Genomic DNA, 70,108 nt, shown 5'->3' on the forward strand with positions numbered 1-70,108 from the left:
CTCTCTTGCTGTTACTCTTTCTACCTTCCCAAGCCGTGTTTAATGGAGAGAATAGCGTTTCTCTACTGTGAGGCCTCCCTTGTTCTGTTCAAGAGTCAGCTCAGGGGAAGTCTTGAAAGGTCCACTTGGAGAGGCTCTGTGGGGAACTCCAGCAGGCAAAGGAAGACTATTCTGTATCTTTGGCTCTTTTTTGCTCTGCCTGAATGCCAGACAATTGTACTTCCCTAATCCATCCTCTCCAGGGATTATTTTCCCCGGAGAAGAGAAGGCTGAGAGACAAATCATTGGGATGCAAATGCAGAAGATATTGAACAAAAGCATCCGTGACCACAGGCAACTGCGGGGGTGAAGGCTTTCAGGTTGGGTTGATGGGAGGGTTGTTTCTGCTTCTGCAGGATTATTCTTGAAGTAAACTCTGATCCAGAGGGCTGCTGTGGAGTCCTTCTTTCCAGGAGGACTAACAGATGGGAGAAGGCTTCACCACAGGGATGATTTCCCTGAGCTTCCCAATGGGAGGAGAAAGATGGAGAAACTTTCCTTGGACTCTTTCCAACTTTCTAGTGGTTCTTCCCCTCGTCTGAAAAAGCACTAGTTCTAAGCATTTTGAAAGACCAGTGTGAGAAGGAACTAATAAGCACATGCAGCTCAATGAGACTCCCTTTGAATTTGGCTCTGGCCCTGCATTAAACCAGCAGGGACAAGCCTAAAATGAGATGGTTCTTATGTGGCTCCCCAGGCAAAATTTTGAAAGCTAACAACTGAAATTTTCTTCCTGATATTTTCCCACTCTACTGCCTCCTTCAATTATTGCAGTGGGAGGAGATGCAGAGTTCTGAGATTAATTCCACGTATCGGGTTTTATTTCATTAAGACTCTTTTGGGGGTAAACTATCCACTGGCTTTTGCATTGCTTGTTCTTGAATGAGGACCTAACATGAAATGCTTCAATTGGGAGAAGAATTTCTCTTAAGACACTTCTTCCTAAAGGTAAAATGAGATCTCTCGAACCTTGCAGAAGAGCTTTAAAGAAAAAATGATGGCAAATGCATAACCTGTTCTTTACAGTGGCACGCTTCAGAACACTTTTTACCCGTCTCTTCCAATCTACCAGCAAACATGTGCATCCATTAGGAAGCACTGACTGAGCCCAGCTTTAGACCAGGCTGTTTGGGGTTTACCCCAAAATGGAAGTTTGGTGTCTGCCCTTAACAAGTGTCCAGACCAGTCAGGCTACAGGACTAACTCAGACTCACGCAAGGCAACACACATTTAGGTGCTAAGAAGTGTTGGTGTTTTTGTGGATAAAAGTAATCGGGAAGCTTTTGTTAAAGAGTGTATAGCTTGGGCTGGCTTTTCAAGAAATGACAGATTTGGAAGAAGCAGAGCAACAAACAAACAAACAAACAAACAGAAATGGGGAGGGTGGGGGAGGCGGGGAGGGGAAGCAAATTGTGAGAAGTCAAATGAATTTTAAAACTACTAATTATAGATCACTTCAATCATATAAAAATGTGCAGAAACACTATGTACTCATCACTGTGCCTCAGACTTTATCAATCTATAGCCAATCTTGCTTCACCTTTCCCCTCATCCATTTTTTCCCACATCCTGGATTATTTTTGAGGCAAATCTCAGACATCATATCATTCTATCTGTAAATATTTCAGTACTTTACTAGCATTTTAATGTAAGCAAAGATCAAGTTATACAGGTCAGAGCGTGTTTGAAAAACAGCACAAAACTGAAAATCTTGGCGTAATAAAAAGATCCCCCCAAGCCTTAGCCAGCAGCACATGTATTCCCTCCTATTTTGTTCAACAACGTCCCAACACATCAGAAGAATCCCTAATTCTTTTTGGAGGAGGTTGAAATAAAATATATATGTCCAGAAATACATGCTTTTTGCTATAATGCTTGGACCTTACTGGAATGTCGGAAGCATATGGACAAACACTTGTCTCTGTACATCTGCTGCAACTTAAGTATATTTCTTTATTCTATTTTCAACATAGATCAGAGCGGTATTTCAGGAAGACATGCCTTTCTTAAACCAGAGTCCAATAAAAGTGACCAGTGGAATCTGAGGATGGTGGGGCAGGCTGGGCCAGGAGGTAAAAGCACAGTGGGGGAGGGGAGAGAGCAGGGTGGGGTGGAGGGATGGAGAGGGCACAACTCTCAGGACTCTGGCTGGATGTGAAACTGAGTGGGAGGCAAAGAATGAAAGTGGAGCATGGTAATCTTGGAACAAGGATGAGTCATGCCGAAAATGAGATGCTTTCCCACTGATGCTTTGAATAATACCCCTTAGACTGGGAAAAGAAATCAAATGAGCACTGCGCTTGATCACCGTAGAGATAGAGAATGACATTCAGAGCGCATCGTTGGAGACTGGGCAGCCCTCTTTGCTCTTCCACTCTTCTGGGTGACCTGGAACCAGCCAACGAACCTCTCAGGGTCTCAGACTCTACATCTTCAACCAAAGGAAAGCAGGGCTAAATTATCTCTGGATTCTTGGAGACCCACAATGGTCAACAATTCAATTATTTGAAATGTATTTTAAAATAGATATGAGGGGTGCCTGGGTGGCTCAGTCAGTTGAGTGTCGGACTCTTGATTTCAGCTCCAGTCATGATCTCATGGTTGGGAGTCTCTCTCTCTCTCTCTCTCTCTCTCTTTCTCTTTCTCTGCCCCCCTCCCCCTGCTCTCTCTCAAAAAATAAACTAAAAAATTTTTAATTGTTTTTAATGTTTATTTTTGAGAGAGACAGAGACAGAGTGTGAGCAGGGGAAGGGCAGAGAGAGAGAGGGAGACACAGAATCTAAAGCAGACTCCAGGCTCTGAGCTGTCAGCACAGAGCCCGACGCAGGGCTTGAACCCACAAACTGTGAGATCATGACCTGAGCCGAAGTCGGACGCTCAACCAACTGAGCCACCCAGGCGTCCCTAAAAATTTTTTTTAATAGATATGAATTTGCAGTGGCTTGTGGATGGTTTCTGTTAGCAATAGGAAGCAGGGGTAGTCCTTGAGACAACCGAGAACCTGCATGAGCTGTCATATGGAGAAATTAAGTAATGGCACTAACACATGTATATCCAGTGTTAGTTACTCTACTAAGCAGCTCGCGTACATTCTCACAATGAATGTAAGTTCTGTGAAGTAAGTTCTAATATTATCACACTATCATGAGGAAACCGAGGCATAGGGAGGGTAAGTAATCTACCCAAGAAACATTGCCTATAGATAGGAAAGCCAGAAGAGACAGCAGATCTATCTCAATTCCAAACCCTTTACCACTGCACGACATGCTCTCCTATTGTGCTAAGGTGCATAGAATAACTATTAAAGTCTTGTATTTTATCTTCTAATCAAAATCCAGGAACTTTATTTATTTTTAATGTTTATTCATTTTTGAGAGACAGAGAGGCAGAGCATGAGCGGGAGAGGTGCAGAGAGAGAGGGAGACACAGAATCCGAAGCAGGCTCCAGGCTCTGAGCTGTCAGCACAGAGTCCGACACGGGGCTTGAACCCATGAACCGCAAGATCATGACCTGAGCCAAAATCGGATGCTCAACCAACTGAGCTGCCCAGGCACCACCAGAAACCTTTTAAAAATATCTATCTGACTTAGGAGCCAGGTTGAGGAAGGTTCCCACTGAGTAAATCTGGGACAAATTCAGCACCAAAATTAAGTATAGTGATGAATTATAAGCCACTGTTAAAATAGGATTCATGAGTCCCCTTACTGATGATACATAGATGATAGATAGATGGGTAATAGAGAACTAGAATATGAAGGATTAACTGGTAAACGCACAGGGATTGCTGGAGCTGGAAAATCATCATTTGGCAAACATCAGAGTAAAGATAGAATCAGGCAGGAACCATCAATGTATGCTAAATCTAAGGGAGAAATGTTAATGAGCAAGACATTTGCTTGGACTTAAAGTATTTCTCCAAAGACTGCTTTATTAGTTCAAGGGAGGGGAAAAATTAATTATACAGTAGAGAAAATTGAACAATACCTTGATGCATGAGAAAAATTTACTTTACCAATAAGGGTAGATGGACATTGTGTGCCTCTAGCTGTGATACCCTTAGAAGGACAAAGTGTTAATCTTGCAATATTCCAGCCAAGAACGTATAAACAAAACATCAGACAAATGCAATATGAAAATGTTCTTTAAAAAAAAAAAAAGGCCAGGGAAACTGAATTCTTAAAAAATGTAAACATGATGAGAAACAAGGAAAGGCTGTAAAAATGTTCCAGATTAAAGGAAGCTAAGGTGAAAAAGAAAACCAAATGCTCGACAAACTGCAGGGACGTTACGCTCGACATAAGATGGGGGTGGGGGGAGATGTGGACAATGCCATAAAAGACATTGTTAGATCAACTGACAGCATTGGAATTTGGACAGTACCAACGTCAATTTATGAAGTTGGTAAATGTACTGTGGTTATGTTGAGAATATTCCTGTTTTTAGGCAATGCACACAATATTTAGAGGTGGAGGATCCTGATGTATGTAATTTACCATCTCATGGTTCAAGAGAGAGAAAGACAGAAAGAAGGAAAATTCTAAAGCACATGGGATAAAATGTCAACAAAAGGTGAATCTAGGTAAAGAGTATATGGGGGTCCCTTGAAACTTTTTCTAAGTTTGAAAATATGTCCAAATAAGGAAACTTTTTTTTTTTAAGTCAATCTGATATCACATTAACAAGTGGTGGTCAGTCTCTGCGTTTTTGGACTATGTGGAGGGAAAAAAAAGAATGACATGCATTGAGTCATGAGAATAATTGTCATCAGATGGGAGAAGCTTAAGGCTGAGCTGATTCCCTGCAGTTTAGGGGTTCACCAACCCAAACAGGGAATTATGTGGGTCACACAGAAAACAGACTCACAAGTGAACAAATAACAGAGTAATTCCACTGTGAGAAACATCAGGAAACCATCTCTGTATGTGTAAGGAAGAACTTTTCAGGCATGGAGGCATGGGCCTATATTCAGCACAAGTCTACCCAGCAGAATAATTAACCTGTTCAAGCTCATCTCCCACTTGCTGCTCCTTGAAATACGTTGGAACTAGAAGGTTCTGTGCCAGTTGGGAAAGGCAGTTGACACAAGGAGCAAACTGCTAGCATTGACAAGGATATGATAAACGCTAGGGCGTGCGGAAACTCTAGAACGAGTGACAAATTAGCAAATTAGTGGGCAGCTTTTGATGGTGGGATTATTATTATGGCCGCAGATTTGAGTTACTTACTATTTGCTAGGCCCTGAGGGTATAGAAAGATAAAGGAAATAATCCCTGTTCTCAAGAAGCTTTGGGAAGAGAGAGACACATAAAGTTACACCACAGGACAGCAGGTGACAAGTATCAAATGGTTGTTCTTGGCACTGTGCTAGAGTTGATGGAATAAGACCATCGAGAAAAGCTACTGTGGGCATGTAACACCAGGTAAGTGGTAGCGGTATGCCCTTCCTCTCTTCCTCCTTCCCTCCTTCCCTCCCTTCTTCCCTTCCTCCCTCCCTCCCTTCCTTCCTTCCTTCCCTTCCCCCTTCCTTCCTCCCTCCTTCCTCCCCTTTTTCTTTCTTTCAATAGATATTTATTCTGTTTTCTAATTGCAAGGTACTGTGCTGGACAAAGAGAACAGTGAGATAAAACATGATGCTGAGAGGAAAAAGGAAAGGCACATTTGGGGATTAATTGATGATAATAATGGCTAAAATATAATGGGCCCCGTATGAGTTTCCTGTGGCTACCATAATAAATTATCACAAATACAGTGGCTTAACACGACAGAAATTTATTCTCTCACACATATGAAGGCAGAAGTCTGAAACCAAGGTGTTGGCAAAACTGTGCTCTAGGGGAGATTCCTTTTCTTGCCTCTTCCAGCATCTGCTGGCTGTTGGCACTCCTTGGCAACCTGTCTCTACCCTCACATGACCTTCTCTTCTGTCTAGTTACCCCGTGTCTCTTATTAGAGATGATCTTTTCATCTCAAGATCCTTACTTACATCTTCAAATGACCCCTTTTCCAAATAAAGTAACATTTGTAGTTTCTAGGAATTAGGACATGGGCATATCTTCTGGTGGGGGGCAGGGGGGGGGCACCATCCAACCCATTACAGGCTCTTCCCATGTTCCAGGCCTTGTCCTAAGCATATTATATGTATTAACTAACCTAATTCACAATAACCCAGTAAGATAAGTTATTATTTTGGTCCACATTGAGGAAATGGAAGCTTGGAGCCATTAGGTAACTTGGAGCCATTACTTAAAATAATGTGGCTTGAATCGTGGGCTTGTGTCGAGGAGGAGTGAGAGACAAGTTTGGATAAACAAGTTAAAGTCACATGCAGAATGCCTTCAATTACACCTAGATAAAATGTTGTGCCTTATTCTGTGGGTAATGGGCAGCCACTGAGGGTTTTGAGCATTGATGTGTGGGGATATTGATCAAAAAGCACTGCATTAAGTAGACTGGAGGAGGGTGGGAGTGGGAGACCTATTAGAAGTGCTCACATAATTGCTATGAGAGATATGTAGGCCTAGACTGGAGAGCTGGCCACAGAAACAGCTCATCCTTTTCATCCCAGCATGTGGAGCCAGACTCCCTTTTCCATTAGACTTAGCTTTTCCATCTTCCTAGATGCCATTCCAGGAGGCAACTGAGAGATCGGACCATTTCCATTTGCCCCATTTTAGCCCACACTGGTTTTTCCATTAAAAGATTGCTCTCAAATTTGAAGGCACCTGAGCAGCGCCTAGAAATGCAATCCCTGTGATTTTGATGGTGGTCCCTTTTAAGACAATGGCACTTTGGGGACTGAAGGATGTCTCTCTTGAGGTTAAGAGATGCTCAACTCTGACCTTATGATGGAATAAGCCTTGAAGCCAACTTAAAGCATAAATAAAGTCAATAACAAGGACTCATGGGAATGGTCATCGATGCGGCTGCCATGAAGCTAGACCTTTGCTTTCTTCCTCCAGAATCAGCAGACAGGCAGAGGGAAATATCTCTAGTCTTACTTCTCATCTGTTCTTCTTAGTGACTATTGCTGCTCCTGTACAACCCGAATATTAAACACCCCTTACTCATTCTTAGTCTTTTCATCTCCTTCTGATATGTGATCAGTAACGCCTGATGAAAAAGGCATTTCCTATTGGATGATAAAAGGTTTGAGTACGAGAGACCCCCAGTCATACTCTGAGTCCTCAGCCCAACCTGTTATTTAGACTTCGGAAGCCATTAATGCTAGTCAGAATAATGAAATGTTTCCAAAAACTGTAAGCTCATTATTTTTCTTTCTGCAACAGTGAAAGCAAAAACTTAAATGCTTATTCACACCTGGAGTTCGATTAATTTTAAGGAATGCTTTCCTACAAGGACAAGACATTTGGTTCATTAAAAAGTTTTTGATACAGAATACCATTCATTACAAAATAAAATGCCAGTATGGCGGGTGAATATAAAATTAAAAAGTAAAATGAAAACATTTTTAAGTTTGAGGAGGATATCTTAACTCCTAACTCCATGTAATATTCTTCCTGGGTAAAAAAAAAATTTTTTTTCTCATGCCTTTGTCCCCAAAGTGTGGTCTGGAGGCCACCAACATTGGAGTCCTGCAAGAGCTTTTGGAAATGCGGGATCTCAGTCTCCACCACAACCCCTACTGAGTCAGAACCTGCTTTTCAACAAGGCACCTCAGGGAAGGGGTCAGTTTTTCACTAATGTTAGTCCTTCGGAAGATATCTGAATGGTTACAGAAACTAAAAGGAAGAATTGGGATTAACTAATTCATTCTCTAGAATTATGTGTGAACAGACCCAATTTTGGAACACATCACTAGAGAATCAGACTTTGGAGTGACCTGTTAAAGAGGTACGTGTCACTCACAAGTAGGCCACCTCCCCTTGGTCCTTATAGTAATTACAAATTAATAAGAAAATCACAGAACCAGAAACTTTTAGAACTGAGATGAATGATAGAATTTAATGGTTAGTGCATGTTAGGTTCTGAGCCTCGTATTGGGTTTGTTTCTCATGAATTTGGGTATGAAGTTAAAAATAAACATGTTCTTGGTGAGATTAGATTAGGGCCTCACAAGCCACGGGACCTTGAGCAAATTTCTTCATGTCTTGGAATCTCAGTCCATAATCTGTAAGATCCAGTCGGCAAACTTCATAGCCTTGTCATGCATGTTAAGTGAGGAATGTTGAAGCACTCTGAAAGCTGTGAGAACCTAGAATGTTATCATATGGCAGATTTCAAGGCCGAGTCCCAGTTTCATCCAATTAATTGCATCTTGTGTGAGATAATATCACAGCCAAAGCCTGTCTGATGTAAAGACAAACGTAAGCTTGGGTGCCTGGGTGGCTCAGTGGGTTAAGCATCAGACTCTTGATTCCTGCTCAGGTCATGAGCTCACGGTTTGTGGAATTGAGTCCCACATTGGGCTCTGCACTGACAGCACGGAGCCTGCTTGGGATTCTGTGTCTTCATCTCTCTCTGCCCCTCCTCTGCTTGTGTGCACTCTCTCTTTCTCAAAATAAGCATTTTTAAAAAAGAGGAAAAAAGTGAGCTAATTAATAAGAAAGTGTCATGGTGTTTCCTACATTGTCCAGCAGGAAAAGGTCCTCTGATCGTCATGTTCAAGTGTAGATGGAGAACCACTGTTGTCCAATGGTCAGGTTCTGTTGACCGAATGTATGAATTACTAAGCTGGACAAAGGTAATTTATTAACATTCATTCATTCAACAAACATTTACTGAGCCAGGCTGGCTAGGGACACAATGGTGAGCAAAAGCACACATCGACCTTGCCCACACGGAGCTCACAATCTAATGAAATACTCACGTGGATAAACGTTAACTGTGTCATTGTTCTGTGCTATAAAAGCTCAGGCCAAGGAGCCAAGAGAACTTGCACTGGAGAGACTTGACCTGGTCATAGGGGTTAGAGAAGACCTCCCTGAGGAAATGGCCCCTAAACTGAGAGCTGATGGATGAGAAACAACTAACGTGGGGAAAAGGGGATGGAAGAGTGTCCCAGTCAGAGGGAACAGTGCATGCACAAGTCTTTTTGCAGGAGGGAGCATGGTGGTCAGAAAGGCCAGTCCTGTTGGGTGGAGTGATGGCTTGAGGCTGGGGAGGACATCCAGGGACTGACCATACCCAGCTCCATGCATTTGAGCTTGGTTCTTCTCAGAACACCTGGAGGCCTCTGAAGGATTGCACTGTGGAGGAGGAGGAGGAGGAGGAGGAGGAGGAGGAGGAGGAGTATTTTGCAATGACCAGTCCTGGGTTTTGAAAAGATCACTCTGGCAGCAAAGAAGAGTATAACTAAGGGGCAGGAGGGCAGAGTGTGTGTGCAGAGGCAGGCAGGAGATTTTACAGCCTAGGAGAGAGAGAGGAACTGCTCCCCTCCACAGAATATCCAACTGCCGGTCTAGTTCCCTCCTCCCGGGGCAGCCTTGCTTCTGAAAGTCTCTGTCCACCAACAGGGAGGCAGCCTGTGTGCAATGGGCTCTCCCCTCTAGACAGAGAAAGTGAACAGACCAGAGGTCCAGCCAGCAAATTAGTCCATTTTGAATCCATGCGAATCAGTCCCCTGTAGGTGAAATGATAAAAATGCAGTGTCTGAATATGCAAGTTGAAAATTCAGTCCTGGATTCTTGGCGGTGCTAAATGCCAGGTAACCTGAAAGGGCCCATCTGAGAGTGTCAGCCAGGCTTCAGCATCCCCCTTAACTCATTTCCTAACTCCCGTGAAGAGGCCATCTCTTTCAACCACTCACTGAAAAGATGTAGAAAGTAAGGCCTAATCACACAGTAACTTTTAAGGACCAGTTCCTTGACCTTTCTAAAACTCATAAGGCGTGTGATCCTTTCAAGATGCCCCACTGGTCAGCATCATCTTCATAGACAAGTAAGGGAGAGAGTCACAGAAAAATGTCTTTAAGTTAAAAAAAAAATTTTTTTAACTTCTGTTCTTTGTACTTTAATTTCAATCTCCAGCCCCTAGCGTAGAAAGGCTAAAGAGAATGGGTATATTCCATCTATACCTTAACACTGACTACCTGAGCCTGCAACAATTTCTGGCATAATAAGACATTCACAAATGTCTTTAATGAGGCTTTCCATATAGGTGTCACTGCCTTTATTTCTAGATTTAATTTCCAGGCATGACTGGAGAACTTTGATCCAGTTTTCCTTCCCTTGCTATTCACTCTTACCTGCCATTCTTTAGCTTATCCAAGTACCAAAAGCTCAGGGATTGTCCTGGGCTTCTCAACGTACATTCTAGTCTAGCTGTTCCTGTTTCCCCTCTGCTTCCTCATAGGGTTTCCTGCTCTGACCCTTTCTTTCATATGGTTTCCCTTATACCTCTGAGCCCTTTTGTGATGTTTCTGGGCTTTATTCTTGCATTGTTACTTGTTTATTCTTTTTTCTACTGCCTGTTCCCTCGGGGAGCCGCTAAAAATTCAAACCCTGGCCCTCGTGTTGTTGCTAGAGATTTTACCGTGTATTTGTAATAATTAATCACGTACGTTCCAAAACAAACAAAAAACCAAACAGATCCATTTCCCCCACCATTTTTGCTTTAAGATTGAACATTAGATGTGATTTACTGTTAACTGAAGTCAAATGTAATCTGCTTTTCACATGGTTTTCTTCTTTTCCATGCTTGCAGTCATGATTTTTGATAAGCAAGATTCAGAGGTGTGTTAGTATTTAGCAGGGTGGTTGTTGTTTTTTTTGTGTGTGTTCTTTGTGTGTTTTTTGGTTTTTTTTTTTTTTTTGCAAGAATCCTTTGCAACCAAGCTACATTTTGGATTGATAATTTGCAGGTTGGAGGAGCTTGGCATTGAGAGCAGGATGAGGTCTTTAGAGGGCTTTGAGATTGCAGTTTGTGTTACACATTTGATTTTTCACTCAAATTGGCAGTCTCTTTCCAAAAGGAGCATTATTCTCTCATCTTTAAAGTATGCTGAGTTTAGTCAGTTTGGATACTAAGCAAATTATCAGGAGAGTTCTCAAGATTTAGGAAGAAAAAGCCAAACCATTTTATTCAACTAGGGGCCACAACCTCCAGGGTTGTTGGTGAGTAATTCCATGGCTTTCTTTTATTTTAACCCACTTGTGGCTGTGTTAACACTGTGCGAGGGCTATCAGCTGAAAAAGGATAAGTATCAGTCTAGCTACCAAAGTACTTTGACTACACAGCGCTAGGGGGAAGAAAAGTTTATTTGACTGAAATGTTTTGCGGTCAGGTAAGTGGGATTACTCTTTGTGGAGTGCATGATTACAACTTTTTACACCCTGGAAAATGTAGCTCCCTCCCCATCCCTCCGCGCCTTTGTATGTGAGGATAAAGCACATTGTGAAATGGCTTACAAGAGAAAGAAAAGTCTGCACCAGATGGGTTCTCATGAGTGACTATCGGGTTGAACTGAACCTAAGAGCCTGTTTTTATATGGGTCTAAACATCTTCCAATTCTGTCTGCTTAGGTACTGAAGGGATGGCTGTCCTGTTTGCTGAGTGCTGCTGCCTTCTCCTTACTGGTTCCTCTTTGGGCATTAAATTCTCACATTTGGATAAATCTATTTTTTAAATAAAGGGACACAGCAGCTCCCAAGAGGCGGCAAAATGGTATTCCAACCATTTCCACAGGATGTCTTGACCCAAAAGGGGCTCCCTAATTTCTCTATAGGAGGTGCTGGTTGGAAGGAGATTTGAAGCTGTGTTTACACAACAGGATCAGATAAATGTCCATTGTCCATACCAAAGGAGGGGAGATTATGAAGTGCCAAGACTCATCTCCCCACTCCTTACCACTGCCACCATCCAGATTTCATTGCAAATTTAGCACATTAAAAACAGCCTCAGTATTTTCCCCTTAAAATCAGCTCCCTTCCCTCCCAACTTCACCTGCTTAGCGCAGGATTTTCCCTGTCAGGTTAAAACATTTGAACTACCTTTGTTAAATTCTCCTCCTTAGTTTTCACCCTCCCAATTAATCATCAAATCCTATCAATTCTTCCTTTATAATGTCTTGGAAACTTTTCTCCATTCTTTTCTGTTACTGCAGAACAGAAATAGATGAGGATCCAGCTCTGTAGTGTGGATGGGGAAATGAGAAACACACCACATACAAATGGGGGGAAAATAGAAATATATTTTTTTAATGCAAAATAACAAGGCCCCGAAACTAGCCTTATGTATAGATCCTGAGGCACTGGCTAGCTTTGCCTTTGTCTTGTTTTGTCCAAAACAGTGGGGGTTCTTCCTCCTGTTCAGGGGCTGTGGTGAGGCCTTTCAGGGGTCTGGCTTAGGTTACCTGATTCCAGCCACCCCTCTACTTTAGGATCGGGAACTCTTCACTTCCAGATGAACTAATCTCCACTCAGTGCATATGTTTGCACTCTAAATTCATGTTGGTACAAGTTATTGAGTATTTCATTGTAATTTAAACATTTTATACGTTTATATTTTACCTCCACCGGACGAAGCGCATTCTTCCTTAGTCTCAACCGCCCCTCCCCTTCCCCATAGCAACCAACACAGCGTTTGGCTATTTGTAGTCCATAAATAAAATGTTTGTTCAATCATAGAGCCTTAGAATTTTAGAGTCAGAAAGAATCTGAAGAGATCCTCTTGCCCAATCCTTTATGTTTGAAGAAACAGGTCTAGAGAGATTAGTGGACTCCTCTAAAGTCACACAGCTGGCTAGTGACAAAGCCAGCACCAGAACCCAGGTTGCCCCTGCTTGAAGTCTGTAGCCTAAACTGTCCTTAGATAATCAGTGACAGAAATATCTGCCTTTACACAAGGTCTCCTAGGGATGGTGGTGATAGGTGTAAATATTTACTGATATATTTACAAAGACTCAGTTCTCGCCGCCTGCGAGACTGCTCCTAAGGTCTAACTCCTCAGCTCGGTGTTGAGCAGTCAGTCCCAAGTTCATGCAGCACTCCTTTACGGATGCGGCCTCATCCCGGTTCTTTGACAGGACCCCCACCCCACCCCACCCCAACCCGGGAGTCCCGCACCCACGGGCTCCCCCTCTCGGCCCCTCCCTGGATGCAGTCTGTCACACAGCGGGCGCGGTCTCTGGTCTCTTCTACTGGATGCAGGCCGGTGGAAGCCCAGAGGGAGGGTCTCAGGCCACCCGCCAGGCGGGGTCTTGGCTTTGCGGAGAAAAAATTAGAGGGCAAGCCATTTAGAGAAAGGGACAAAGGTGTATCAAGCATAGAAGTGAGAAGGGAGCTACTCTCCGGACAAAGCAGCCGTCTCTCCTCCCAGGTGAGGAAGAGGACCCCCCTCCGCCTCTAAAGAAAGGTTTTATAAGTTTTTCAAAATCAGCTAACGTACGGGAGGGGCTTATTCCTAAACTTCAAGTTTATCATTTACACCGAGCGGTTAGTTTCTCTGTTGTCTTAGGGTTGTGGAATTACCCACAGGGAGCAATTTTAAGAATGTCCAGCCTCTATGACTTTTACTGCCAGAGGGAGTCCGGTCTTGTGGTCTTCCATGAGTGGGATCTTGTGACTTTTTATGACCTGCTGACTTTTAGGTTAAGGGTCAGCCTAAATACCAAAATGGCTTTACTTAGGTCAACTTGTCTCCCCAGCCTCCCTTCCCTCCTGCCTCACCACGTGGACTCAGCTCGGAGGATCAAAGTCTGTTTGCTGACCGGCCCTAGTAGGCGTGAGGGGTGCTGCGAGAACCCGCAGGGCCGGAGGAGCGGCCCCGCGGTGCTGGGGGACACCGCCTGCCCTGCCCCTCCCCCTCTCCCCCACCCCCAGCTGCACGCGGCCCGCGCCCCCAACCCTCCCCCACGACGCCCGCCGCTGCACCCGGCCGCGGCCCCCGGCCCACGCCCGGCTCCCGGAGGGAAAGGCCCCGCCCCCTTCTGTTGGCGCATCGACACCGCCCCTTCCCGCCCCTCCGGGCCTCCACCCAATAGCGAGCGCAGATGGGCGGGGTGCGGAGGCTGTCGTGAGGGGGTTCTGGCCAATGGGGAAGCGTGCCGGGCCTGGTGGGCGGGGCGTCGAGGCCTTGTCACGCTCGGGTCCGTGTGAAAACGGGGGTTCCGAGTGCAAAGCAAAGTTTTTTTGTAAACCGTCTGCAAAGGAGGGGGGGCGAAGAAGGCGCCGGAGACCGGGCCGAGTGCAGCTGCCGTGGCCGCCGCCTTTTTAGCTCTTCAGGCGTCGGCTCCCGGGTCCGAGCCACAGCGGAGGAGACCAGCAAGGGAAAGACCTGCGCGGAGAGCCTGCAGATGCCCGGAGCCTTCGTAGCGCGGAGCTGCCCGTCGCCCGCCCCCGCCGCCCGCCTGCTCCTGCTCCTGCTCCGGCTCTTCGTCCCCGGGGTCCGGGAGCCCCAGCTCCCCGCCGCCGCCGCCGCCGCCTCGGCCTCCGCCGCCCCTCTGTGGGTGTGGGGACTGCTGGGGCTGAGCCGGGCCTCCGCGCCGGCTCCGAGGACGGACGCCTGAGGAGCTGAGCGCCGCCGGCCCGCCGGGGACGCCCGCAGGCGCGGGGGCTCGGCGGCTTGACCCCCGGGCTCGCCCCCGTCCGGCCGCGGAGGCCCGTCAGCGGTTTCCCCAGCGGCCCGGTCGGGCGGCGAGAGACCCGCGCGGCCCTCCCGCCTCAGTCGCCCGGTCGCCGGCCGCCGGCGACTCGCCGCCACCGCCAGTGTAGCCGCCGGGCCGCGCTCGGCGGGCCCCTGAGCCGCAGCCATGGGGTGCTGGGGTCGGAACCGGGGCCGGCTGCTGTGCATGCTGATGCTGACCTTCATGTTCATGGTGCTGGAGGTGGTGGTGAGCCGGGTGACCTCGTCCCTGGCGATGCTCTCCGACTCCTTCCACATGCTGTCGGACGTGCTGGCGCTGGTGGTGGCGCTGGTGGCTGAGCGCTTCGCCCGGCGGACCCACGCCACCCAGAAGAACACGTTCGGCTGGATCCGGGCCGAAGTGATGGGGGCTCTGGTGAACGCCATCTTCCTGACCGGCCTCTGCTTCGCCATCCTGCTGGAGGCCATCGAGCGCTTCATCGAGCCGCACGAGATGCAGCAGCCGCTGGTGGTCCTCGGGGTCGGCGTGGCCGGGCTGCTGGTCAACGTGATGGGGCTCTGCCTCTTCCACCATCACAGCGGCTTCGGCAACGATTCCGGCCACGGCCACTCGCACGGGGGTCACGGCCACCCCAAGGGGGCCCGCGGCAAGAGCAACCGCACCGGGAGCAGCGACAACAGCGTGACCCCAGGCGAGCAGAGGCCCGAGCAGGAGGAGACCAACACCCTAGTGTCCAATAGCAGCAGCTCCAACGGGCTGAAACTGGACCGGCCAGGTGAGAGGAGAGAGTGGCCGCCGCAGGTGGTTGGGTCGGGGGAAACCGGGACCCTAGGCTGGCCCGGGGCGGGATGGCCCGCACGCCCCCTGGTGCCCGAGCCGGCCGACGCCGCGCCGCGCCGCCTCCTCCCCTCGCCCTCCGGGTCCCGCACCCGCGGGGCACACGAGGAAATAGGACCCCTCTCAGCCGGGCGCTGGGAGCCGGGGTGGGGGTGGGGGCGCGGCTGGGGTGTCGGTGGGGACACTGTGGTTTGGGGAGTGGGAAAAGGGTCAGGAGGTGACCGTCAGCCCGCCGCAGTCCACAGCCGCACTTGGCTGCCCTTACAAGAGACTGCCTGCTTTTGGTTTTCACAGGATCAAAAGCGCTTCCTGATTACATTTCTTGGCCCTCTTGGGAAACGGAGAGAACCCCCAGTTAGTTCATCCTTGGTCGGTGGCAGCTTGAAACCTTGCCCTGCCCGAGCGGTTCGTAGGCCCTTTAAGCGAGTTTCTCAGTACGGTATTCAGAGCCAGCTGCCTTGGACTTTGCCGAGCTCAAAACCCTGGTTGGAGGTTTCTTTTATGAACAGCAATGTGTGTTTCAGTTAGTTGTCTAAAATCGAAGCCTAATCCTGACAATCCTAGGTTTAGGACCTGTCTGGTCGTGTTTGACATTTCACTGAGGACTTTTCGAAATCATCCTAAAAGTGATGGCCACTTATTAATCTTATTTTTTACTGTATGCTTTTCATTCTAAACATTATTGCTCCTGAAGGTAATTTGGAAAATGTTGAAAGGCGATGGAAAAAGGAAATCAACCCAAGTCCAACTACCCAGGCTCAAAGACATTGACAATTTGGTGTATTTCCTTCCGATTTTTTTTTTTTTCATTTACATTTATTTGCTTGGTAGTATGATGCTACACAGACAATTGTTGCTGTTTTCAAGATGCAGGGTGTCGTGTTAATGACATTCAACTTGTACGTTTGAAAAGGTTTAATAAACGATTGAATTTCCCCTCACCCATGCTCTTCAAGGTGTTATTGCAAAGAAAATTAAGCTGCTCTGGTGTGCATACAGTAATTCCTTTCAAAGATGGATACGTTTGGTTTAAGAGCTAGTAGGGTAGATAGTGGTCATTTATTGCGGCTTTTCCTGAAGTTTATGATTGTTGATGGGTTTGTGTTGTTGATTTTTTAGTTTCTGAACCCTCTCCACCAAGATACTCTATGGTTTACATTCATGATAAAAGTTTAAAAGTTAGCCACTACACCTTAATGACAAAGAGTGACTAGAGCTGTGTGTCAGATCAGGCACCGTGGCATTTAATTTATGGGGGATCGCATTAAATTTTGTATTTTCTGTTTGTATATGCCGAAAAGTATAGTGGAATGTTCCCATCCCCACAGAAAAGATGAAATTTTGGGGGGAGGCGGGCAGATAGGAGAGTGGTTAGGAGGATGGGGAAATGTAGTGTCTTCTTAATAACTTGATTTAGCCCTGGCCATTTTGCCCTGGCTCATTCCCAGTATGTCAGTTTATATATTAAACTGCCCTAGGCACATTTTTAAATCCTATTTTATGAAAAATGTTCACCTCCTTGACTAAGATGGAGTTAGATGAGGATGTTTGTGTAAACACTTTAAATGTATTTGATACAGCAGTTTTCTTTCTTTGTAGATCCAGAAAAGTCCAGAAATGATGCAGTGGAAGTACAAGTGAATGGGAATCTTATCAGAGAACCTGACCATATGGAATTGGAAGATGATAATAAGGCTGGACAACTTAACATGCGTGGAGTTTTCCTGCATGTCTTTGGAGATGCTTTGGGTTCAGTGATTGTAGTAGTAAATGCCTTGGTCTTTTACTTTTCTTGGAAGGGTTGTCCTAAAGGGGAGTTTTGTGTGAATCCATGTATCCCTGACCCCTGCAAAGCATTTGTAGAAATAATTAATAGTACTCATGCAACAGTTTATGAAGCTGGTCCTTGCTGGGTGCTATATTTAGATCCAACTCTTTGCATTGTAATGGTTTGTATACTTCTTTACACAACTTATCCGTTACTTAAGGAATCTGCTCTTATTCTTCTACAAACTGTTCCTAAACAAATTGATATCAAAAATTTGATAAAAGAACTTCGAGATGTTGAAGGAGTTGAGGAAGTTCATGAATTACATGTTTGGCAACTGGCTGGAAGCAGAATCATTGCCACTGCTCACATAAAATGTGAAGACCCGACATCATACATGCAGGTGGCCAAAATCATTAAGGACGTTTTTCATAATCACGGAATTCACGCTACTACCATCCAGCCTGAATTTGCTAGTGTAGGCTCTAAATCAAGTGTAGTCCCATGTGAACTTGCCTGCAGAACTCAGTGTGCTTTGAAGCAATGTTGTGGGACCCGGCCACAAGCCCCTTCTGGAAAGGATGCAGAAAAGGCCCCGACAGTTAGCATTTCCTGTTTAGAACTTAGCGACAATCTAGAGAAGAAGCCCAAGAGGACTAAAGCTGAAAGCATCCCTGCTGTTGTGATAGAGATTAAAAAAATGCCAAACAAACAACCTGAATCATCTTTGTGAGTCTTGAGAAAGATGTGGTATTTGACTTTTGCTTTAAACTGCAAGAGGAAAAAGACTCCATTGAAATTCTAAGTTTGCCAAGTAGTGTAATTGAAGTCCTTGTCTGGTCACACAGTTTAATTCTATTTTTGTAAGAACATAATGGGACTGCTTAACATAGTTCTATATTACAACTTTGTGATTATTAGTGCAGAGTACAGCTATGCTGTAACAATTTTGGAAAGCCAGTTTTAACACTATGTTACATTTTTGTTTAAAGTAAGTATAAACCTTATATAACATAATGACATTTGATTTCCAGTTTTTCCATGGTAAAAAATTAACTAGGGGGATAAATAAATTAAAATTGTTACTGGAATTTCTCTGCTTTTCTTTTCCCCCAGTGTTATACTTTATTTATTAGAATTAGAATCACTAAACTTTGAAAATCATCAACAGGTTCGTTTCCTTTGATGTTTCGGGTAATATTTATTTGCCCTCTGAGATCATTACGTAGCATAATGGCAGCATGTTTTTAAGAATGACTCATGGATATTATTAGGAAAGGTTCCCCTTTTTCTTCACATGGGGTATTTACGATACTAAAGATCAGTGTCTGTCCTGGATTCTGTCTTGCTGAGTATTATTCTAATAAACAATTGAGATAATTAACAAGTTGAACTATAGTTTACATATGATAGGGCATATGAGAGTAAGAGCAGGGAAGAAGGTTCACCAAATTAAATATATAGATTGTGGTAAGTTAATACTCAGACTGCATTTCTAAATTATTCGGAGAATCTTAACTCATATCTTCTTTTACCAAAGTTAGTCTAAAATGTGGACATGTTCACCAGCATCACCTTCTTTGAAAGATTGCCATTAGAACATTGAGCTGAAAGTTGGCTTACGAAATATATACAGTAAGTATTTTTAAGGCTGTTAAAGCTAACCTAATAATTACCTGTTAAATGGCAAGCTTATTCATGTAATCTTTTCAGTTGTAGATATTTACAAAAAACTTGACGTTAGTCATTTCATGGTGACCAATCATGAATGGATCCAAACAGCTTTTTTCGAGCACAACCAGCAGTTCTTGTGCTTTGCCCAGAGCCACTGACTTAGGGGGGAGAGAAAAGAAATCTAAGGGTTAATGCAATTTGGATACTAAAGTCTTAGCAAAGTTAACGAAGGCAAAATTAATCATTAAGATTCTGTAGGTCATCCAGTCTTGACCTATCTCGGATCTTCTAATAGTGGTCTATTTTGTAAGATTGCCACAGTATCTACACAGGATGTTCCTGGCTATGACATTGTTGCTGTGGGTTTCAAATCCATACACAAATATTATTTAAGGCTAGTTAAGTTATATTTTTCTTGACAGAGAGGGGCTATGCTTTGTGAAGAAACTAGAGTTTTGTCCTCAAAAGGATGAATAGGAGTGTCGGTTATCATGTATAGCTCTATTTTTCTAGAAATAAGGTATCCTGACTACTTCAGTAACTTTTATAGCTGACTACTTTTGGGGTGGCTGTCTTTTGGGATTTGAAATAATTCATTGTTTAAGGGGTCTTAAGATGAAGGTATCGGCATTGGGCAGTTAACTTTTTAAAGGGATCTTTTGTGGTAGATGGTGTGTTTTTTTTCTAGTATAAGCCTATTGCTGGCAATGGGCCTATTTAAGAACAGCCGATTTTTCCAATGAGAATGAGGTAATTTTAGGAACACCGTTTGTAAGTTCACATTTGCTATAATGGGCCAAAACCATAACCTGCCAATTTGCAATACATCTTGATCTTTTAATACTCTTATCTGATAATTGTGTAATTCAATTCCTAAACTGGAAGTTACTTTGAATTTTGCAAAACAGTTTTTTAAACATGAAATTTGGGAATCTCCTTATTTGGGTAAATGAGAAAGAAAGCTTGAAACTGTACTCTTATCATGTACATTCCTGACTTAACACTTAAAACTACAAAACATTTCATTAAGATCTTAAAACAGTCTATGTTACAGAAACATTTTGGTAACAATGCATACAATAGGATAATTGGTAAAATACATTCAGTGGGGTTTTCTTTACAAATGCTCTATTGGGTCTTTCTTAAAGGTTGTACAACATATAAGACATCAGCTAACTGAGTTTTTGTTTTTGTTTTAATGGTGTACAGGCATGGAACAAGGGCTTTTTTTTTTTTTTTTCCCCCAAAAGTGCTTTGAAGGTAAAAGCCTTTAGATTTCAGTTACTTCACTTTGCGTAATTTTTAAGTAGCTTGTATGTAACAAAGTGGTACCACAGAATTCTTTTTTCAGAGGACTTTGTCATAATAGCAAAATCAGTGGGCACTGACTCACCTTTTGAGTTTTAGCAGAGAATTATTTATTTCTTTACAATGCACTTTCTAACCCATTTTTAGCATTATCTTTTAAAAAATGCTTTTATATTTAAATATTGTGGGCTTTAAGTGTCTTTTCCAAAATAGCTTATTCCTCCCTGAAAGAAAATGAGGGGAATACCCTGAATTATTAGGAGACTTAAACCCAATATTTAAATATGCTTTTTATAGCAATGCATCAATTTTAGGAGGTGCATCTCTCCTGCTGGCTCTTTTATATTTGAGCAAGATCAGTGTGTTTAGAATATGTGTTTAGAAACTTGTCTGTTGTCTCGGTTTCGTGAAAAGGAGGTGCTGCATGTGCCTGAATTAAAACCAACGCAAATTTTTCCAAGCCAAATGCCGCCTTAGTGATGAGAGTGATTTCATTCTCCACTGTCACCTTATAGCTTCTATGATTGTTTAAAGGTTTTTTTTGAAGGGCATCTGCATTGTAAAAACATGGACCAGGACCTTTTAAGAAAGTCAAAAAAGGACAAAAGCTTTGGTGTATGAATTTTAGCGTTTTAGAAAACAATGTCTGGATAACTAAGGTATGTAATTTGAATAGGAAAAATTTCCATCAAGAGCACCTTGAAAAATCTCAATAGGTAGAAGACTATGGTTATAACATGTTTGTATCTTGTTTAACATGCCCAGTTAATTTTGAATTTTTGAAAGTTTGGGGGGAAATGGCCTATGGAACCTAGTGTGAAGTATTTAGTAGGCTAACCGGTATTGAGTTGAAGATTTTCACTGTTTATAAGCAGATATCGTTTGAATGATATAAATGTCATTTACCTGCTGTCTTAAGATGTTCACACATACACAAATATGGAGAATAATTCTACAATATGGAAATATTTATTTTAATAGAGTTTCAGTTAAGTCCTAAAACAGTGTTAAAACTCTTGGGAAGGTGGAGGTTTTTTGTTGTTTTTTTCAGTGGAAAACTGTCAAATACAGTGTTTGGCCACCTGAAATGGGAATTGTAATAGCACTATTTTCATGTAGCGCTACCAATATTATGTGGCAATGCTATTCTGTCGTACTAACAAGCTCTGGAATATTTAGCGGTCCTTTTCACTGGCACAGGAGCCTTTTGTATGTCATTCACTTTAAACTTTTAAACCAAAAATTTTGTGGTCCAGTGTCTTTGGCAAAAAGATGCTGAAGGGAATGTAACATACAATTGTTATGTGGCTATATATAAAAAGACACAAATTGCCCTGTTATGGTTCTGCCTTGAAACAGCACAATGAAGCGTATCAATGTATTCTGTGATTCTTTATGAAACTTCCATGTTGTGTTGTTTTGTGTCAACCATAGCCTGTCCTTTGGGCCAGATGTGGCACAGTTAAATGCAAGTATCATCTCATTAAATGCAGATGCAGATCAAATGTCCTTTAGTGCTGCAACATTTTACCTGACTTTTTGTATGTTTTATGACTGTGCGTTGTTTTCCAAAGCTGTTCCTACCTCACCATGAGGCTTTATGGATTGTTATGTATTATAAATGTTCTTTATGAGACAGACTACTGTGTTTCTTCTCATTTATTAAATGTCAAGTAGAAAAATAAACTAATTTTAATATCTACTTCATCATTTTGTGCATGTGGCCTCCCCTCCTATACTAGGCTGGGTTATGTAGACTGAAGGTATTTAAAGGGAAATTGCAGCTTAACTTAAGTGTTGCTAGTGCACAGAGTGACCAGGTTATAGGATGGTAATGGGGAAGGAAAAAAAATGTGGGCAAAAATTGCAACAGAAATTGAAGGGCTAACACTGCAAAGGCTCACTAACATGAAATATTCAGTGGCTGTGAAATGTTTTTGTTACAAATAGTAAGCTCACATGTTATATAATTGTAAGTTAACCTGCCTCTTTTGGTACTTGCTATTTGTAAGCATAGTTACTAATATGGATTATTAAATGTTTTACTATTACATGATCATCTGGAACTACTAACCCAAGAGTACATTAGTACATTAGTTTGGTTATATGAGTTAAGGACTGTGATAAATGTAGTCTCTCATATAAAGAATTTCTTTTATCGCTTCTCGGCCTTTTGGCTAAGATCAAGTGAAGAATTTCTTTAAAGAACTTGTGCTTCTGGTTAGGAGATAAGCAGATAAAAGTTGCATAAGAAAAAATCAAATTGGCAATAAATGGCAATAGATAATAGAATTGGTAAATACAGTAATACTCCAAAGAAGGGATGAAGATCTTTGGAAAGGATTCATGTACATGGGGGCTGAGAGACAAGGGCATGAGATAGTACAGAGGGCTGAGGATCGAGAGGTAGGAACTTGCTAAAGGTTGAAGTGCCATGTGAACCAGTTTGAATTTGGTTTCTAGGAATGGAGGAAGCCATCAATATTTGGAAAAATGAGAAGGTGGAAAAGGACACAGATTAGCTTTGGCATGGCAAGTAGACAGTGTGAGACTGGAAGTCAAATCAGTTCATTAGGTATTCAATGCTAAGAGAATGAACTAGTTCCCAAATACCCTTGCCCGCATGTACGTATGCATACCACATTTCAGTTGATTTCCAAACACATCCTTTGTTTATACCTTAACTCAGTTTCTGAAATCAAAATGCACAGATATAATCAGTAGTATCTTATAGCTGTTGGCCAACTTATTTTCTTATCTGAATGTCATCTTACTATTAAGAGTTCAGAAAAGAATTCTCAGGCAATATGGTCTTTCAAGAAGTATTTGCCAACATTCCCTACAACATAATTTCATGTACTATGCATTGCACATCTGGATGAAAGCTGTTGCTTTTGAGTTAAATGAAAATACTCAAAGTCATGAACAACATTTTTTAATGAATTTTGTAAACATTTCTGAGTCTTCAGAATTGACCATAATTTTTGCTCCCCCACTGTAGTCTATGTAGCTTTTTTTTTAAAGTTTATTTATTCATTTTGAGAGAGAAAGAGTGTGAGTGGGGGAGAGGGCCAGAGAGAGGGAGAGAGAATCCCAAGCAGGCTCTGTGCTGTCAGTGCAGAGCCTGATATGGGGCTTAAACTCATGAACCATGAGATCATGGCCTCAGCTGAAGTCAAGAGTAGGCTTAACTGACAGCCACCTAAGCGCCCTGAGCCCTTTTTTCTTGTAAATCAAGGAATTTATGGCACTTTGTTGCATTTGCTTATTTATAAACTTGTTTACCTTTTAGATTACAAACTATGAGGTCAGAGCTGTCATCTATTTATCATCTATCTATCTATATCATCTATCATCTATAATTATTTATTATTTGAGAGAGAGAGTCCACAAGTGGTGGAGGGAAAGAGAATCTTAAGCAGGTTCCACACCCAGCCCAGAGGTCAGAGCTGTCGTCTATTTATCATCTATCTATATCATCTATCATCTATAATTATTTATTATTTGAGAGAGTCCACAAGTGGTGGAGGGAAAGAGAATCTTAAGCAGGTTCCACACCCAGCCCAGAGCCCGATAGGGGGCTTGATCCCACAAAGTGTGAGATCATGACCTGAGCCAAAATCAAGAGTCCGAAGCTCAATTGCCCAGGTGCCCCTATCTTTATTTGCTCAGGATTTAGCACAGGGACTGGCACACTAGGAATTCAAAGGTGTTAAATGAATATTGAGGAATGGTGGGAGTGGAACAAAAGAATACTATTCATAGCTAAAATATACCTAGCACTGAAAATATAGTAATAATATTAATAGCTATAATATTCTGGGCTCTTATGAAAATATACAAAGCAACACATGGTTTCATTTAATTCTTTCAAACCATTAGGCATATTTCATTATTCCCATTTTACAGACATATTCAGCACCTTACCCAAAGTCCTCTAGCTAGTAAGTGATGGAGGAATTCCAGAACTGGAATTCTGCAAGGACTCCATCAAGTAGCTTGCTTTCCCATCACTTTGACTCACCAACAACTAAATAAGTAGATTCAAAATGAAGAGTTCTTTTTAATTTTCATCTAATTTGCCTTTCCAAATAGAAAGGCAAAGGAAATGAGGAAAATAAATTTTAAAGCATTTGCTATTTATTTTTAAGAATTATAGTAGTTACCACATGAAGAACCTTTCTACCTAAGTTAGGGACGCCTGGGTGCCTCAGTCAGTTAAACAGTCTGACTCAGCTCAGGTCATGATCTCACAGTTCGTGGGTTCGAGCCCCATGTTGGGCTCTGTGCTGGCAGTGTGGAGCCTGCTTGGGATTCTCTCTCTCTTCCTCCCTCTCTCTCTGCCCCTCCTCTGCATGTGCTCTCCCTCTCTCCCTCTCTCTCTCTCAAAATAAATAAACTTAAAAAAAAGAAAAAAAGAAAAAGAACTTTCCTACCTAAGTTAGGTTTACTTACATTATGGTTTAGTGTCTTTTTTTTTTTTTTAATTACATGGGGGAGAGGAATAACAATCTTTTTTAGAATTCAGAGCCTCTCCTGGTTTTACTCTAGCCTTGTGGACAGCTGCTAATCGTTACAAACTAGTGGCATTTTCACCTAAGTTATCATATAACATTGTTTGAGGTATTAACTGCTTTTGCTAGAATACAAAAACTATAGCTTAAATATCCTTTAATGCTGAAAGCAGTAGGCCTCTAGGGGAATGAGGAGTAGAGGTGATTGAAGAAAGTAAATATGGATGAGGAGGAGGAGACACAGGAAGAGGACCATCTGCGTTTCAACAGGAATGCTGTGAGCATTTTGGTGAGACAATTTATCATAGTTACAGGAGTGTCCCATGCACTGAGTTTAGAGACCCTGGCCTCCTTGCTCACATATGCAGGTAGTTCCCCCTTCCCCCGCCCATCAAGATACCCTAACTGTTTTAAATATCCCCAAGGGAGGCAGAATGGCCCTCATGGGAAACCATAAAATGCTAACCAGTGAGAACTCCTCCAGCCTCTCCCACATGATCCAAATGCTACATCTGGTCTCCTCCTATTACATAGACTGTTACCACAGACTCTTCCTGTTTTGTTCAAATTTTAGTTTCATCCTTAAGTCCAGGAACCATGCTTCCATGCTGCATGGTCACATAGAAAGTCTAAAGGTGTGATTTCTAAGACTTCTAACCATTGGTAGGACCAGGTAGACAGGAGCTCCTCTGGTCGTTTGGGAAGATTGTTCTGCTCAGGAAAGCAGTGCAAATGTGGCCATCTGAATTAGTCATGGAAGCCCTTGGCTGTCTCTTTTGAAATATAAAGTAGAAATGGGTTTCTGGCAACCTAGAAAGGTTTAGAATCAGTGATTTTTATTAACGTGCAAATTTAAATATTCAAATAGAAAAACTGAGAATGGTTGCACTTATTTTTTTTTCTACTGGTGAAAATATCTAGGACAATATTGAACAAAATTTATCAGGAATTTTTATAGCCTGAACCAAGAGTGACCTTCAATGGCACCTGCCCTGGGCTCTTGCATCAAGTTGTAGATTCCTCTGGAAAGTGATAGTGATGCAGCAGTATCTATTGATGAAGACATTGGGTCCTGAGTTTCTACACATTATTAAAAGTCATCGAGCTGAAAAAATTAGGTAGTATATTATGATAGAATAATGATCCCCTAAAGATGTTCATGTCCTAATCCCCAGAATTTGTGAATATGTTACTTTACATGGAAAAGGTACTTTACAAGTATAATTAAGTTAGAAATCTTGAGATGGGGGGGGGGGCGGTTATCTTGGATTCTACATGGACCAAATATACTCATAAGGGTCTTTAAAGGAGAAGGCAGGAGGATCAGAGTTAAAAGACATGATGACAGAAATATGGGTGACAGAAGTAGGGTTGGGGTTAGAGAAACTGGACGATGCTATGTTGTTGGCTTTGAAAATAGAAGAAGAGGCCACTAGCCAAGGAATGCAGATGGCCTCTAGCAGCTGGAAAAGGCAAAGAAACAGATTCTCCCCTAGATCATCCAGAAGGAGTATGAATCTGCTGACACTTGTATCTATTCCATAAGACCTATTTTGGACTTAAGACCTCAAGAACTATAAGGTAATACATTTATCTTATTTTAAGCCACTAAGTTTGTGGTAATTTGTCATAGCAGCAATAAGAAATAAAGGTAGTGTATGTATATTAGTGTGTAACTATAATTTACACACTAAATTTGTGTATTTATTATTTTGCTCTCACTGGAGTTACATTACAGACTAACTTGTAATTAAATTTTATGAAAAAAGGGCTAGACACTATAAAAGGTGATATAACTTTTTGTTTTATGCTTATGCAGTAATTCACATTGGATAAGTAAGTTAATGAAACATTGCTCTGCAGGTAAGAAGGAGATGCTCAGGTTGAATATATGAAATACAGTGATGGATTTTCTTTAACTATACATATGATCTGACTTTGTATGTTGAGATACCAAGCTTTAGGGATAGATAATTCTTTAAGGGATTTGGTGAGCATCCAGACTTGCCCATGTGTTACCACGAGACCCAATCTGAACGAAAGGAGAGCACATGGTGAGTGAAATAACCTTGTATGAATTAAAGATGTCATTCTGAGTCCACCTGAGGTAACTATAGAGTGGCATTCACCACAGCAGCCGCCATTTTCCTCTCCTTACATTTCTCTCTTTTGTCCCACTTGGAGCCTGGTCACTCCTTCTTTTCTTCTTCCTCCCCTCTCCATTCTCTTTTTCCTGTTCTTCCTCAGCACAACCCCTTATTAGGCATATGACCTTGGGAGGTTGGATACCTCTTGGAGTCTCATTTTTCACATCTGTGAGATGGGACAACACATCCTTTATAAGGTCCTTGTGAGGATTACATGGGACAAAAACTAAAATGTATCTAGCACATTCTGTGTTCTGGCACCGTGCTAAATGTTTTTAGCCCATGTAATCCTTACAATCACCCCATGAACCAAAGGCTATTATTATCTCTTTAAAGATGGGGAAACTGAGGATAAGAGAATTGAGTGACTTCTGGTGAGTGGAGGAACCAGGACTGAACCCAGCTCTGGCTCAGGCAAAGTCTGTGCTCTTGGCCATGACATCAACTCTACTGAGAATCAGCCCAGTCTCTCATCTGCGAGGATCTTCAAATTCAGCAGTATGCAAAGCCTTTAGCTCTGGAGTCAGACCGCCTGCTTTCAAATCCCAGACTCCACACTAAGACACTTAAACTTTCTGCCTTCTTTCCCTCATTTGCAAAACTATAAGAATAGTATTTCTTTTGGAGGGTTGTTTTAAGATTAAATGAATTAATACAAGTAAAGCACTTTGAACTGTTTCTGCTCCTTATGTTAAGTGCTCAGGAAATATTAGCCGGTTATTTTATTCCCTTCCTATTTCTTACTTTCCTTCTTCCTTCCTTCCTTCTCTTTTCTCCTCCTTCTTTCTCTTCTTTCTTTTTCTCTCTCTCTAAGCCCAATTTGTGACCCTTAAAACCTTGATTAATCCCTTTCTTAACTCTTGGGCTTATACCAGTTCTCTTCATTGGCACCACATTTCTCTCCATCTTTCAAAATCATTAGACATTTTTTCCCCTTCTGGTGATGCCTAAAACAAACACCACCTGCAGGAGACAGGAGTATCTGGAAGATAAAGAGATGTTTACCTGTAATCTCTTCTAAGGCTGCTATGGGGAAAGGAGGGAAGGTGGGAAAATAGTTGAGGGTCAGAACAAGAAAGACAATTCCAACAATCACACAGGCCACGGAGAGAACGGGTGTGAGGTGCTTCCATTGGCTGCAGTGTGTCACATGCGCTGTCTGTTCTCTCGCTGGGGAGCCTGGTGGTGATTTCTGCTGAGGGCAGAGCTTGGACCCAATAGCTTGGAGATCTTTCTAGCTGAGATGTGGGGATTTTCTGAGAAGTCCTTGTGAGGGGAGCGGTATGGCACAGAGAAAAGAGTCCTTGGTGAGTTTCCACTGCTCTGACCCAGCAAGCCGGGCACCACCACCTGCAGTTCTAGGGAAGCACATCCAAAGGAGGTAATAACATTCACTTGTATGCTTCTTCCTCTTCCTCCTCTCCTCCTCCTTCCTCTTCCCCTTCCTCTTCTCCTCCTCCTCCTTCTCCTTTGCCTTCTTTTGAAATCAATGGATAATATAATTTTTACTTTTTTTTTCTAACTGGATTGTTTGAGTACCTCTGAGTGTGCAGGCAGCGAGCATGTTGGGGTAGGTCTGGTGAGAAAACTCCTGAGTCAGCAGCTAACACATATTTTTTTTTTTTTTTTTTTTTTTTTTTTTTTTACTGAACACCACTAGTGCTGGGGGCGGGGGCTTTAGCTGCCGAAGAGTTTTAAATTGTGTTTTCCCTCTCTTAATTATAACTTAGTGACAAGTCACATAAGGAGCACCCATTTGAAACAGAAGCTAATGAGCAGCAAAACGAAAACACACAATGATTTTGCATATTTGCTTCAGTATCTGCTTCCCTGCATCACTCAGTTGCATTCGTTAATAACTATTTTATAGAACATTCTAGTATCCACACTCCTACAAAATCCAACGTACAAAAGAGAAAAGATGGTGCTGATTCCATCCCAAGAGGTCTTTCATTTATTGGAAGTCAAGACTGCTCTTGCCCACAGGGTGGGATTTGTGGAGAAGGGCTTGCAAAGAGCAATCTGAAACTTGTCTTACATCATCGTTCAAAGCACAACACGAGCATTTTGTATGTATAAAAAAAAAAAAGAGCTAATTTTGTGAAGTGTATAAATTAGGTTTTGAAAGCCCTTTTTGTCTATTTTTGGTGCTGGAACACAGGGCAATATTTCAACTTGTATTTTAAAACTATGTGTGTGTGTATGTAACTATATGTGTCCACAAAGTTTTTTTTTCTTGCTTAAATAAAAAAAAAATTCAGTTGAACAACATATGCCACTTGTTAAGCAATGGAACGATTTCAGTGATACATTGATTTCAAGTAAAAATATTGTTTCCTGTAAATCACTTATTCCACGTAAAAGTGACAAAGTACCAGGGCCCAGTGCCAAATAAGATCCTGGTGGCAGGAGGGCTGAGAGTACATGCACTTGAATGTGAAAGGCTGCAGCAGGTCATAAGGCTGGTAGGGCCACAGGTGTGGGTTGTCCTGTGTTCTCAGCTGTCCTGGTTCTTTTTTTTTAATGTTTATTTTTGAGAGAGAGCAAGACAGAGTGTGAACAGGAGAGGGGCAGAGAGAGAGAGACACACACACAGAATCTGAAGCAGGGTCCAGGCTCTGAGCTGTCAGCACAGAACCAGACTCGTGGCTCGAACTCATGAGCTGTGAGATCATGACCCGAGCTGAAGTTGGTTGCTTAACCACCTGAACCACCCAGGCTCTCCAGTCCCGGTTCTTTTTCAGTAGCAGGAGCAGTACCTCCGGGATGGTGGTTGGGAACAACTGTGCCTAGGGCACAGGCAGGAGGGGAAGTTGAGGAACAGTGTGGGCACCTTCTCCCCATCAGCACCCAGCATCACTCTGCATCCAACGTGGTGGTTCGCTCATGGGTTTCAGAGACACAAAAATGAAGGAGTCCTGTGACCTGTCCGTTTCCTGTCTTCATCACCCTGGGCACACCGCTTAGATCTGCTTGGGCTTAATGGGATTGTTGTGGGGATTAAAGGAATAGTGCATGCACAGTCCTTGGCACAGAGCCTGGTATTAAATCAATGCTTGGACATTATTATCAGACCTCACTGCGATCCCACGAGGCAAATACTCTCCCTTGACCAACCACCAAATGAGGCTTAGTGAGAATAAGTTTTAATCTAGATTACTTCCTACACTAGATTAAGTATCTAGTCTGGGCCTACCTTCAAATAGGGGTCTCCAAAGCTCTAGATTTTTTCCCTGAATGCCACACTTACACCTTGTGGGGGTTTTCCAGGATTTCTCTGTTCTCCTCTAAAACCCAGATGGATTTAGTCATTCAACAAGTATTTACTGAGTGCTTATTAAACAGCAGACGCTGTTCTCACTGCTGGCCCTGTAGCCTCGAGCGCAGACACAAATCTCTGCCCTTGTGGAGTTTACAGTCTAGCAGATAAGATAAAGAAGTACGATGTATATTATATTAGCTGATGATAGATTCTAAGGAGAAAAAAATAGAGCAGGGATGAGCGCTATGGGCGTGTTTGTGTGTCTGTCAGAAGGAAGGAGTGTTGTCAATATTTTATATATAAAGGCCAGAAAACCTGAAAGAATGAAAAAGAGATTTGAGTAGAGAGCTAAATGGGGTGCAGGAGCAAACCCCTCAGATTTCCCGGGGAGAAGCCTTCCAGGCAGAGGGAATAGCAGGGTAGGACCCTGAGGTGGGGTTTGCTCAGCTCTTGGAGGACATAAAAGCATGCCCTGGGGAGGGGGGGGAATGGTCTGTGCACCTAGAATTATTTGATCAGTCTGAGAATCAGCTTTCTTCCCCCAAAACCTGCTTTTCTAACACTTGGACTTCCCTTTAAGGAGTTGCTGCCCCTTGGTTGGGTCACTAAAGCCTGGGGCTGAAGCAACCCTGAGGAACAGGGTTGGCTTAGTGGCCGTCTGATTTGTTGTGTAATAGCATTGACTTCCTAGGTGACTCAGCAGGGTTCTGTGCTTAAACGTCAACTCTGGGGATGATGAGCTCCAGCCCCAAGGCCTCTCAGGTCTGGAGGATTCCCCACCTCAGGACCAAGGAAGGGGCTATTTCTTCGAGCCTGACCTTGATGTCGCTTTGCTGCCTGGACTCCTGGAGCTTTGAGCAAATGCTTTACCCCTAAAGTAGACATCTTCCAGCTTGATTTTGCCTCCCTGGAAAAAAAGAGAACCTGCTGAATGCGGTGGGTGAGTGAGAACATGGACTTTGGAACCTGAGAATTGGTTTAAGTGCTCGCTCTGGCATTTATGAGTTATGTAGCCTTGAGCAAGTGATTGACCTGCAAAATGAGGACATTCTTGCTGAAGTCCTAGGAGACTGAATTAAAGCGCAGGGATGTAGGAAGTGTGCCTTGCACAGTGCTGGCAATTGGTAGAACCTCAATGAACGGTTGTATGATTATTTTCATCCTCTTGAGCATTCCTGAACTAGCAAAACAGCCCCCCCCCCAGCACTCTGTCCAATTCCTAATCCTTATCCAAATATTGATACAACTGTGGTCCCTGTACATCCAGAATCACAACTGAAAAATGGGTGGCATGATCTCCATATGCAAAGTAAACATGCACTGGGGGACTAGGCTGGGAGTAGGGGCGGAGCCACATCAGATCAGCTGGTTGAATTCAATCAACTTTTGATTCCCTGCCCTCATCTTTTATAGAAGGAGTTGGATGTCTTTCCCATTTGACCTTAGAATGTGTTATTCTCCATGTGCCCTTCCTTAGGCTCCTCATTTACAGATGGATTCTGGTGAGTGGAAACCTGGTTTGAATATAGCAAGAGAGATCACGATTTCAGAAAAATCTATGTCGTGTATGTTTTAAGAATGTCAATTCACTATGTCCTAACGGTCTGGTTTGTCATCCAGATTTTTAATATTTTGACATGTGTAATTTTGTGTTTGCAGAATTATCTCTTTTTTATCAGATACTTCTGTGGATTCCACGGAGTCAAGATCCAAAGGCTTTCCCCTAGAGTTTTACTTTCCCCATATATACAGGGTTTGTAGGGGTAGAGGGGCGGTCACTAGCCTGGGATTTAACTTTTCTTGGGGGAGACCCATGTGGGGCAGTGGAGGTCACTGAGTTAGTGCTAGTCAGCAATTAAAAGCCTCCAGACACAAGAATCTGCATTCCAGCTGCCATCCCCTCTGTCCTAAGGCGCCTCTCATCAGTGTGGCCAAAGACATCTACTTAGCTCTGGAAGTTTAAAAAATAAACATTCTTTTTTTTTTTTTTTAATATTTATTTATTTTTGAGAGAGAGAGAGAGAGAGAGAGAGAGAGAGACAGAGTGTGAGCAGGGGCAGAGGAGGGTCAGAGAGAGGGAGACACAGAACTCATAGTGGGCTCCAGGCTCCAGGCTGTCACACAGAGACCGACATGGGGCTCGAACGCAAGAACCATGAGATCATGACCTGAGCTGAGAGTCAGATGCTTAACCAACTGAGCCACCCAGGCATCCCAAAAATAAACTTATTCTTTTTTTTTTTTTTTTTTTTTAATTTTTTTTTTTCAACGTTTATTTATTTTTGGGACAGAGAGAGACAGAGCATGAACGGGGGAGGGTCAGAGAGAGAGGGAGACACAGAATCCGAAGCAGGCTCCAGGCTCTGAGCCATCAGCCCAGAGCCCCACGCGGGGCTCGAACTCACGGACCGCGAGATCGTGACCTGGCTGAAGTTGGACGCCTAACAGACTGCGCCACCCAGGCGCCCCTAAACTTATTCTTAATTATACAATTTATATCCAGATTCATTCTCCTAGTAAACAATTTAAACGATACTGACAAGGTTCAAGGACGTTTCTCTGTTTTCAAGGAGATTTTGAAAAAATAGTGGATTTTGAATACCTCAAAGGTTTTCACTTTCTATTGCTCTAATCCTATGGTTTTGTTCTTTGATCTAATCACCATCCCCTTATGATCTTCAGTTTGGTGTGTGTCATTCAAGACATTTTGCTATGTGCACGTGTGTGTATGTACATATCTATGTGTTGATAACCTATGACTGTGTGTGTGTATACAGGTATTAAGTTAATATGAATACTATATTTACATAGGTATTCAAGCCCTATTCATATATATGTGTATGCATATATTACTAACATATAATTAATACCTTTATTAATTTATGCAGGATTATTTTCTGTGGAGATTGTTTCTCAACTGAATCAGTTTGCAACTTGCTTCTTTATGCAGCAAGATGCAGTTCATAGAGATTTACTTTTCCATTTGGAGTTACTGCATAGTTTCTGCTAGTGATCAGTTTATTTGGTCAGGCTTCTGCTGATGAGTATTGAAGGAGGTCTAGTTTTCCCCTCTTGGAGACAATGCTGCAATGAGTTATCTTCATGGTTTTTTTTTTAATGTTTATTTATTTTGAGAGAGACAGAGACAGCACAAGTGGGGGAGAGGCAGAGAGAGAGGGAGAGAGAGAGATAGAATCCCAAGCAGGCCTCACGCTACCAGCGCAGAGCCCGACGCGGGGCTTGAACCCATGAAACTGTGAGATCATGAGCTGGAACCAAGAGTCGGATGCTCAACTAACTGAGCCACCCAGGTGCTCCTGCAATGAATTGTCTTTAATCGCATTTCCTTAAGCACATGCGTCTGCCTTTCTAGAAGGCTGATTTTAAGAAGTGTCATGGGGGGTATATACAGTTTAAACTTATTAGCTACTGCTGAATTGCCCTTCAAAGGGCCAATTTAAATTCCCACTGACACTGCGTGAGAGTACTTGAAAAGTTTTCATATTATTAAACTAAGATTCTTGCCAAAACTTTGTGGTACTTCCAATTTGGCTTTAATTTGCATACATTTGAGAACCAGTAGATTGGAGTGTCTTTTCATGTCTTCATTGGCCACTGATATTTCCTCTTCAGTGAATTTCCTTTTCAAATTCTTTCCATAGTTTTCTCATTTGAGTTGGTTATCTCTTTTACATGAATTTGTAAGAGTTTTTAAAATATATTCTTTTTGGGATGAGCACTGGGTGTTGTATGGAAACCAATTTGACAATAAATTTCATATATTGAAAAAAATAAGATAAAATAAAATAAAATAAAATAAAATAAAATAAAATAAAATATATTCTTTTTGGGGGCGCCTGGGTGGCTCAGTTGGTTAAGCGGCTGACTTCGGCTCAGGTCATGATCTCACAGTTCGTGAGTTTCAGCCCTGCAACAGGCTCTGGGCTGACAGCTCAGAGCCTGGAGCCTGTTTCAGATTCTGTGTCTCCCTCTCTCTCTGCTCCTCCCTGCTCACACTCTGTCTGTCTGCCTCTCTCTCTCTCTCTCACAAATAAACATTAAAAAAAAATTAAAAATAAATAAATAAAATAAAATATATCTTTTTTTTAAAAAAGCATATTCTTGATATTATTTGTTTCTCCTAGGCTGTTGCTTATTCTTAAATTTTGATATTCTTGTGGTATCTCTTCGTACACAAAGCATTTATATTTTTGAAGCAGACAAATTACATTTTTCTTTTACAGTTTTTGCTTTTTAAATCTAGTTTCAGTAGACATTCCAAGCCCCATGTAATGAAAATTTGTTATCATGTTTTATTTTAATATATAGGCATATAATTCACACATACATACACATATGTAATTCACATGGCATTTATTTTCAGGTATAAAATGTATTTTTTTAAATGGGTAGCGTTCAAATATATATTATGCACATATTCAATTATATATATATTCAATTTTGATCGAGTATTTTAAAGCAACTCACAGATACATTACTCATTATTATATATTATTTTTTAAAGCCTCATCAGTTCAAAATTTAAATAGAAGTATTTATATATTCCTACCTCACAAGGCTTCTTAAAAAAACATAACAACATATAATAATCATACCTGACAAAATTAGGAAAAATGTCTCATATGTCATCTAATACCCAGTTTAGGTTAAATTTTCCTTGATTGTTTAAAGATATATTTTCATGTTTGAACTGGGATCTAAACAGATTGGTGGGTATGTTTCTTGATTTTCTTCTAACCTGTAGGAGTTCTGTCTTCCCTCACCATTTTTATGAGTGGTAAGGAGATATTTTATGTGTGATATTCTTGGCTTCTATATTTTTTATTTATTCATATCACAATACAGATTGCTAGGGTTTTTTGTTTGTGTGTTGGTTTTGTTTTTGAGGTCTTGACTTTTCTTTAAAGGCTTAAGTTTTTTGTGTGTTTTTAAAAAAAATTTTTTTAATGTTTATTTTTGAGAGAGAGAGAGACAGAGTGGCAGAGAGAGGGAGACACAGAATCCAAAGCAGGCTCCAGGGTCCAAGCTGTCAGCACAGAGCCTGATGCGGGGCTCAAACTCACCCAGTGTGAGATCATGACTTAAGCCAAAGTCAGACGCTTAACTGACTAAGCCACCCAGGCGCCCTGTTAAAGACTTAAGTTTTTAAGTTTTAGGTTCACAGCAAGTTAAGAGGAATGTGCAGATTCCCTGTCTACTCCCCACCCCCAAGGCACAGCCTCCCCCATTATCAACACCTCACCCCAGAGTACATTTGTTACCATCAGTGAATGTATATTGAAAGATCATAATTACCCACAGTCCATAGTTGATCTTAGGGTTCATTCTTGGTGTTGTACATTTTATGGGTTTGGACAAATATATAATGACATGTATCCATCATTATCCCTTCACTTTTTCATGCGATTAATTTATTAAAAAAACTGATCATTTGTCCTGAAGAGTTACCTGTGTTCAAGGTGTGTGTCTGCTTCCTCACAATGTCATTTAATGTCCCCAGTATTTCCTGAAAAACGGTAGCTAAAGTCTTCATTAGATTCAGGTTCAAATGTTTTGGCATGTATACCATGACATTTTTTTTTTAAATGTTTATTTATTTATTTTGACAACGGGCCGGGGGGCAGAGAGACAGGGAGAGAGAGAATTCCAAGCAGTCTCCACACTCAGAGTGGACCCTGACGCGGGGCTGGACCTCACCACTATGAGATCCTGACTTGGGCCGAATCAAGAGTCAGAGGCTTAACTGACTGAGCCCCCCAGGCACTTCTATCATGACATTAAAAAATTTTTTTTAATGTTTATTTATTTTTGAAAGAGAGAGCAAGAGAGACAGAGCATGAGCAGAGGAGGGGCAGAGAGAGAGGGAGACCCAGAATCCAAAGCAGGCTCCAGGCTCTGAGCTGTCAGCATTGAGCCTGACGTAGGGCTTGAACCCACGAACTGTGAGATCATGAGCTGAGCCAAAGTCGGATGCTTAACCAACTGAGCCACCCAGGCTCCCCTATCATGACATTTTTTAAATGGGGTAACTGGTGTATATGAAAGGAAGTGGGTTTTCTGTTTTGCTTTGTTTATATCCTAATTTTGTATTTGGCTATCTTGCTAAGTTCTGTGAGCAGTTATAATCGTCTGTCAATTTTTTTATATTCTTTAGACAAATGACTATATTATCTGTTAATAATGGCATATTTTTCTTTTCCAGCATTTATACATTTTATATATTTATTGCATTGGTCAGAACATCCTATAAAATGTTGAAGCGTGGGGCACCTGGGTGACTCAGTTGGTTAAGTGTCCGAGTCTTGGTTTTGGCTCAGGTCATGACCTCACGGTTCCTGAGTTTGAGCCCTGCATTGGGCTCCACTCTTGATGGTGCAGAACCTGCTTAGGATTCTCTCTTTCTCTCTCTCTCTCTCTCTGTCCCTCTCCAGCTCATGCTCTTTCTCTCTCTCTCAAAATAAATAAATAAACTTTAAAAATAAATAATTAAATAAAATGTTGAAGCAGAGGTAATACTTAGTCTTTACTGACTTTAGTGGGATTGCTTTAGTGCTTTACAAAAATATGCCACCTTTGTTAAGTATTTTGGTTAATGCCTTTTAACAAGTTTATAAAGTTTTGTTAGTTTTCTAGGAGTTTGTTAAAAAATCATGAATGGACTTGAATTTATCAAAGGCTATTGTTTATTGTCTATTGAAGTGGTCATCTGATTTTCTTCTTTAATTTTATTAATATAGGAAATTATACTAATAGATTCTGTATGTTAACTATCTTTGAGTTCTCAGTTCAATCCTCACATGGTCTTCTAATACAATGCTGATCACAATGTTGGTTTCCCAACATTTTCTTTAAGATTTTTGCATCTATCTCATAAGTTATATTGGCCTTTAAATTTCTTTTCTTGTGATATCCTGTTTGGTTTAAGAATCAAAGTCAAGCTAGCATCTTAAAATGAGTGAGTGGTTTCCCACCATTTTTCCAAGCTGTGGAAGAGGTTATATCAGGAATATTCATCTCTTGAAGGTCTGCTAGAGTTGTCCCTCATAATTATTAAATATATTTTCTATCTATAGTCACATGTCTTTCATTTTTCTTAATGTTTAGTTTACTTTTTCTTTTTGTTATATTTGCCAAAATATCCATTACATTGAGCTTTGCAAATAAATCATTTAGTTTTAGACACAAGTGCAAATTTTAGACACAAGTTTTTAAATTATTAATTTTTAGTTTCAATCTTATTTTATTCCTTTTTTCTATTTCAGTTGAGTTTACTTTGTTTCTCTTTTATTAGCTTAGTTTTTTTAAGTTTAACTCACTTGTTTTTGAACTTTATAATTACTTAATGTGTATTTAAGATTATAAATGTTCTGACTACTGGTTTGGCTGAATCCTTGAAGATTTCAATATGCACTACTCTTATTCTGTATCATTTCCACGTTATATGTTATCACTATTTTGACTTCCTGTTTAATCCGAAGGTAAGTAGAATTGGGGAAGCTATATTTTTGTATGGTTTCAGATTTATTTTATTATAGTTACTGAATGAGACGTATGAAGTCAACATTTTAGAATTTGCTGAAATTTCTTTTGTGGTCATGATCATGAAATTATCAAGTTCTGCAAATTTCATGTGTATTCCATTTGTTTGTTGAGAGAAATTTGAGTTGTGTTATTAAAACCCTCCCCATACCTGTAATTACTTTTTGTCTGCTTGATTAGTCATTTTATGAAAGAAATGTGTAAAACTCTCCCACTATCACAAATATTTGTCACTTTCAGTTTTACTTTATATATTTCAATCTTGTGTTTTAAGCATATCAATAATCATCATTATATCTTCCTGAGAGATTGCTCCTTTTATTAATATAAAACATTTCTTTTTATCACTTTTAGTGCTTTGAATTCTAGGTAGTCTGACATTTATGTTGTTACAACTACTTTCATCCTCTTTCTATTTGCTTGATATATCTTCTTCTATTTCTTTATTTTTTCATTTTCCTGTGTCATTTTTTTAAGTGCATCTCTAGTTTAAAGTCTATGGCTAGATACTTTCTAAAAATCCAGTTCTAGATTCCTTTTTTTTTTTTTTTTTTTTCAACGTTTATTTATTTTGGAGACAGAGAGAGACAGAGCATGAACGGGGGAGGGGTAGAGAGAGAGGGAGACACAGAATCGGAAGCAGGCTCCAGGCTCTGAGCCATCAGCCCAGAGCCTGACGTGGGGCTCGAACTCCCGGACCGCGAGATCGTGACCTGGCTGAAGTCGGACGCTTAACCGACTGCGCCACCCAGGCGCCCCTAGATTCCTTTTTTTAATGGGCAAATTTAATCTGTTCATATTTATTGAGACTACTGATGTATTTACAGTTAGGCATGCCATTTTGTGTATGTTTTGTATTTCCATACATTATAGTTTTGGTTTTGCTTTCTGCTTTTTGTTCCATTTAATTTCCTTTACTTGTTAGAAAGTTTTACCTTCTACTTATATTTTTGTAGGTACTTCAGTCCCTTTAAATATTTAACACATAATATTAAGCATACTTAAAATATTTTTTTCAACGTTTATTTATTTTTGAGAGAGAAAGACAGAGCATGAGCAGGGGAGGGGGCAGATAGTGAGGGAGACACAGTATCTGAAGCAGGCTCCAGGCTCTGAGCTGTCAGCACAGAGCTGGACACGGGACTCAAACTCACGAACCGTGAGATCATGATCTGAGCCAAAGTTGGGCACTCAATCGACTGAGCCACCCATGCGCCCAGCATATTTTATTTAACCATGGCTAGAGTTCAATCTTTTTAATTGAAATACAGTTGACATAAAATATTACATTAGTTTCAGGTGTACCTCATAGTGATTTGACAATTATATACATTACAAAATACTCACTGTGATAAGTGTAGTTACCATCCATCACCATACAGAGTTATTACATTATTTTTAAAAAAAATTTTAATGTTTATTTTTGAGAGAGAGAGACAGAGACAGAGTGCGAGCAGGGGAGGGGCAGAGAGAGAGAGGAAGACACAGACTCTGAAACAGGCTCCAGGCTCCAAGCTGTCAGCACAGAGCCCAACATAGGGCTCCAACTCAGGAACTGCGAGATCATGACCTGAGCTGTTGTCAGTTGTTTAACCTACTGAGCCACCCGGGCGCCCTGAGTTACCACCACATTATTGACTGTATTCCCTATGCTGTACTTTTCATTCCCATACAGTTCAATTTGTCTCTAGTAAGTCCCTTGAACAGGAAACTTAGCACGTCTTTACTTTTCTCCTCTCTCATTCCACTGCACAACCATCCAAGCTAATATTTTTTACAGTGTATTTCTTTATTTTGATAAAATATATATACCATAAATTTTACCATTTAACCGTTTTAAATGTTCAATTCAGCAGCATTAAGTACATTCACGTTGTTATGCAACCATCACTACTCTCCATTTCCAGAAATTTTCCATCATTCCAAACAAAAACTCTGTACCCATAAGACCATAATTCCTCTTCACCATTTTCCTCCAGATCTTGGTAACCTCTATTATATTTTATGTCTGCATGTATTTACATATTCTAGGTCCCTTATATACATGGAATCATATAGTATGTTCTTTTGTGTCTGGCTTATCTCACTTAGCATTATGTTTTCCAGACTCATCTGTGTTGTAACAGATATCAGAATTTCACTTTTTTAAAGGCTAAATAATATTCCATTGTATGAATATACCACATTTTGTTTATCTACTCCTTTGTTCATGAACATTTGGGTCATTTTCACCTTTTGTCTGTTGTGAATAATGCTGCTATGAATATTGATGTGCAAGTATATGTTTGAGTCTCTGATTTCAGTACTTTGGTGTATACACCTAGAAGTAAATGCAGGATCATGGTAATTTTGTGTTTAATCACCAAAATTGGGGAAATCACCAAAATATTTCCCATAGTGGTTGCACCATTTTACATTCTCACTAGCAATCCTCCAGGATATCAGATTCTCCATACAATCCCCAACACTTGGTATTTTCCATTGTTTTGATGATGTCCATCCTAACGGATATGAAGCAGTATCTCATTGTGATTTTGATTTGCATTTCCCTAGTGGCTAGTGATAGTGAGCATCTTTTCATGTGCATATTGGAATTGGCATATCTTTTTTGGAGAAACGTCATTTTTCATTTTTTGTATTTTTGTTGTTGAGTTCTAGGAATTTGTATATATATGATTTTCTCCCATTTCATGGTTGCCTTTTACTCTTGATAAGTGTCCTTTGATGCACAAAAGTTTTTAATTTTGATGAAATCCAAGTTATCTATTTTTTCTCTTGGTGCCTGTGCTTTTACTGTCTATCCAACAAATCATCACCAAATTCCGTGTCATGAGGGTTTTCCCTATATTTTCTTCTCTACTAATTTTGGCTTTCACATTTAAGTCTTTGATTCATTTTGAGTTAATTTTTGTATACGATGTGAGATAAGGGTCCAATTTCATTCTTTTGCATGTGGATAGCCAGTTTTCCTAATACTATTTGTGGAAAAGACTGTCCTTTCCCCACTGAATAATGCTATGGCCTGAATTGTGGTCCCCCACTTCATATGTTGAAGTGCTAACACCCAGTACCTCAGAAAGTGAAAATATGTGGACAAAGGACCCTTATGCATTATTTATTTTTATAAATATTTTTATGTTTGTTTATTTATTATTATTTATTAATTTATTATTTATTTATTTATTTTTGAAAGAGAGAGAGAGAGTACAAGTAGGGGAGGGACAGAGAGAGGGACACAGAATGTGAAACAGGCTCCAAGCTCTGCACTATCAGCACAGAGTCCAACGTGGGACTCAAACCCTCAAACCCATGAACCATGAGATCATGACTTGAGTTGAAGTTGGACACTTAGCCAACTGAGCCATCCAGGTGCCCCTGGACAAAGGAACTTTAAAGAGGTAATTTAGGTTAAATGAGGTCATATGTATGGACCTTAGTCTGTAAGACTGCGTTTGGAGGTAAGGTCTTCAAAGAAATAATCTAGTTGAAATAAGGCTGATAGGGTGAGTCCTTAATCAATATAATGGATCAGATGTCCTCATAAGAAGAAAAAGAGACATTAGGAATATGTTCTCAACAGAGAAAAGGCCATTTGAGAAGATAACAAGGAGATAGCCACTTGTAGGCCAAGACAGAAGACTTAGGAGAAATCAAACCAAATTTAGTAATATTAAATCTTCCTATCCATAAACATGGGATGTCTTCCCATACCATCACCAAGGGTAACTATTCATGTTACCAGGCATAATTACCAAACTTATCAAGAGCTTAGTTCTAAAATTTTTTTTTATTTTTGTTTTTGTTTCACTGTAAACATTTATATACACTTAAATATATATATAAAATACACAAAATACACATATATATGTACATGTACTTTTGGTGTGTACATACACATAAACACATGTATTTCACCTCACTACTTTTTAAAAAATATTTATTTTTGAGAGACAAAGTGTGAGTGGGGGAGGGGCCAAGAGAGATAGAGACAGAATCTGAAGCAGGCTCCAGGCTCTGAGTTGTCAGCACAGAGCCTGATGTGGAGCTCGAACCCACAAACTGTGAGATCATGACCTGAGCCGAAGTCAGAGGCTTAACCAACTGAGCAACCTAGGCACCCCTTACCTCACTACTTTTTGAAACTCATTCATCATGGATTCATATTTCTTCTTGTTGGAATATATCTGTAATTGTTTTAGAGAGAGTCTACTTTGGCTGGACATGGAATTTTCTGTTATTTCCCCTTAACATTTATAGAGGTATTGCTTGTTTTATATCCAATGTAGCTGATGAGGGCTCAAGTCAATCTGAGTTTCTTTCCTTTGTAGGTAATCCTTTTTTCTCTCTGGAAGGATTTAAGATTTTCTCTTTGGTGCTCTGAAATTTTGCTACCATGTATCTAGACAGAGTTGGCTGAGAGTCAGGGCACAGGGTACAGAGGGGTTCAAGCCCCTATATGTCTTAGCTGCTTTCAGTATCCACCTCCTCTGAGGGTGGGGTCCTCTTGGTAGCACCCTCTCCTTTTTGAGAACAATGACCTTCTCTATAATCTCGTGTGCTTTCTGCCTTTTAGGGACTCCACACAATTTCTGGCCCAGAAGAGTTTCCTCTTCTTGTTTCTGAGTTTGATTATAGATTTATTTCATTTCTATTTTTTAATTTTATTATTATTAATATTAATTTTGAGAGAGAGAGAGAGCAGGGGAAAGGGGCAGAGGAAGAGAGAATCTTAAGCAGCCTCCATGCTCAGCATAGAGCCAGATGCAGGACTCAATCCCACCACCCTGGGATCACGACCTGAGCCAAAATCAAGAGTCGGATGCTCAACCGACTGAGCCACCCAGGTGCCCCAAAGTTATTTCATTTTTAAATTGTATTTTTCAAATATAAAAGCTAAAGCAATAAAACTTTTGGAAGAGAACATAAACTATCTTTACCATCTTAGGCTAAGTAAAGATTTCTTAAATAAGACACAAAAAGCACAAACTAAAAAAATTGATAAATTTTACTCCATCAAAATGAAAATCTTTTGTTCTTTGGAAGACATTCTCAAAAAAATGAAGAAACAAGCCACAGACAAGGAGAAGATATTTGCAAAACAAATACCCGATAAAGGACTTATGAGCAGAATATGTAAAAAACTCTTAAAATACAATGATTAGAATCAAAGAGCCCCCCTTTTTTAAAAAGTGGGGAAAAGACATGAGCAGGCCCTTCATCAGAGGAGTATGAATGGCAAAGAGACATGTGAAAAGATGTCCAACGTCATTAGAATTAGGGAAACACAAGTTAGAACTACAGTGAGGTACCCCTACACATTGGCTGAAATGGCTAAAATTAAAAAGTGCTGGGGAGAGTCTAGAGCAACTGGAATTCCCCTTCACTGCTGATAAGAATGCAAAATTGTACAGTCACTTTGAAAAACAGTTTGGCAATTTTTTTAGTTTTTTTTTTTTAATGTTTATTTATTTTTGAGAGACAGAGAGAGACAGAGCCTGAGCAGGGGAGGGGAAGAGAGGGAGAGGGAGGCACAGAATGCCAAGCAGGCTCCAGGCTCTGAGCTGTCAGCACAGAGCCCAATGCGGGGCTCGAACCCATGAGCCGTGAGATCGTGACCTGAGCCGAAGTTGGATGCCCAGTCAACTGAGCCACCCAGGCACCCCAACAGTTTGGAGATTTTTAATATTCATACTACCAGCAGCCCTACCCTAGGGTGGTCTCCCAGGAGAAATCAAAATTTATGTTCGTGCAAGATCTGTGTGTGAATGTTTATAGCTGTCTTATAAGTAACTGTCCAAAGCTGGAAGCAGGCAGTTGGTGAATAGATGGACAAGTTCCGACACGTTTGTGTGGTGGGCTACTTCTCAGAAATCAAAAAAGAGCTTCTGACTCACACAACACAGAGGAATCTCACACACATTAAGCCAGATACAGAAGGTTCACATTGTCTAATTCCCATCAAATGACATTTTGGAAAAGCCAAGCTGCGAGGACAAACATCAGATTTGTGGTTGCCAGTGGCTGAGGGTTGGAGGAAGGGGAGGACCGTAAAGAGCACCACAGGACTTTGGCGGGGGGGGGGGGGGGGGCATGAATGTTTTACATCTTGATTGTGGTGGTGATAACATACCTGCACGCACTTGTCAGAAGTCGCAAACTATACGCTTTGAGAAGTGTCATTTTTCTATGCAAATGATGCCTCAGTAAATACTGACGTTTAAAAAAAGTTCGGTTTTTTTTTCTGTGATTTTTAGAACTTGAGCCAAAAGGGAGAGTGGTAGCTTGTGCTCAGTTGGTCGTCTTGAAATGACACTCAGCCCACGATTTTTAAGCGGCACAAACATCAGCATCCACATCAGAGCTACCTGGGTCAGTGTTGCTTTCTGTTGGTGGTTGCCTGGACCAGGGTGACCAGCCGTCCTGGTTTGCCCAGAACTGAAAAGGTGTTTCTTGGGACATGAGACTTGAGTGCTAACATTGAAAGGCCTGCCTGGGCACAGGGGGAGGAGTTGGTCACCCAGCCAAGGCCTGTTTTTCATTCCTTTTTTAATCCACCTATGGTACCGTGCAGGGGAAGAGGCCCAAACTCGTTGACTGATGTGTTGTGGAAGAGGTGTTCAACAGGCTAGTGACCAGGTCCAGGTGCCGTACAAGCTGTGTGGCCCTCAAGGTCATCACGAGTCAGAACCGACCTTGGCAAACCCCAAATTCCTGCATCCTGCTTAGAGAACCATTGCCCCCAACAGGCTCAGTCTGGGGGTCCCGTGTCAGCCCCAAGACATTTCCTCTGTTGGCCTATAACCCAACCTCTTAGCAGTTCAGTTTCTCCATTTATTAACTCAAGTTGGAGTTAAGAGTTAAGTTTGCTGCATGTTCGTTAGTCTTTGCAAAAGCCGTGGGAGGAAGGTACTGTTACCCTTGTTTTACAGAAGTAGTTACAGAGGCTCCGGGAAGCTAAGTACCTTGCCCAGAGCCACACAGTTATACAAGGCAAGTTGGGATCCGAACCCCTGCCCTGCTTGTTCTAAGCTCAGATACTGAGGCACTTTCCATAATACCAGGCTAACATCCGGAAGTGGACAGAAGGCACTCAAGCGTCAGTTTTCTGTCTCACCTTCCTCCAAAAGGGAAGGAAACTTTTCTCCCCACAGGTGACTCTATCAATCAACAATTATGGTTCACTGTATTTAGACTTTCCTGAGTGAGAACTAGGGAAAAAGGAACTTTCCTGGGGGCAGGAGAGAGGGGAAATGGTGGATGGTTGTGACCGCCGGGGCAGGAGACAGAGGGTCCCGAAGAGGGGTTGCTCTTGGTCTGCGAGGGCTGATTCTCTAGTCTGGCCCGTGATCTTTCAGGAAGCTCTCTCCTCTCTGGTTCCCCTCTGCCACCAACAACCGTGCATTTGCAGGATGCCTCTGACCCGGGATCGGCCTGTGACCTGTGGTTAGTGACAAAGCAAACTTGGCTACACAGGCTCAGCCTGGCGCTCTCCCTAAGGCCCTGTGGCCTCATTAGGTGGTATGTGCCTGGCAGGCACTAGAGCAGGACATGGGAGGTCAGCAGCTGGCAAGAATCCTGCAACCCAGCACACGAGAAGGTAGGAAAGAATCCCAAACTCCTGAGCGCCTGGGGAGGGAACATTCTGCCTTGCTGGCTGTGATTTTCCTCCCCCCTTCCTTGGCAAAGTGAAGGAATTAGGTGCATCTCGGCAGCAAAGTCAAAATTAATTTTGCTTCCCTCTGCAATGAGAGTCCAGCTGAGCTGGACAGGGAGGGGCCCTAGAAAGGTATTTCCACCTTGGCCTGACATTAGGTTAGTAGAAACGGACTTTTTGTTCTTACTGGTAGGTTATTAAAACCCTCAAGGAATGTGCAGAAGGCAAATTTAGTTTGAGGAGCCCAGCAGGCCAGGGAAATGCTGAATAAATAGTGCAGCTGTTTGGGTGACTGCAGTGTTGGTGACAGGGAGCATTTGAGTGAAGGCTGCCCCAGGGCCACACCTCACGGCAAGGGGGGTGGCGGGGGGGGGGGGCTCCACCCCAAGAGGGTCTGCAGGCTGCTTCTGCTCAGCCCCAGTCCCTTCCCACAGTTCCTCCCCTACTCTCTGGGGGCCTGAGAAGCTCACTAGCCTCTTGTCCTTGGACTTGATCTCCACTGAAATCTCTCCGGGTTGAGTGCAGGAGGAAAAGGGAAGTTGATGCGGGGTGACAAGGGAGGTGGCAGAATGCCACATCCACTACGTTCTGATACTCTCTGGAGCAGTGAGCCTTTGTAGGCCCCCCAGTGCAGGAGGGCCTGTTGCTTGTAAAGGGTTTTACTGAGCTGCTGACTCAGAGGTACAGGGTTGATTACCCATAATCACAGCCCCATGTGGTATTGCGTCTTGTCCTGTCCAAATGCAGAGATCTCTTTAGCCCCACATTCCCCTTGCCCCTTCTAAGTTAGAGTAGCATCTTCTAAAATGCAAATCCCCCTATCTCCCTACGCTCAATTCCACAAAGGCAAGAATCACCTTTCTAGAGGAAGTGTTCTCCCTCTTGGAGCCCAGGGGAGCTTTTCCAAGCACAACTATGATCATGTCAGCCCTCCCCCAGATCTTTAGCAAGACCTAAAAGCCCTGCTGATCTGGCTCCTGCCCACCTCTCAGCCCCACCTAACAGCCATGACCTCCACACCTACTCATTCAATTAATGCAACAAATAGTATTGAATGCCTACTGTGTGCTAGGTGTGGATATATGCATTGAGGATACTCACGTGACCCAAATAAAGTCCCTGCTTTTGTGGCATTTATATTCTAGAGTCAGGAAAAATTTATAGCAAGTTGGCTGGCAATAAAGCATTAAGGAGAAAAACAGAACAGGGAGGGGAAAAGGGGGTCCTACTTCAAAAGGATGATCAAGGAGGGGTGCCTGGGTGGCTCAGTTGGTTAAGTGTTGGACTTTGGCTCAGGTCATGATCTCACTGTTCGTGAGTTCAAGCCCCACATCAGGCTCTGTGCTGACAGCTCAGAGCCTGGAGCTTGCTTCAGATTCTGTGTCCCCCCCAATCCCTCCCTTGCTTGTGCTATCTCTCTCTCTCAAAAATAAACATTTCAACAATAGCCAAACTATGGGAAGAGCTTAAATGTCCATCAACCAATGAATGGATAAAGAAATTGTGGTTTATATACACAATGGAATACTACTTGGCAATGAGAAAGAATGAAATATGGCCTTTTGTAGCAACGTGGATGGAACTGGAGAGTGTTATGCTAAGTGCAATAAGTCACACAGAGAAAGACGGATACCATATGTTTTCATTCTTATGTGGATCCTGAGAAACTTAATAGAAGACCATGGGGGAAGGGAAGGAAAAAAAAAGAGAGGGAGGGAGCCAAACCACAAGAGACTCTTAAAAACTGAGAATAAACTGAGGGCTGATGGGGGGTGGGAGGGAGGGGAAAGTGGGTGATGGGCATTGAGGAGGGCACCTGTTGGGATGAGCACTGGGTGTTGTATGGAAACCAATTTGACAATAAATTTCATATAAATAAATAAACATTAAAAAAAAAAGAAAGAAAAGAGAAGAAAGGCCTTGAAGGAAGGATGGCCAGGATTTTAAAAGGATGGTCAAGGAAAGTCTCGCTTACAATGTGTCATTGTAACAAAGGCCTAAAAAGAAGGCAAGCCAGACATATGAGGCAAGCACATGCCAGGCAGAGACCAGCACATACAAAGGCCCGGAGGTGGGAGCATGCTTTCCATGCTCAAGAACAAGGAGGACAGTGTGGCTGTACAGAAGGGGATAGAAGACGGGATCAAAGAAGAACCCAGGCATTTGCACTTTGGTTTTATTCTGAGTGAGATGGCAGGTTTTGAGCTGAGAAATGGCATGACTTTGACTTAGGTTTTAAATGGATCCCCACCTGCTTTTTTGACAATAAAATGAAGGAGGGAAGGGACAGGATTGGGGAGACCAGTTAGGAAGCTCTTGTCAGAATCCAGGAGAGGGATGAGGGAGGCTTGAACACAGTCCCTGTGGTGGAGGTGCTGAGTGGTGGCCAGAATCTAGATGCTTGGCAGGGCTTTCAGGACTGGGTGTGATGGGAACTGAGGAGTCAGAGATGACTCCAAGCTTTTGGCCCAAACAGCTGGAAAGATGGATTGACCACATACAGAGATGAGAAGACTATAGGAGAACAGGCTTTGCAGGTAAGAGCAGGAGTTTGGTGTTGGACGTGTTTAATTTGAGATAAATATTAAACATCCCAGAGAAGGTATCAAATAGGCATTTGGATGTTCAAGAATGGAATTCAGGAAACAGATCTAGCTGGAAATGTGTATTTAAGAGTCATCAGCTATAGAAGGTGTTTAAAACCATGAGCATGGCTGAGAATTGTCCTTATTTAAATTCGGGACCACCCACCTCAATGGGCTCTTAAGAAGACCAAGGAGTCCAAGGACAGAGCCCTGGGGCACTTCAATGATTTGGGGTCAGGAAGATGAAAAAGAGTCAGCAAAGGACACAGAGAAGGAGCAGCCAGTGAGGTAGGAGGAAAAACCAGGAGAGGGTGGGGTCCTGGATGCCAGGGAAAGAAAATGTTTCAAGGAACATGTGACCAGCTCAGTTAAAAAGTCCGGAGGGGCCAAGTGAGATGGGAATTGGGTATGTTCAATTCATACCCAGTTCAAGTTCAATGAGAATCAATGTGTTGGCCAGTAATTGGTCACCTTGAGGTGATGTGTTCTGTGGAGAAGTAAGAGGAAAAGACTGATGGAAGTGGGGTCAAGAGAGAATGGAGGATAGGAATTGAAGACACTGAGTACAGGTACATCTTTTGAAGAGTTTTGCTGTAAAGAAGTAGAGAAATGGGGTCAGTAGCTGGTATGGGACATGGAATTAGGAGAGGACTATTTTGTTTTTAAGGATTTATTTATTTATTTATTTATTTATTTATTTTGAGAGAGAAGAGAGAGAGAGAGACAAAGCCAGGGAGGGGCAGAGAGAGGGAGAGAATCTCAAGCAGGCTCGGTGCTGTCAGCACAGAGCCCGACGGGAGGCTCAAACTTGCTAACCGTGAGATCATGACCTGAGCTGGAATCAACCAACTGAGCCACCCAGCACCCCGAAGACTATTTTTGAAAGATAAGGGAAATAGCATTATGTCCGTAGGCTAATGGGAGTGACATGATAGAGGGTGAAAATGTGATGATGAAGGAGAGAGACACTGTTGGAATAAGGTCCTTGGGTAGATGACAGGATGGGCTCTAGTTTCTAAGGAGAGGGTTTGGCTTCAGCAAGGAGCACTAACAGTGTCCAGAGTAACAGGGGGAAAGTGTAATATCTGGATACAGACTTAAGTTGGCAGATGTGGTGGGAGCATATGAAAGTTCTCTGGCAAGTCTTCTTAGAGAGTGGGAGGGCAAATGAACAAGAGAAATTAGGTAGGATTCCTGGGGAGCCCTAAGTGTCCACCTGACCTCAGTTGGCTGTGAATTTACAGTAAGGTCAGTTACCATCGTTGATGTTTTCTAGACACGTTTAGCTGTTGTGGTACAGGTGTTAAGTAGGTGGAGAGCTAGATTTAGCCAAAGCTGGCATTTTTCTAGAAGAATACAGTGAAGGAAGAGGGGGCAGGGAGTTGAGGGTATTAAAATGAGTGTCTATAGTGATTGACTAGATCATCTAATCGGGGTGAGACGGGCACTGGGGAGATGGAGGGAAAAGGAAGGATGGGTAAGTCTCAGGAGATAGAAGAATTATTGGAATTCAGGTACCAGAGGGAGTGAATTGGGAAGACAGGAGACACGACACTGAGATTATGGGGCATGATCACAGGGTGAGCAGCTGAAGTGAAATGGAAGACAAGATGACCAGAAGTGATGAAGGCGATGAAGGAGAGGTCAGTCGTGCCTTGTGTGCTGGATCGCCCATTGACCTCAGTCCCCCTTCCCCTCTGCACTCTCCCCAGTGCTGCCGGAGCCAGAAGCCCAGAAACCACATTTCCCAGAATCCTCAGCCAATAAGCTTCTAGGTTTGTTTCCACAAATGAGAGGCACTTATGATAGACTTGGAAGTAGAAGAGAAGCAGAAATATTACTGTGTCTCTAGCAGGGCAGTGGTGGACAATTACATGAGCTTTGGGTTCATAGATAGATTTGTAGCCGCCTGTAGGTGCTTTCTGTCACATCACCTGCCTTCCTAATAGAGTCAGATCACTGTGGAAGGTTTCCTGTGTTTCTTGAAACTTCCTGAATCTTGAAAGCTGGTATTAAATTTGAATTCTATGGCAGCTTCTCTGACTTGTCTTTCAGCCCTAGCGATTTGTTGTTTTTAAACATTTAACTTGCTGTATTAAATAGTTAGTGCTGGAAATACCTAGAGGGGTTTCTGCTTGCTTGCTTTCTTTATTGTTTTTTAATATACCAGATTCCTCCCACCAGAGAGCTTTTGTACCTGCTGTCTTTCCCAAACCCCTATTCAAAATGCTCTGCTCCAGTGCCCCTCTCTTTACCTACTTACTTTCAGCTCTGGGCTCAGTTGATCCTTCCTAATGGACATTGTTCCAATTACCTATTGCTGCATCATGAACCACCCCAAAATATATAAACAACAATCGTTTTACTATGGTCAGGAATTTGGAAAGGGCACAGTGAGGATGAATTGTCTCTTGTCCACATGTCTGAGGCCTCAGGGTGGAAGACATGAACAGGTGGCTGGTTGAGGGCTGGAATCATCTGGAAACATCTTAACTCACATGTTGGACACACCTTAACTCACATGTTTGGTGCCCGGACCGGGATGGCTCAAAGGCTGGGCTCAGTTGGGACTGCCAACTGGAGTCCCCATATATGGCCTCTTCATGTGGCTTGGAAGTATGTGGGTTGGACATCCTTACAGTATGGTGGCCCCAGGGCAATTGGACTTCTTACATGGTAGTTTGGGACTCTGGAAGACAGAGTTCCAGTGAACAGAGCGGAAGGGCTTTTATGTTCTATCCTCTGACATATTGGTACTTCCACTGGACTCTGTTGGCTGAAGCAAGCACGAGTCACCCGAATTCAAGGGGAGGGACATAGACTCTTCTCCATGGGAGGAATGTCAAAACCTGATATGTTTCTGTCAGTATTCTTCCCTTAGTTTGTATGTATTCATTATGATGAGCACATAAGTCAGGCGAGCAAAGCTGGCCGTGTGTAAGAGACTTTAAGGGCTAGTGAGCCAGAGAACGTTCACGCTCTCGAAAGTAACCAGCCACCTCTTGGCACTGGCTACTTGTTGCCCCAAGGGAAGGCATGCCCAGTGCTGCTAGAGTCCCAATTTTTCAAGAGGATCCAGAACTCAGGGTGTTTATGTAAAAGTTTCCAATTTTAAAAAGGCTGTGCAGGCCAACTGCCTGGAACGTAGTAGGCTCAGTAAAGAGAAGAAATAGAAAAGTATCTCACACGCCCACCACCATGCCCACTGCCATTCCTATCCTGAGTTTCTGCTGATAAAGAGAAAAAATAAAAATACCTCATAATGTGGAGTGTGGGTGGGACGTTCCCACCCCTTGGTCAGGGTGCTGTAGGAGATGACGGAGTGAGACAAGGAAACCAGGCTCCTACGTGGGCCCGACATGTGGTACGATCCACACAACAGCTCAAGGGGCAGGTAGGTCACCGTGCTCTTCCTTTGCTTCGTTTTTCTTCTAAATGCTGAAAATGATCTGAGGTGCATAACTAGTTGTCTGGCTCCTCTCACACAACAGGTTTAATCTCCTTTGTTTTGCTCACTCTGTGTCCAGGGCTTGGAGAAGGTCTTGCCATAGAAGGTGCTCAGTGGATTCCTCCTGGAGGAATGTCATGCAGGTGTTACAGGTGAGGCTCAGGGGGCCAAACACCTGGGGACAGGTCCCAAGGTAAGTGAGGAAGCTGGGATTAAAAAATACACATACACACACACACACACACACACGCACACACAACTTGGTGCAAACTAAGACTACCATTGATGCCTCAATATGGAAGCTGTTCCTGATACTCTAGAGCCATGTGTTTGAAAACGTTTGAGCAATTTAAAAATGCATTTGTTAAAATCAGTTTCCCTACAGGATATTACAGGAAAGAAGGGGATTAAGAGATTTTAGTAATCCTTGGGAAACATTGCAAGCTTCATGATTCTCATCTATTTCAGGCAAAACTGTGAATATTTAAAAAAATTTTTTTAACGTTTATTCATCTTTGAGAGACAGAGAGAGACAGAGCATGAGCAGGGAAAGGGCAGAGAGAGGGAGACACAGAATCCGAAGCAAGCTCCAGGCTCTGAGCTGTCAGCACAGAGCCCCAAGCAGGGCTCGAACTCACAAATTGCAAGATCATGACCTGAGCCCAAGTCAGATGCTCAACCGACTGAACCACCCAGGTGCCCCCAAAACTGTGAATATTTAAATATGTGATGTAGATGCAGAGCCTGGGAATGGAGAGAGGGAGGAGCAGGGTTTTGGAAACCAAGCAGGGGTGCAGAAGGGCAGCTTGGCTTCCCTAAATTTGCCTAGAGGTTCATAGCAGCAGCAGCAGCAACTACTCTGTTTTCCATTCTTTTGTTCATTTTAAAGACATTTGTGGGGTGCCTGGGTGGCTCAGTCGGTTAAGCATCTGACTTCGGCTCAGGTCATGATCTCATAGCTAGTGAGTGTGAGCCCCGCATCAGGCTCTGTGCTGACAGCTCAGAGCCTGGAGCCTCCTTCAGATTCTGTGTCTCCCTCTCTCTCTCTCTGCCCCTCCCCTGCTCATGCTCTGTCCGTCTGTCTCTCTCTCTCAAAAATATATAAACAGAAAGAACGAAAGAAAGAAAGAAAGAAAGAAGAAAGAAGGAAGAAAGGAAGAAAGAAAGAAAGAGAAAAGGGTCTCTCTTTCTTTGTTCCTTCCTTCCTTCCTTTCTTTCTTTTCAGGGGGAGCTCACCTGGCTCAGCCAGCCGGGAAGGCAGAAGTTTTGCAGTGTAACAGAGGTGTGGGGTGTGGTGCCAGCCAGGACAGATACAGCACAATGTCACCTCTGGAGAAGATGGCCTCAATAAGCAGCTGGTCGCCGGTGACCCGCCGTCCTCCCACACTGCCCACTGATGTCAGAGACGCTGAGGACGCAGTGGTGGTAGACGGTTTTGACATCACTGCCAACAGCATGCTCACAAGAGACCTGGAGAGAGAAAGTGAGCCCTACGCAGAGAAGAGAATATCCTTCCAGCCTTTTTTCTGCGGAACTGGGCTTTGAGCCAGACTTGCCTGACCCCAAGCCCTTTCACCCTCCGTGAGTTTTGCAGATGAGCCTCAAGTCCTTTTGCAACACCAGTGGATATTTTTCCCCGATAAACGTTGCTCCTTTCTCAGACAGCAAGAAGTTAGGACAGTTTCTGGGGCGCCCCCCACCCCCACCCTGCCCCAAGTCACACGCACCGTGTCTTCTATCTGCTTGCAATCCAAGGCAGAATTCCAGTAGCAATTCCGGGCGGCAACACTTCATCTCAACGCCCGTCCATTAAGAAGGACGCTGTCCCCTCCCCCCACCCACCACGCACCGGACGGCCGCCTGCACCTTTAACAGTGCTTGGCACACGGTGGGCCCTCAAGAAGTGGGAGTTCATGGAGCAGTAACCATGATTCAGCACCCACTGGGCCCCAGGTGCATCACTAGATTCTCTGTGAATAGATTCTCTGACAGCAACCCTCAAAGGCAGCCACAGGTCCTACTTTACAGATGAGGAAATTAAGGTTTGGGGAGCACAGTAGACTTGTCCACACTCACAAAGCTGGTTAGCAGTGGCGCTTGCTTGCATTTGAATGGAAGTAGCCTGCCTCCATAGCAGCTCCTGTGGTATAAACCACCCTGGGGGTGTACGTGTGGGGGGCGGCAGTATTTAAGTTGCTTGTACCCAGTGCTGAGGGCGTCCAGATCCATGCAAACATCTTTTGGTCCATGTGGGAGTGGAACTGGGAGGCAGCTTCCCCCGGCAGGGAGGGGTTTGGAGAAGCTGTGAGGAGGAGGAGTGAATGAGAGAAAACAGGTCAGGGCGGTAGGTGGGGCACATTGCAGGCTAGGTGACACGGGCTCAGCTGGGCCCCTTGGGTTTGGAATGGGAGGGCGATGAGGGAGGCGCCATATGCACAGGTCACGGCTGGGCTCAGCCCAACCCAAGCAGTTGTTGTTGTTGTTGTTGTTGTTGTTTGATGGACCAGCCAAACTTGTCCTAGCAGCTTCCTGGCTTTCTAAGGCCTCCCCTGCCTTGTTCCTAAGTTACTGGGTTAAGAAAATAGAACATGTCCACCTGGCCAGCTTCTTAGCTGGAGCCTCAAGAAGTTCTAGCACACAGACAAGCAAAAGAGGAGAAAGGGATAATCTGTTCATTAAGTCATGGAATATTTATTGAGTGCCTACTATGTGCCAGGCGCCACTATTGGTACTTGAGATACAGCAGCAAACCAAAAAGATTGACGCCTCTGCCCTTGGGTTGCTTCTCGTGGAGAATGGGGAGACAGTCCATAATCACTGTAAGAGATAAGTAAATTAGATCTTAAAGACAGTGAAATAACGATTAAGTGAAGCAGAAAAACGGGGACCAGTAGTGTGTGTGACTGGGGCTGAGGTTGATTCTGGCTGCAATCCTAACACGGTGGTCAGGGCAAGTGAAGGAGTTATCCATGTAGTTCCACAGGAAGAGTATTCCAGGCAGAGGGAACAGCCAGGTCAAAGTGCAGAGGCAGGAAAGTGCAGGCTTTTGTGTTTGAGAGCAAGAGCTAGAGAGAAGGGGGTGGGGCAGGGAGGCAGAAAGAGATGGGGATTGGCAGGGTCCAGAGCAGAGAATGGAGGCCAGCTCTGAGCACAGACGTGATGCGATCTGACTTCTATGTGTAAAGGACACTCCCACTGCTGGGCAGGTAGAAGGTGGAAACAGAGACCAACTAGGGCCTGGTGGGACCCGAAGGTCACAGGGGAGGGCAACTTGGAGCAAGGGAGATACCGTGGTGGGGGGGGAAGAGGTTGATTTTGGGTATAGATGAGGGAAGAGCCAGTGGGATCGCCTGCAGATTGGATTTGGAAAGAAAGAGAGGAAGCAAAGAAAGCCTCCGGGTATTTGACAAGAGAAGTTGCAGTTTCCAGGGGCTGAAACCGGGAAGGACAGAATGGAGCAGGTTTTTTCTCTTTCTTTCTTTCTTTCTTTCTTTCTTCTTTCTTCTTTTTTTAAATGTTTATTTATTTTTGAGAGAGAGAGAAAGCACAGGTGGGAGAAGGGCAGAGATAGAGGGAGACACAGAATCCCAAGCAGGCTCTGGGCTCTCAGCTGTCAGCCTAGGGTTCCATGTGGGGCTCAAGCTCACAAGCCATGAGATTGTGACCTGAGCCAAAGTCTGATGCTTAACGGACTGAGCCACCCATGTGCCCCATGGTGCAGGTTCCAGAGAGGCCTGGGGAGAACTGGAGTAGCCTCAGATCTACTTCATCTGAGATGTCTGTCACTCCAGCTGGGCATGTCGGGTAGGCAGGTAGACAAGAGAAAGGTCTGGACTAGAACTGTGTTTGAGGTGTCGTCCTTTAGACAGTGGCCATGAGCCTGAATGAGGTCATGAGGAGTATAAGTGCGGACAGAGAAAAGGAAAAGGGCTGGGCCTTGGGGACTCTGAGAAGCCCAGGAGAAGAGAAGGAGCAACCAGGAAGGCAAGAGGAGAGCCAGGAAGGCTGGTGTCCTTGAGGCCAAGTGAAGAGAGAGCTTTCAGGAGGAGGGAAGGTCCAGTTGTACAGGGTGGCGCTGAATCCAGTCTTGCTGTCTTCGCAGGGCCCTGAGCTGCTTTCCCCTCCCCTATTCAATGGGAGCTACAATGTCCACTCCTGAGGGGTGCAGTGAAGATGAAATGAAATCGTGTCCTGGAAGCAAAGGGCATTTTGAAAGCTTTTATCAAATGGGAGTTTCTTTCTGGAGGAGAATTCAACCATACGATGATGATAAGAGAAATGAACTCATAATGACCATATGCTGCTGCTGCTTATTTGTGTCTCAGAAAAACATGTCTAAGGCATTGCCCTTGTCATCGGGCAGCAGAGCAGCAGTCGGGAGGACCCCCGCGGAACAACGGGCAACAAATAGCGCCTGCTGGGCACAGGCTGGAATTAAGAGACAGAAAGGCCAAGGGAGGGTTTCCCACGGTCTTGGACTTCACAGAGGGTAGGCCCTGGGATGTGGAGATTTGGGTGGGCGGAAGGGAAAAGATGTCCACGTGAAGGGCAGGGTGTCCCGGAGGTACAGAGCAGGAACTGATGGGGGCCCTCAGCACAGCACTGCACCCAGCTCCCCTCGGGCACGCAGCCACTGGGAATGGCATAAGCAACCCCAGTCCTGATGTTGTAAGACCTGCCTCAGTGTCTTTGTGCCTGTCACCAGTTCTCAAAACCCCACAGTAGAAGCAGTGAGGCCAGGTGCCTGGGAGGTCCCACTGCTCTGGTGGCCAGTGGCACATCCTGGCATGGGAAGACCAGGGGCACCCTGCAGACACTTCAGGCACAGACACTATCACAGGTGCCGGTTTCTTGGTCCTTTGTCCTCTCCACTGGGCTTGGAAACCTTGCAGCTCCTCCCCTGCTCTGGCCTCCCTCAGGCTCAGATAAGGAGCTATTTTTGCTATCCACCCCTCCCCCACCTGCCCCTCGGGTCCCCTGAGGCCTGATCAGAGCTCTCAGAAGGGGATTCCTGAAAGGCCCTGCACTTCAGGGGACAGGGAGGGGCCACCGGCTATCAGTTAAGGAGAGGATGGTGTGGAAGCAAGTGACTCAGAGGAGCCAACAAGATGGAGAGGGAGAAAGAGGAAGAAACAGGTGCAGGGGAGAGAAGGAGTGGGGGTGGGGGAGCAAAATGGGACCCGCAGGGGCCTGGGCAGGGATGAGGAGAAAGCGGAAGAGGGCTGGAGAGGAGAGACAAGGAGGGAGGCAGAGTGCAGGCCCCCAGCAGCACCCAGGCTGAGCCCGGGACTGAGAGATCACTGCATGTGTGGGTGGCTGAGGCCAGACGGCAAGCCGCCCAGATGCCCAGAACAGAGGGTGTCCTCAGCCCTGCCCCTGAGCACGAGGCCCTCTGATGCCCTCCCCTGGGGGCCCCGGGCTCACAAGCCCAGCAAAGGATCCGGAGATGGCAGGGGTCATGCAGAGGCTTTCTGTCCCTCCCCAGCTTGCCCTCCGCGGGGCTGGGCCTCCCTAGCTCTGGATCTTTAGGGGTGTTGATGGGGTGCAACAAGCAAGAAGTTCTGGGCCGAGAGAGGGAGCAGAAGGGATGCAGAGGTCTAGAAGAAGGGGATGTAGAGGGATTCTGAAAAAGTGCTAATTTTGAAAAAAATGAAAATAGAGATTTTTAAAACATCGCGTCCCCCGCTAACTGGGGCTCCTAAGTACTAAACGGGGTTTACGACAGCAGCGTGTGTTTTGTGGGTTGGTCACATTGTAGCTTATCTGTGGAGCTGCTGACAGTAGAGGCGATCAGGAGGGGTGAGGGCGTGAGTGTATGAGAGTGTGCAGGAGGGTGTGGATGTGATGGTGAGTGTGTGGGGGTGAGGGTGAGTGTGTGTGCCTATGACTCCTCGGACTAGCAGGGTCTCTCACAGGCCTGAGACAGGGTTAGACGTGTCTGGCGGGGGGGCTGTCCTACAGAAGTCTTGCTCCCCAGTCCCTGCAGCCGCTGAGGAGGACTCGCCCCGGGAAGGAGGTGGGTAACTGCACTCCCGACGTTAGGGGGAGAAGTGACCCGCAGCCCATCAGGGGAGGGGACAGACAGCCCAGCCTGATACTCTCCAAGCACTAGAAAGAGGACTGCAAATAAAACAGAAAGATGTTCCCTCAAAGACTCTGACCCCATCCACCGTCGCCCCAGTCCAGGGCCCCTGACACCCCCGCTCCAAGCCATTGGCAGCAGTGGCTGGTGGCGCCCAGTGGGGAGCACTGGGGAGGCGAAAACCCTGGTGGAAGCATCTAGGGGTGGGGACAGGCAATGGGGGTGTAAAGAGTTGGAGAGGTTTGAGGCTTGTGAAAAGGAGGCACGGCAAAAATAGAAGCCAGGGACGGTTTATCGTGGTCCGTGTACACGTAGCACGGAGACACTGGGGGAAAGTCAGGGACATGCAAACGGGAACAATTAAACGCTATCCATTGTTTTCACTAGACTAACATTTACTGAACACATATTTGTCTGTGCCAGGCGCCGGGACCACTAAAATGAGCGAAACACAGGCCTGCCCAGTCCTTCGGAATTCACCATGCAGTGAGTAAGATGGGCATAAAAATGTCGTCATGTATCATTCTTAAGTAGTGATGATGATGATAAAAGCAGTAGCGTGCTGAGCACTAGCACGTCCCGGGCACTGATGCAAGCATTCTACACATACTCGGTGTTAGGACTGAGGTACGAACGAGATACAGATACGGGAGGCGTCCAGAGCAGAGGCCTTTCTGCAGCATGGGGCCCAGGGGTAGAAGTTCATTGTCCTCACTCTTCACCTCAGTCCTGAGGAGAAGCTCCTCCAGGGGAGAGAACAGCATTTTCCGCAGGGTTCTAGAATGGGTCAAGGAGGGCATCTGAATTCCCAGCAGCCCTCACCCCCACCTCCACCCAGACCCGCTGCTCTCCCCGCTGGCAAGTCTCTGACCTTCCTCCTGTGGGGCTGGCTGGGTCAGACTTGTCTAGACCAGAACACCCATTACCCAATCTCTCCAACCCATCTCTTCAACTGATGCCCTCGGGGCCTTGTGGGGAGAGCAAACCTTGGGAGGACTGGGGAGGCCACAGAGATAGTGACAGATAGAGGCTTGAGGGTAGGGATGGAGGGGCTGCGGGGCTGGTGTCCAAGGCTGGGGGGCTGGACAGAGGATGAGCCAGCCAGCTCCCTGGTGCCCCACTCAAGAGCAGTCCCTTTGGGGAAGGCAGGGCTGGTAGCTCAGAGGTGGGTGGGGACAGCAGAGAGAAGTGGGAGGTGCTGGTATTTGCAGGGCTCAGCGTAGGAGAACAAATGTGTTCCCAGACGGTGGCCCACCCACCTTTTCTTCCCATTTCTGGTTCCATCCTGTATCTTGGGGGGCCACCAGTATCACCAGTGCCTATGTAGACAGCCCCACCCGCACACTGACACATCGCCAAACAGCAATGGGCGTCCTTGGGCCCAGGAAAAGGTTGTCAAGTTTGGGACATACTTGTATTAAAACAGTATTCCTTATGTGCCTGAAATTCAAATGTAACTAGGCTCCCTGTATTTTATCGGGCAGTCCTAATCAGGGGTGTCCCCACCAGCCATGAGGTCGGCCCTCAGGAGGCCCAGGGTAGAAATCCTCACAAGCCCTGCAAGCTGGCTCAGGGCCCATTGGGCAGTGACTTTCGGGGTCCTCGTGCTAGAGCACGGCTGGGGGACACAGGCTCTGGGTGGGTACTTCTTGGCCCTGTAGTCTTTTTTGGCCATTGAAGAGTCATGTCCGGGCCTCCTAAAGCTCAGGAGCTAGATCAGGGGCCCCTCTGCCTGCTTACTGGCTGTATGGGATGAGCCTCAACCCACCTTCAAGTGAGAGCTCACTTCAAGCAAGGGGCGTGCCAGGACCTTTACTGGCCTCCTCGGTGGGTGCCTTTACGTCTAGATCCTCTAGATTTTCCAAGTCCCCGGGAGGCAGTGACTTCCGATGTTGGGAGACCTATGTGATAGATCCGCTGAAAGCCTGGGTAAAACACAGGCCACCCAGTTATATTTGAATTTCACACGAACAATGTAATAATTTACTATAAGTATGTCCCGTTCAATATTTGGGACAGACTTATACTAAAAAACGATTTCTTGATTATCTGAAACTCAAATTTAATCCGGTGTTCTGGTTTTGATTTCATCTTTCTTTCTGGTAAATCTGAGAGCTGGGACATTGGAGTGCCACAGCTAGGATCTGGCCCTAGCTTCTCTGCTTCTTGCCCGGTGAACCTCCCCAAGGGTCACTTTTCCTGTCCGCCCCCTAGGGCTGATGGAAGGATAAAATGAATAAGTGCCTGGCATAAGTGACAGTTGTTATTGTTGTCCCTGGCCAAGGTCCCACCGCTAGAAGGCTGCGGGGCTGGTAGCTGCCCTCCGGCCTCCAGGCTCAGGTTCTCAGTCTTCTTGAGACCACTCCGCAGCCCGCTGCACGTTCCTCGGACCTGAGACCACCCTGCCTGCAAGGACCCAGGCAAGGGCGCCAAGAGAGGCTCGAGAAGGAAGCATGTTCTGGTTGGGAGATCTCAAATTCCCTGATGACTGGAGAGGAGTCGTTGGGGACAAAAGGGAAAGGGAGGAGCTGACATTTATTCTGGGCTCAGTGTATGCCTGGCGTTTTGTAGTTTCTAATTTAATCCTCACATTCCTGGTCATTTCTCTTTTGCAACTAAAGATGTATTCATAGGACCAGAGGAGACGGCCCCTGATGCTACTCTGCTTGTATGCTGGTTCTTCTGGTGGATGTCCCCTTCCCAGTGAGCCCTTCCCTGACCACCATGCTTAAAATGGAAACCCTCCCCCATGGCTTGGAACTCTATTCCCCTTCTCTCCTTCCTTCTTTTCCAAAGCACCCTCATCAAATACAGTAAAATATTGGTTTGCAAGCATAAGTCGCTCCAGAAACATGCTTGTAATCCAAAGCACTTATATATCAAAGGAAATTTCAAGAATCATTGTTGTGATCGCATACTACTCATATGGCAAGACATCGCTTGTTTATCAAGTTAAAATTTATTAGAAATGTGTGTTTGTCTTGCAGAACATTCGCAGACCAAGTTACTCGAAAGCCAAGGTTTTACTGTGTATTAAATAGGTCTCCCTCCCCTCCCAGAATGTAAGCTCCACGAGAGCAGATTTTTCCAGTCTGTTCTGTTTACTGACATGTTCCCTGTGCCTGAAACAGAGCCTTGTACATATTGGTTGAATGAATTAAAGATAATAAGAATAACAGCTAACATTTATTTTGTGCCTACTTTGCCCCTGGAACTGTTCTAAGTACTTTACGTAAGTTCATTTACAAAAGTTCATTTATGTATCCTCATCCTCATATCACCTCTATGAGGCACAGAGCAGGCACAGAGAGGCTAAGTAACTTGCCCAAGGTCACACAGCCAGAGGGCAAGAGTTATGATCTGGTTGGCCTGAGTTCCTGGTGGAGGATCTTTTACATGCTCCACAGGTGTCCATCACCCTGGCATCTGCTCCTCTTGTGTGGCCCATTGGTGGCACCCCTCCCACTCCTCTGTCACGCTGGATTGTGAATGTTTACTGCTGACGTGGCCTCTTCGAGGGCAGGGGCCACTCTCCTTCATGTTTGTTTCCTCAATGTTCTGTACGGTGGCCAGCCCATTGCAGGGCCTTCTCTCCATTCTCCCAGCTGGGGTTGGTTTGTACTATAAGCCTGGGGGGTGGGACTCACAGGTATGATCACTCCCCACCCCCATTTTGCCACTGAGGAAACAGGCTCAGAGCAATACAGTGATTTGTTGCAGCAGGAAGAACAGACAGTAACCAGACTGCAGGCCACCTGCGTCAGTGCTTTCCTGGCCCCCGCCCCCTGGGGTGGGGATCCGCACTCTACAGCCCCACGGATTCTGGCTGCTGCCCAAGGCTTTGGTGGGCACCTGTCTAACCACATGTCAGAACTGGGCAAAGGCAAAATATTGGCGTGGGGTGGGGTGGAGTGGGGTGTGGTGGGGGTATGGGTGGGTGGGGTGGTAGGGCAGGGGTGGGGGTGGGGGGTGGGAGTGGGGGTGAAGTGGGGTGGGGGTAGACCAGAGGATCCAGCCAGGTTCTTTCAGTGGGGCTGTGGGAGCAGTGGGGGCTGTGGGGCTATGGGGGCAGCTTCTTGGAGCTGGAGCAGGTGAGCGGGTGAGGTATGCTTCCAAGCCTGTGATGCGTGCCTACCAGGTGTGCTTTCAAGCACACAGGATGCAAAGCAGGGTATATTTAGCCCGTGGTCGCTGCCGTGGTATGAGCCTGCTGCCCCGGTATGAGCCTGCTGCCCCGTTCCCCCTGTTGGGGAAAACCCTTTGGAAGCTTTTCTTCTGACTGAGGAATGTGTGTGTTCTTCAGTGTTGGTGGCACAGGGTGTGTACGGGGTGGGGGTGGGGGGTGTTGTCCAGAAAACCTGAAGACTCATGGCTCAACTTGGAAAAAAGGTAACAAGTTCCCAGGAAGAAATAAATATACCTCAGCTAGAAGCAGATGACGGTCCTTATATCTGTCCTTTTCCTTGGCACCTGAGGGGTGTTGTATGGACAGATGCATGCTAAGACCTGGGAATGGTGAGGAGAGGCTATATTTATTCATTCACTCACTCACTCATTCACTCATTCACTCATTCATTCAAAGAGTGTTTATTGCACTTCTGTTACGCACCCACCAAACACTGAACTAAGTAAGTGCTGAGACTATACTAGGGAAAACAATGTACCTATTCTCATTGAACTTGCAACATTTAAAGGAGTCTTGCTGGTATGTAATTATTCTTGGCTGTCAGTGCTCTGAAGGAGAATTACTGGATGCCTTGAGAGGGTAAAATAAGGAATTTCAGTCCAGGAGTCAAGGAGGGCTTCCTGAAGGAAGTGGTGTTTAAGCGGAGTCCTGGAGGGTATCTAAGAGTTCATTTGGCAACTTGCTGAGAGAAGGGAGAGAAAGAAGCAGAGCAGCAAGCATCCCAGGTCCTGGCCGGGGCACGTGCTAAGACCTTGAGGTGGAATCAGGTGTGGCTTCTGCAGGCCATGAGTCAAGGACTCCATAGTGGCTGGTGTCAGAACTCTAATCTGATCAGGGGACACAGCCCCTGCCCACAAGCATCTCCTTGTCTGATGGAAAAACAAGGGGAGTTCAATCATGAGAACAGCTTTCCTGGCAGCAGAGATGTGAGGTCTGAAGCAGGGGTATTTGCCACGGAGGAACAAGTGAGTTTGGGAAGCCTTGCTGAAGATGGCATGTTTCTGGTTTTGAAGGTGGGAAGTTTCCTGATTTGGCAGAGGGTGTAGGAGTTTGAAGAGCTGTGTGCAAGGCTGAGGAGTGGGAACAGGCATTCTTTAGATTCGAGTGGGAGGTGAGTGAACGTTTTCAGTTTGGATGTGTATATTCTGTCTCTCCAATTAATTTCAATAACTACTACATATTTCCCAATGACTGTGTGCCACGGAAGCGCTGATCTAGCTTATTTTACCCATACAAATAGCCCTTTGAGGTAGACATGACCATCCTATTTTACCGATGAGAAAAAAGGCTCAGAGGATTAAGTGACCTGTCCACAGTGACCCAGAGAGGAGGCGGCAGGACCAGGAACCAAAGTGTGTCTGTGCTTGCCCTTCCTAATGACCTGACACTTTAGTGATTGTCCCTGACTGCTTTGGGGGGTCCTTCATATTAGCTAAAACCACATTAGTCATTTGCAGGCTTTGACTGGTGGCATAACTGTGGTACTCTGACCTGTTGGCTCACACCCCACCCCTCTTTCCAGCCTGCAGAGGAGCAACTTAGAGTTCTTTATTGGAAAAGGCAAAATGCTGGAGGATGTGAGGCCTGCCCCAGATCCCAAAGGAAGTTGGAAAGAATCTGAAACCGATCTTTCCTCCACCCTATAACCACTGCCGACCAATCTTGATTGGTATCACCAAAACTAGTCGCTTTTTTTTTGTTTTATTGCTATATCCCCAGTCCCCAGCATAGAGTATGGCACCTAGTAGACATACAATAAATTTTGTTGAAATCAATCTCTGTGGGTGGTGCGGGTGTTAAGGGGAATTTGACACACACAATCTCTGACCCCTGGCAGATCATCATCTAACTGAACATCATGCGACACACACATGCACATGCAGACACACACACACACACACACACACACACTCACATGCTCACAGGAAACCAGTCTCGGACCCAGCTAAGACACGGGGAACAGCTGTTCTCTCCCTGGCCATATACATTTAAATAGTATTTACCTATAATACGATGGACTTAAGTGAGACTTGAGCCTGCCCACTAATTTTTCCCAGCAGTGAAATTAATCAGAAACAAAACACAAACCAAATAAACCAAAACAATATCATCTGAAATTTTTGTTGCCTTCTTTTTTGGCAGGGAGCAGGAAGGGTAGGTGGTGAGTGTAACTTACCTAATGAAGTTGGCAAATCTTGAGTATACAGCCAGATGGATTTTGAAATACGTGATGTATACATACACGTGTGGAACCTCAGCCTGGATACGTGTATAGAACATTTCCAGCACCCCAGAACTTCCTCATGCACTCTCCCAGAAAACACCCTGCTCCCGGGCAGAGGTTACTGCTAAATTTCACTTTGCCTATTCCTGACCTTCACAGAAATGGAATCATATGGTTAGAGTCTGGCTTCTTTTGCTCAACAGAATGTCTGTGAGGTTCACGCTTGATGCTATATGTAGTGGTTTCCTCTTTTTAACTGCTGTATGGCATATGTAATGCTGCATAGCAAATGTAATATATAGAAATCATATATGTAGGTAATATAAAACAAATATATAAAATTATATACAAATTGATTATATAACCCATTCATTTATCCATTCTCCTATTGATGGACATCTGGGTTGCTTCCAGTTTGGAACTATTACAAATAGAATTATAACGGACATTTCTGTGCATGTTTTTGGTGAGCATAACCACTAATCTCTATTGCTTATATACAAGGGGTGGCACTGCTAGGCTTATGTTTAACTGTAGTGTGTTTGTCAGCAAGTTTTCCAGGTTGTACCAATTTATACTTCCACCAGCAGTATGTGAGAGATTGGAGGGTTTTTAAGGTCAGGAATGGGATCCTTCTTCCCATCTAACTATCCTGGCCATTTCCCACAAGACAGGACTAAAAGATTGGGTAGGATTTTAGAGCCAGGATCTCCATGTTCTGGTGAAGCTCTCACCAGAACCTTAGGGGAATCAAGGCTTCCTTGTGGAGCCAGGGAGTCTGGGGGTGGGAGGCTGAGGGTGGCCAGTGGGCTGGGTGGGGATCTGTTGGGTAGGGTTTCTCCATAGTTAGCCCATGAGACAGTCCACATGTTCTGAGAGCTGCTGTGAGATGCCCCAGTGGATTGTGCTGGTGTCCAGGTGACATCTGTTAGTGGCGACCTCTCCAATCTGCCTACAAATAAAAGGTGAGTGGTTCTATTTATTCTGGAATAAATTTATGGCTGGAGATTCACCTACCGCAGTAGGTTGTCTGCAGTCTTGTTCCTTCTTTCCCAATTTTCTACTCAGCTCCCTACTTCCTCCCTTCTACAAGAATTTAATAGCTGCATCAAGGAAATGGGTCAAGCACTCTGGTCCCAGGGAGAAGGGAGAGGTGAGCAAGATATTCCCTGATGTCTGTTGCCCCATTGAAGAGGCTGAAGGACTAAAAGCCTTCGACTCCTGTGAGAGGAAGCAGTGACTAGACCTGGAAGGATTATGTAGAGGGCTGAACAGAAGATGGGCTTGTCCCAATTAACTTCAAGAGGTGCTTTCCAGGGACACTTACCCTCTTGTCGCCACTGAGTCAGTGTGGCATGGTGTTGCCCATAAAGTGTCCAGAGTCAAAAAAAAAAACCAAAAAAACAAAAAGAAAGAAAAAGTCAGGTAGTCCTCACTTGGTGGCTCACTTCTGCCACTATGACTTAAGAGCACTTGGGAGAATGAAGTAAAAGGTCCCTAAGGAGTCAGTCAAACCTGGATTCTTGTCCTGGTTCTGTCCTTTACTAACAGCATTGAGGCCTTGAGAGCGACACTGGAGCTTTCAGGCCTTAGCTTCCTGGCTGGTCTGCTGATTTAACAGAGGAGGCACATACAACATTAGCAAAAGGCACAGGGTGGGTGCTCGCCAGGGCCTCCTTCTCAAGGGGCGAGGAGAAGTCAGGTGTGGGGAGGAAGTTGGTTTCCCAGGGAGCCCCTGCCTGGGCTGATCCAGGAGGCTGCCAGTGCGGGGCTGGGGAGACCATCTGCCTGACTTTATCCAGACACCTTTTTGACTCAGAATTCTCTTTCCTGAGAACAAACAGATAAAGGGACTTGGAGGTCAGCGAATGGACCAGAGTTAGATGTGAATTGGAGGGGTGGACGCCAAGCTAAGTTGCAAAAGTCTTTGCAAGGAAGAGAGAATTTCATCACTTGGTGTTTGGGCATCTATTTGTTGCCGTAGGAATGACATGCCAGGGGGAGGGCCACTTAGGCCCACTTGTCTCCCACCCCTGGAGGCCAGGCCATGAAGAAGGTGCGGCTGGTGTGGAAGCCACAGGTTCAGTCCTCTATAAGCACTGCATTTAGGGGGCAGATCTGAGTCCTGCTCACTGGTCACTGTGAACTTTGTAGCCCAGCCAGGCACAGGGCATGCAACCTTTTCCCCAAGGCTCCAAGCCTGGCATTCTTATTTATTCCACCTTCTAGAAAGCCTTGGTCTGTCCTGGGGACCCACCTCAAGTGGCTTCCTTCCCTTGGCTACAGAGCCTTTGAAACTGGCTGAAGCATTTCCTGTCCCAGGCCGAGTCAGGCTAACGGGTGGGCCAAGCTTCCTCCCTGCCCCGCTGCTGTCTCAGGCCTGGCTTGAGTCAGGGCCAAGCTTGGGAAGGCAGTAGTTACGGGGGCCTTCCTTCCAGTTCAGGGAAGGGGCTGGGGACGAGGAAAGGGCTGGGGACGAGGCAGGGCCTGGCTGAGCACGTACCGCTGGGGTCAGGCATGGACCAAGTATGGGGGCAGAGGCACGCAGCCAGGCACTTGGAGAACCGGGGCGCAGAGCTCCATATCTGTCCCTCCAAAGCAGCCTGAGATAGCTCCCTGTGGGCGCAGGACCCACGGCAGCTCACTAAAAGAGCCAGTGTAGGTAGCTTTCAGCAATTGCTTTCCATTTAATTCTCCATATGCTAAGTTCTAAATTTGGCTGACTATCAGCTCAAAGCTGATACCCACTTGGCTTTTGCTTCCTGTTTTGTTTTGCGTTTTGTTTTTCAACAAATAAAAATCGTAAATAATTAAGGTGTACAACGTGATGTTTTGATATGTGTATCCATTGTGAAATGATCATCACAATTAAATGCCACTCGGCTTCTTTATCAGGAATCCCACTCTCTGGGCTCCAGGGGCCCCTACCTTAATGATAATATCGCAATGGCAGTCGTAATCATAGTAACAGGGGTTCAGCCAGGCCATCCCACCGGAAGCAGAGAACACTCTTACCCCTTCCTGTCTGGACAGTCTTTGGGCTTTCTGGCAAAGTGCCAAGGGGTCTAAGGCTTGGGATGGATTCCCAGGCCAGGCCTGTCCTCTTCCATTGTCCCCATCACTGTTTTAGGGTCTGAGCCCACAGAGAAGTCCCTCCTGAAGATGCTGCAGCCAAAGTAGCAAACATCTTGTTTGACAAACTACCAGATGTCAGGCAGTGCACTGGGAGGGGAGTGGCGAGGATGAGGGAGGGTGAGGGGTGAGGGGAGAGCAAGCAGTAGAAAGGTTGCTGAGGCTGTTGGGTGAGGAGAGTAAGTAACCTTCCACTTCAGGGCCTGAAGGATCGTGGGACCCTGGGGTGGGGGTGGAGGGACAGAGGATGAATAGGTGGGAGATGTACTGATTTGCATGCTATTTTTGCCGGGCATTTGCATGCTCTTCATGGACTGTCTAGAGCACAGCACAGGGAGGTTCCCAGGGGCCCCATTCTCTCTCCTCCCTCCTTCTCTGAGGTGCTGGGGTCTGCAAGCCCTGGATGGGGAGAAGTGGACTGCGGTCCCCCTGGGCCACATCCCTGTCTGGGCAGGGGTTGCAGGGGTGGGGACCATGTCAGGAGCCCTGAGTCTGAGCAGAAGATGGGACCCCCATGGTGGGGAAGCCGGGGTTAGGAGACGGTGTGTGGGAGAAGGGGAGCGTCCCTACTAGGAGCAGCCGGGTGCAGGGACGCAGGGTGTCTCAGGATGAGGAGCGTTCTGGCTCCAGGCTTGTTCCTAGACCAGGGCCCCAAAGGAAGGAAGCCAGATGAGGCGTCTCCTCCCCAATCCTTATGAAGTTTTGTTTCCTGCAGCAAAGCCGGCTTTGACATCAAACGCCTTTCTTTCCCTGTGGTCCTGCACACCCACCAGCCTGCCCTGCTCCAGCCTCCTCCCTAGACCACCTCTGTATTCGCTCCTGGGGGTTCCAGGCGGGAGGGAGGGACCAGCAGGGAGTGGGCCCTGAGTCCCTTCCTTGTGCCTTCACAGTGGCTGGCTGGGCCCAGGATCAAACAAGAACAGGGGTCCTGGGCAGGCTTTTGGGTGGACCTGGGGTGCCTGAGCCCTAGCTGGCTTCTGACTGGTCCAGGGTGGTTAGTTCCCGAGGGCCCTGGGGCAGGACTCTAGGTAACCTGGGAGGAATTCATCCCCACCCTGGGCTGTGAAGATCCTACCTCTTTGTACTTTTTCCTTTCTGGCTCTCAGTTTTCTTTGCTCACTCTCTTGCCAGCTATTTGATTTTTAAATCATGAACATATGATTAGCACCCTGTAGCCCCGTTAGCCTTTCCAGAGCACTTTTCTCACTGATAATCCCGGCCTGTGCAACTGCTGCCGACAGGCCCACTCCATTCGGGGGTGGGGAGGGGGAGCATCTATCTCAGCTCCTGGAAACAAGTCTCCGCCCCACTGAGGAGCAGACAGGGGGCAGCAGGGCAGCTGGAGGGCAGCAGGAGAAAGCACTTAGGGCTGGGGAAGGCTTGGCGCCCTGGTGAGGCCTCCTCCGGCCCCAGAAAGCAGGATGGTCAAGCCACACCTGGGGAGAGCCTCTCCTGGCTGTTGACTCAGCTCCCAGGGAACGGCTTCAGTTCATCTCTCCTGAGGGGAGGCCGGCCTAGAAGAGGCAGGAGACAATTTATTCCACAAAAGAAACAACCTCGCTGCCCGGCATGCCCGCAGGGTTGGCGGACCCAGGCGCTCTTTGTACACGCATGGGCTGGAACATGCCCAGGCTATGTGCACGCTCACAGAGGCTGGAAGGCACGTGTGGGATCTGTCCACACTCACAGAGGCTCTGTGCGTGCCCAGTTTAGGAAACACCGGCAGACTCTAGCTAGGTCGTGCTCCGGTGTTGTTTGGCTTCAGGTGAAGTTCCATCTTGTCCTCATTGGCGCGATCAGGACACCGCTCTGCTATCGTGCACCTTGGGGCTCACGTGACCCACCCCTCTTCCATTTTGCACCTGACAAAACTGAGACCAAGTGGGGTGAAGCGACTCATCTAAGGCCATACAGCTGAGAAGCAAATTTTATTTTGAGTTACAGAGTTTAGAGTTTGGAGGTGACAGAGATTTGGGGGGTGACTTGAAGCCGGAGCTTGCAGGAAAGGGACACAGGCTTTTCAGTTCTAAAGTCCTGAGCTCACGTCCAGCTCCAAACGTGTGTCCTTTGACGAGTTACTGAACTCCTCTGAGCTCCAGCTCCCTTTTCTTTATCTTTTTATTTTTTTCTCAAAAATGTTTTAATGTTTATTTATTTTGAGACAGAGAAATTGGGGGGGGGGGCAGAGAGAGGGGGAGAGGGAGAGAGTCCCAAGCAGGCTCCAAACTGTCAGCACAGAGCCCTACACGGGGCTCAAACTCACAAACTGTCAGATCGTGACCTGAGCCGAAGTCAAGAGTCAGAGATGCTCGACCATCTGAGCCACCCAGGCACCCCTCCCTTTTCTTTGAAGTAGGAGTCATCAAACCTACCCTGCAAGGTTGTTGCAAGGCTTGGGAACCATGTGGATTAGGAGCCTGGCACACAGCAGGAAAGCAATCGACCACAATACTATTTCATGCTACCTAGCATGGGCCGGGCTCTAGACTGGGGTTGCTGGGGAGGCTAGGGTATCTGGGTGGGTAGAATGTGGGGTAAAGACAAGAAAAACCGGTATGTTATGGGACTGGTGTTATAGGGAATACTGAACAGAGACACATGGGTGGTGGTGGTGGGGTCTGGGTGGGGCCACTAAAGATTTCCTGAATTTTAAGGATGAATATAACTTACCTAGGCAAGGAAAAAAGGAAAGGACATTCAATTCCATTGAGGGAACCCTAAGGACAAAACCCTAAGGACAAAGGCCAGGGAGAGTCTGATGTGGTTGATATGGCTGGAGGGGCCTGGAGGGTCCACAGGGAGGTGTGGACAGAGGAAGGTGGCTTTGGCCTGAAGGGCTGGGGAGTCTCTGAAAACAGACATATGCCAACACCAAGAGCTCTCAACAGAAAAGCAAATTTAGAAAATAATGAACTTTGCTTCGATTTACTCTTTTTTAAAAAAAAACATTTATTTATTTTTGAGAGACAGAAACAGAGTGTGAGCAGGGGAGGGGCAGAGAGACAGACGGAATCAGAAGCAGGCTCCAGGCTCTGAGCTGTCAGCACAGAGCCCAGCGCAGGGCTCGAACTCAGGAACTGCGAGATCATGACCTGAGCCAAGTCAGACATTTAACTGAATGAGCCACCCAAGCGCCCCTCGATTT

The 70,108-nt window shown here is 44.8% G+C and overlaps 1 protein-coding gene and 1 long non-coding RNA gene across 4 annotated transcripts; both read left to right on the forward strand.

Moving 5' to 3' along the window:
* The first annotated feature begins 13,990 nt into the window (after window positions 1-13,990).
* On the forward strand, window positions 13,991-21,871 carry SLC30A1 (solute carrier family 30 member 1). The gene is made up of 2 exons (XM_047841011.1): window positions 13,991-15,357; window positions 17,019-21,871. Exons 1-2 carry the CDS (start codon window positions 14,748-14,750, stop codon window positions 17,918-17,920), a joined length of 1,512 nt encoding a protein of 503 aa, XP_047696967.1. The 5' UTR covers window positions 13,991-14,747; the 3' UTR covers window positions 17,921-21,871.
* A 6,133-nt stretch (window positions 21,872-28,004) lies between these two features.
* On the forward strand, window positions 28,005-60,599 carry LOC125155702 (uncharacterized). Of its 3 annotated transcripts, XR_007148318.1 has the most exons (4): window positions 28,005-28,211; window positions 51,419-51,491; window positions 55,442-55,828; window positions 57,845-60,599. It is a non-coding gene; the product is annotated as an uncharacterized LOC125155702 (long non-coding RNA). The 3 variants fall into 3 exon arrangements; XR_007148319.1 differs by lacking the exons at window positions 28,005-28,211; window positions 51,419-51,491 and adding an exon at window positions 52,513-52,920; XR_007148320.1 differs by lacking the exons at window positions 28,005-28,211; window positions 51,419-51,491; window positions 55,442-55,828 and adding an exon at window positions 57,207-57,355.
* Window positions 60,600-70,108: the final 9,509 nt, after the last annotated feature.

This window comes from Prionailurus viverrinus, chromosome F1 (genome assembly GCF_022837055.1).
Source record: "Prionailurus viverrinus isolate Anna chromosome F1, UM_Priviv_1.0, whole genome shotgun sequence".
NCBI lineage: Eukaryota > Metazoa > Chordata > Mammalia > Carnivora > Felidae > Prionailurus > Prionailurus viverrinus.

Bases quoted from the DNA above. Each gene is read 5' to 3' on its own strand.
- SLC30A1 (XM_047841011.1), top strand. From the start codon at position 14,748: ATGGGGTGCTGGGGTCGGAACCGGGGCCGGCTGCTGTGCATGCTGATG. The intron at 15,358-17,018 runs GTGAGAGGAGAG...CTTTCTTTGTAG, and splicing joins GCTGAAACTGGACCGGCCAG to ATCCAGAAAAGTCCAGAAAT.